General features: G+C 39.0%; 2 protein-coding genes and 3 pseudogenes across 2 annotated transcripts; 4 read left to right on the plus strand and 1 right to left on the minus strand.

Annotated features, from left to right (window-relative positions):
• The first annotated feature begins 35,759 nt into the window (after positions 1-35,759).
• On the plus strand, positions 35,760-37,825 carry LOC113313238 (annotated as a pseudogene).
• Positions 37,826-38,872: 1,047 nt separating this feature from the next.
• LOC113314168 lies at positions 38,873-40,741 on the plus strand (annotated as a pseudogene).
• Positions 40,742-41,201: 460 nt separating this feature from the next.
• Positions 41,202-43,077, plus strand: LOC113313874 (polyphenol oxidase, chloroplastic-like). The gene is made up of 2 exons (XM_026562654.1): positions 41,202-42,416; positions 42,529-43,077. Exons 1-2 carry the CDS (start codon positions 41,202-41,204, stop codon positions 43,075-43,077), a joined length of 1,764 nt encoding a protein of 587 aa, XP_026418439.1.
• A 443-nt stretch (positions 43,078-43,520) lies between these two features.
• On the plus strand, positions 43,521-45,512 carry LOC113313010 (annotated as a pseudogene).
• A 13-nt stretch (positions 45,513-45,525) lies between these two features.
• LOC113313011 (protein FATTY ACID EXPORT 3, chloroplastic-like) lies at positions 45,526-48,524 on the minus strand. Its single transcript, XM_026561740.1, has 6 exons — positions 47,992-48,524; positions 47,214-47,607; positions 46,922-47,089; positions 46,444-46,490; positions 46,313-46,350; positions 45,526-46,012 (listed from the first exon to the last, which is right to left on the minus strand). Exons 1-6 carry the CDS (start codon positions 48,187-48,189, stop codon positions 45,919-45,921), a joined length of 939 nt encoding a protein of 312 aa, XP_026417525.1. The 5' UTR covers positions 48,190-48,524; the 3' UTR covers positions 45,526-45,918.
• Between the last annotated feature and the right edge of the window lie 22,780 nt (positions 48,525-71,304).

A 71,304-nucleotide genomic window follows, 5' to 3' on the forward strand; every position in this document is an offset into this window, starting at 1 on the left:
AGGCCTCGGGTATGCCGAAGGGGCCCGATTGACTGACAAATCTACAAAAGGTCTCGGGTACGCCAAAGGCGCCCGATTGACTGACAAATTTACAAAAGGTCTCAGGTACGCCAAAGGCGCCTCATTGACTGACGAATTTACGAAAAGCCTCGGGTACGCCAAGGGCGCCTGATTGGTTGAAAAACTTACAAAAGGTGTCGAGTACGCCAAGGGCGCCCGCTCGACCGACATTCAAAAAAGGTCTCAGGAATGCTAAAGGTGCCTGATTGACTGACAAATTCACCAAAGGTCTCAGGAAAGCCAAAGGCGCCTGATTGACTGACAAATTCACAAAAGGTCTCAGGAAAGCCAAAGGCGCCTGATCGAATTCCAAATTCACAAAAGGTCTCAGGAATGCTAAAGGCGCCTGGTTGACTGACAAATGCACAAAAGGTCCCGGGAATGCCAAGGGAGCCTGTTCGACTGGCAAATTCACAAAAGATCTTAAGAAGGCCAAAGGCGTTTGAACATTTTCCTAACACCCACTCCACCCAACACCCTTTCGAAATAAAAATATGGAGTAGGCGCGTTCTAACCACGCCCACCCCACCAAAGAAAACTGATTTACTAACAAATCTACAAAGGCCCCGGCTATGCTAAGGGAGGCTGATTGACTGACAAACTTGCAAGAAGTCTCCAGGAATGCCGAAGGCGCTTAATTGGCTGACAAAGTACGCTTGGGTCCCAGAAACACCAAACGCGTTTGATCGACGAAGCAGGCGCGTATCACCCATGCCTGCCTCACCCAACACCCTTTCAAAATAAATAACGGGGAGTAGGCGCATTTTACTAGTTCTCACTTTTCTCATCGCTTCCCACTGAAAAGAAGTGTAGGCGCGAGTATCAACACATGACTTACCTAATACCTTCCCGAAAAAATGGAAGGAGCAGGCGTGTTTACTAATAACCCCTTTTCCCACTGCTTTCTTTTGATAAAAAAAGGGGGAAGAGGGTAATCACCCAGCAATCGGCATACTCAAAGAGGACGGGAACACTCCCCAGCCTCATGCACCTCTCAATAATAAGACAAGAAAATTATAAACAACCAAAGCAGTTAACCGAAGATAATAAAATACCAGTAACAAAAAAAGTTAATCAAACACCAAAGAATATCCCACAATATAAAATAAACAAACAACAAACGCGGAGCCTAAAAGGCAAGTTCAACAAAGGAAAATGAAAGGAAAGACGACACAGGAACAAAGCGATTTAAACAAATTAGAGCCTCTCCAGCTCTTGCCGTTTCTTCTCAAGCTCAGCTTGAACTGTCGCCTCGGCGACCTCAGCCCGTAACACCTCGTTATTAGCCACTCCAACATCAGCGAGCAATAGATTCAGCACCACCTTCTTGCTGGAAGTTGTCTCCGAGCGCTTCTTCAGCTCCCCTTCCAATTGAGAAATTTGACTTGTGAGCCGACTACGAGGGTCATTACGTCCCTTCACCTTCACCAACATCTCCTCCAACCACACTATCGGGAACTTAACATTAAGCGCAGATTGCACAACAGCTTCCCAACCACGCAATGTCGTCGCGTCAACGGGATCATCCTATACGCGCGTAAGGTGGTCTGCTATCTCTAGAAGGTTTCTGGCCATATAGCACAAAATTGGAACGGCCAAAAGGCCTTCCTTTTCCATATGGCCGCCACCATGCTCAACGATGTCTCTGTAAGCGGCAGCAAAAACCGTCGGTACCAGAAGTCGTGGACAAGTGTGTGGGTAGCAGGGTCTACTCAAGCCTCGGAGGCACTCACCACCAGAGGGAAACGAAACCGCGCGTCTTCAGAGACCTCTGGTACGATAGGGGTGGTTGGTGTATTGGAAGTAAGGACATAAGTCTGCTTCTCTAAAGGGACAGACAAAGCCCTGCCATCCACTTTAGCGCGCTTAAGAGATCTGTCGACACTAGAGACCACGCGCCTTGTGCCATCCATGGCAGGCTTCGTGGTCTCCTTGCGCTTCTTACCCATATCATGGAACCAACAACAATACGTCAACAAGAAGAAATTATAGATAATCACGAGCAACATAAGAAAGAGAAGGGGATAACCTCAGGAATCGACGAGCCTAGCAGAATATCAGCGGTTTTAGGGCGAGACGTAGAGGAACTGGAAGACGACTCAGAGTCACTAGTGGAGCCTGACAAATGAGAAATAAGCACCATTGCAAAAACAACTTAGATTTATAAGGAAAAAAAGAGAGAACGAGAGAAGAATAACAAGAACGAAGACACGTATTAAATAGGAAGTCACCTGCAGGATAATCAACAGTTAATGCCACGTGGGATGAGGACCCACCGAAAATTGACAGGTTGGACCCAGAATGGCTCATTGATTTCAGGACGACACTAGGAGACACTGGCAATTCGCCCCTGCCATGAACGGTTTCAGCCAGAAGAGGATGAACTGACGATACATGAAGACGCGGAGATACCCAACCAGCCCCTGAAGGAAGGCTAACCCCCAGATTCCTTAACTGGTCTACAAATGAGGAAGTCGGACTGCTACTTACACCCCCGGGGGGCTGTGACGCGCTCCTCCGATTGCTTTGTCGACGATGCAAAGACGTGGTATTAGCAGAGAAACAAAGGCGTGGAGCAAAAGACTTGTTCGCCTCCCGCCTAGCTTTCTTCTTTAGACTCCTCTCAGTCCAATCACATTCGGGCATATTCAAGTATTCTTCCATCACGTAAGAAGGGGGTTTCCACCCTAGGCGATTGGAAGGAGGAGCTTCCTGGGAAAGTGATTTCCTCCACCCATCTCATCAAATAAAGGGGGAAGCATAGTGATAAATAACAAAAATACAAATCAAAGGAGATAACAAATACCTGGGGCGCTAAAGAACTAGCAGACGACCTCACATCTAGCCGCGGATGTTTACGATCAGAAAATGACCCCTTCTTCGGCCTTGCAGGCTCATGACCCTCGGGAGGGGCCCAAGAGGTCACCGCGGGTCCCGATCGACCCTTATTAGCCAAAACAAGGCGATGCTCGGTAGCTACAACATCATCAAGTTTGATTCGGCCAGACGCATGAAGTTCTCGAAGATCTTGAACAGTCAAGTCACGAGGAGGAGAAGATTCGCGCAAAAGAAAATTCAAAGCTCGGCGCCGTAAGAAATCATGATACTCGTGGGCCCTTTCAGTAACTGCTAAGGGCCGCGCGGAGATGGGTTGCTTAAACGAAAAATCGATTCCTCGATCAGACAAGCGAGTCGCCCCCTTAAAGACATAACAATCAAAGCTAACAACGACGTCCTCAATGTTGGAGTTTTCCGGAGGGGGAAACCTATGAGGAACCCCTTGGTCGAACCCAACTTGCCGAGTTGCACGATCAGGGTTGTAAGATATGGCGATGAACTTACCTGCATAAAAACCAAGAAGATAACCGGGCAATACAGCCATCGCTGAATCAAAATCTTCCTCTGACAAGAGCTTTGTTGAATCCAATTCCGTGTCAAAAGGTGCAACAAAATTATAATGCGCTGGACCCGATCGACAGTCTTGATAGGGAAATGGTTTATGAAAAGGTGAGGGTACCCAAATGTACCTCAAGCTAAAACTTTTCCTACCTATAAGTCCTTTCTCCGAAAGTGATTGTCTATGGACTGAGTCGAGACAATACAACTAATCAGTTCACACTTCGTGTGATCGTCTATGGATACGAGATCGAGAAAATACAACAACGAAGTATGTTACTTGATAAAAAGGTTCAGACTTAACCAAACATAATAGGATTCACTTATCAAGTAAATAGGAATTAATATTTGTGTAATTTACTTTAATTATAATAAAACAATTATAATGCGGAAATATAAAGTAAATGACACAGCAAGATTTTGTTAACGAGGAAACCGCAAATGCAGAAAACCCCCGGGACCTTGTCCAGAATTGAATACTCTCAGGATTAAGCCGCTACACAAAATTACACCTAACTTCGTATAGTTGAGACCAAGCAACTAAACCTATAGTTCATCTAGTTCCGTCTGTATTCCCACGCCTCCGACCTTAGTCACGTACTTGGAACAATTCCTTTGGTTCGTATTCCAAACAATAAAGGAACAACAAATCTGTTTGGTATCAACTCTATTCAACCAAGTGATATGAGTCGGACAAAGACTCTTCCGTTTATCTTAACATAAACTCTTTCGTCAGGTTCTTAGATCTATCTTATGTTCAATTACCGAAGTAATCGTTTAAGATTAAGCCAACAACACTATTAATCCAAAGAATTGTGTTGATGTTGATCTACTCAATTAATCAATCCAATCTATCACAAAAATAAACCGATTATTAATTGGATCCTATTTTACCGAAAAAAGTATTGAGCACACCAAAGATTATGAACCCACAAATCAGAAATCTTCAATATCTTCTTCGTCTTCAAATCTTCTTAGATCTTCAATAAACACCTGCACACAATCACTTGAATCTCTTGTGATCAATCACGCACAGAACGAAGTCTGTTAACAATGGAATATCATAAGATCGTCTTTAGGACTAACAACAATCTAAAGATCCATGTCGAAACTCTGAACTAGTTTGAGTGAATCTTATATCAAAAGAGAAGATTCTCAAGAATAAACAAACTAGGTGCAATCAAAGTTCAGCCACCGTTAGTCAATCAAATCAAAGAAAACAAAAGATAAACCGCAATTATCTAGTTTCCCACCAACGGTACATGCTAGAACTTCTCAATCCCAAAGAAGACTTTAAACTGAGCGGTCGTAAGATATTTCGTCTAATTAGGTTACTCTCCTTTCCGAATAGGCGGCTACACCAGTAACAACACAACAAAGAGGAAGTCTGTTGTTACGAAGGATTAGTTTGCAAGAAAGGCAAACTTCAAGTATTTATAGACAAGGAAGTTTGTACACCAAGGAATTTCCAAAACCGAAAATATTCTCAAGATATTCATTAAGGCACAAATTCGGTTTCCATAATTCCTGGAAATGCTCTGTCCAAAAATAATGATCGAAATCTCTTGGAAAATCTCTAATTAGTAAATGCACATTACTAATTCTTATTTCCCTACAAAATGAAGTTAATTACCTTAATTAAAATATTCTTAACTTATTTATGTTTCGATCCTGGATTCTCTTCCCTTAGCTATTAAGGAATAACTTTGAACAATTAAAGAAATAAACATTCATAGCACGTGTTCAAAGTATGTCAACATCTTAACTTTGTAAGTTCTCTTTTACACGTACAACCTTGAAACCGATTTGCCACACTTCCAAATAAGTTTAGAATTGGTTCGTATGACTTTCAAGAACTATGCGATTGATCAAATAACATCCAATCACAATCATGGGTTTAACGGGAACCAAAACAAGTTTCAGTTCTACCTTCCATGTGAGTACTATGCATAGTCACACTAGCTTTACAAAATTTGGTTGACTAGGTACTAGGATAGGTTCCCCACATATATATGGTATCTAACTTATATGTGTTGCACATGTCCATAGGATCAGTTCCCCTTTTCCTAAAAACGTGTTGCACATGTTCATAAGATCCGCTCCCCTTTGTGATGTACTGCACCTCTTACTAGGATCGATTCCCCTTTCCCATATTTGGTCAGACAAAAAATCAAAAACCCGATCATACCATCTCAGGTGATTACTTAAGATCGGTTTCACTAATAAAAGTCATATCAGTACATAAGTCAGGCCTTTGTGAATAGTTCTACCAAGAACACAACAAGTCATGAGCGGTTATACTCAATCACACATATTGGTTGTTCATAAGATATGGAATGAATAACAAAACCAATAACGCTTGGTGATTTCCTTTTCGATTCACAAACAAGTTTATGAACTTACTTCCTTAGAACACATGTAAAACATTGTTCCCTAGGATGAAATCCTCACCTCATACCCATACATAATCACAATAGCATTCAAATGATTATGGCGATGTCTTATCTACAAAGTTTAATGGTTAAGCAATAAACCTCGTATTGTATTCCTTAATACTATGTCTATCTAGAGTTCAAATATGCTTCGCAATTTTTTTTTCAATATGCACGACTTGAAAGATACGTTAGGGAATGAAACAGTTCAAGTCAAATATCACTAACCTCAAGTGTAAAGATGATTGTTGTCGTTGTAGCTCCTTGCTTCTTCACATCATCAAGTCTTCGCAATACTTGTAAAGTCTAAAATCCTAATACTTTCAAGCTAACCTATACGAAGTTGACTCTAGTGCATAATCAAGCGACTCTTAACATGAGTTTTGGTTCACTAAAATATGACAACCAAACTTGACATACCAACGCTTGGTGGGTTCAACCGAGCTATGCTCTAACAATCTCCCCCTTTTTCAAGTTTAGTGACAAAATTCTTACATCATATGGATAAACAAATTACAATAATTCATTACGCATACGCTTGATTCCAGAATTCAACAACACAGTAAACTGCTTACATTCAATCCTTGAAAATGCAACAACGACATTATAATAACAAAGCTAATACTCCCCCTAAGGAAGATAGGTATATATTCGATCCGCACATCTTTGTTATACCAATTCATATGATATGTTACTCCCCCTTAGTCTGTGCTTTCACTCTTTCGTTTAGATAAAACGTTTAAGCACCAATGTTCTTTTCCTTAGCGATACCAATCAATATAAAATCAATGCCAGTATCACTTGTTTACTCCATATATTTCTCCCCCTTTTTGTCATAAAATGACAAAGAAACGAAAAAAAATAAAGGACAACACGAAAAGAATCTTACAAATCTCAAAAGACTTGCAACCTGTAGAGTTAGGCACGAGGGTTCCACACATCATGTTCTGATAACCAATATCAAAACCGAAACTACAAGTAGTTTTATTTTGATATGTTACCAAGGAAACAATTGTCCAAAATAATTTTTCCATTTTAGTTTAGCAAACCAAAAACAACTAAGCACCTTAGTCTTTTTGCTAAACCGTTTTTACAAAAACAATCGCTTAATTCGATAAGACCAAAATAAAGATAACTCTATTTTTCTCATCAGGTTCTAATTATCCATAAACTTAGACCTTTCAATTTTAAACAAGACAAATACTAGGTTAGTTAACTAGCATTTGTAGTCAAGGCATTCGATTAGACTTGAATAACCGAAACCTCACTTCGATAAGTCTAACTAAGATCAGAATAATTAGTTTCTCTTATCCGGAATCGAATTGGACTAAACAACTCATCCCGTACACCTTTTATTTCGTTAAGCCATAAATAATTCATACAAACCAACATAAATCAACTTGCATAATTATTCACCTCAACCGGAAGAAATTGAAACAACATAGACATTAAAAGCACCGCAATTGCACCGAAATTTTGTAAGCCTAAACAATTGATACCACACAATAAAGCAAGATAACAATAGTTTTTATTAACTAGAACCAATTGAATCACACACATCCACACACACATCATGGAATAAAACATCAATTGAACCGAAATTTTGTTAAGCAAAAGCAATAAATATATATGAAATAAACTCAGGCTTTTCTTAAACAGGAAAACAATTAACTAACAAGATTGTTACCTCAAATTTCGCATCCACTTCTCCAATATGATTGCATCTTCGTCCAGGGAGAATTGATATCGAAATATCATCATGTTGTCATCCTTATGCCAAAACAAAAGAATAACAACAACCAACCTTTACCAGAGAAAGGTTGAAATCGGTTTTAACAATTGCAAGCAAAAGTTGAAAACCGTCGAAACACATATGATTTTATGCTAAACCAAAACCGGTTCAACATATTGTGACTTTTTCACATATTGTTTCTACCAGAACCCCTCATGATTCTTTGATAAAGCCTACCAACATGGGATAGAACTTAATCCTGCTAAATCAAAAAGTCACCCAAACCACAAGGGTTCATAATATATGAGATCGAATATTAAGGTAGTAAAACTGAAATCAAACATCCCATAAACATACATAGAAATAAGATAAAAACATTCAAGCATAGGTATGTAAACCGAAAACTATCACAAGAAAAATTATAAATCAAATAATTTTATTCATAATATTTTTATTCATAATAGACCAATAAAATCAATGAAAGAAATCAAAAAGTGATGTCTATTATTCTAGATTAAGTAATACAACAAATAACTTAATCTCTAGTGGTGCTCTTGTTGTTCACTGAGGTCTCTTCAGTGTTCAAACTCTTAAAGCATGTCTCAAGAGACTTGTCCGCAACCACTTATTGTTTTTCAAGTTCCTCAAAAAGAACTTTGAGCTCAGCAAGAATTCCTCTTGTTTCTTCATACTTTTCTTTTACCCAATCTTGATGTCGAATAGTCATAGCAAGATTGGTTTCCAATTCATTAAAACCTTGGATATATTGAGACATACTATGTAGGATCAGAATCTTGCAACAATTATGTCTCAGCGAAATTATCAATGGTATTGCACAATAGCGTCGCAGAACAATTTCAGAAACGACGTCAGCAAGGATCATGAGAAAGGTATGATAGTCTTGCGAAAATAAGAGAGCTTGCGAAGTGAACATTTGTATGGTTGCGAGAATGTCGCAAACCATATCCGAAAATAAAGGACAGATTAGCTGTCATCCACTATGTATTTTCTTATAAATAGTCATTCGAGTTGCAAAGGGAGAGAGATCTTTTTTGAGTAAGAAACAAGTAAATAGGAGAGAGAAAGTTCAGAGCAGAGATCATTCTTGATTTCTTTATCTTTCTTGTAAGAACATTCAAAATTAATCAATAAAATTAAGAGTGTAAACCTAAAAATGAGTTGATCAACAATGAAATCATATGAGGGGTGTAGTGTAGGATTTCCTGCAACTACATAATGGCGCTAGAAACAGGGACGAGTTGAAGATTATTCTAGAAAACTAAAGATTGATATTGAGATTTGTGAAAATTTAAAGTGTTGATTAAGAATTTTTCATAATTTCTTGCAATACTGTTAGCATTGAAGAAATGGCTAGAAGAAGAAATACATCCGAACAACCGACTACTATTAGAAGAAGCAAAGAATTGCTGGAAGAGAAAGAAGTGAAATGGGAGAATCTACTAGAATGAGAAATAATAGAGAAAATCTAATTCAATCGCCAATTCAACAAACTAGTTCAAGAGAGGAATACAGATTATGACAGAGTGAGCGTACACACTTGGCGATCAAATTCAGCAGAAGAAATAGAAGAAGAGCAACAAAATAGAAATTATAGACAGGAAGAGAGAAATCAAGAAGCAGATGAAGGAATAATTCATGGAATGAGGAAATTGGAGCGTTAGAAACATTGAAGAAGAATACATGAAGAAAGAAGAGCTGAGGCAGAAGAACGTGCGAATTTAACAAGGCAAAATCACGAATTAAGGATGGAGAATATCAGATTGCAGAATAGAAGATCGAGAAGTATTACAAAATCATATTCCAGATCGACTAGAAGAGAAATGAGGCAAAATTCACCCACGATCAATGCTGGAAACAATATTCAAGAAGAAATATCAAATCCTAATGAAGAATATCGCGAAAATAGAGAAAGAACTGATGATCGTTACATTCCACAAAATGAAACTTTTGATGATGGGCAAATTGGAGGAAATCAAGAGAACGGGAAAATCAGAGACAAAATAACCAAGATGGCGAAGGAAATCAAGAGGAGGAAGAAGAATTTTACATGGAGAAAATCAAAGAAATCAACAGACAATTGAAGAAGAAATTGAAAGACATAATGCTGAACAAGCACGTTTAATCTGCGAACGTGAAAGTTGAGAGCGGAAATGGAAGAAGACAAGAGCTTCAGGAGACAATTCGCCAGAACAATCATGACAATCGAGAAAGAAGGCGTATACAAAACCGGAATAATGATAATCTCAATGAGGAGTATGATAGAGTGAAGAGAATGGCTGAAAGACAGCGAATTGAGTTGATAAGAAATGAACAAAATTATGGAGGGGAAAATGAACGACATCATCATTTGCGAATTCAAGATAGGGATGAGGAAGAGAATCGCAGAAGAAGACGAGATGAGGATAATGAAGAGATAAAAATTTCGCAAGAGAAGATAGACGTGAACGCAGAAGAAGAGAAGCAAAATTAAAGAGACCAATGGGTCAAGATTCAGGTGTAAATAAACAAATCTTGAAAGAATTAGAAGAAATGAGAGGAATGCTAATAACAGAGGAGAAGTAGGTAGAAGACAATTGGATGAAGCAATAGAAGAAGCTGCGAAAACTCCATTTACAAGGGAAGTACAATTAGGAGGAATACCACCGAAATGCAATTTGCCCGCATTAACCAGCATTTTCGATGGAACAACTTGTGCAATTCACACATTAAAGCTTATGTGAGGTGCATGTTACAATGGGAAAATCATGATGCGGTATTGTGCAAATATTTCGCATCCAGCTTAACAGGAGAAGCGTTAAAATGGTTTGAAGGTTTACCAAAGAATACAATAACCTCCTTCAATCATTTGCAGACCACATTCTTGGGAGCATATATAAGTAATAATTCCTCACGACCTGGTATAGATGTGTTTGGATTAAAACAAAGGATTGGCGAAAGTTTGAAACACTTGACTAAAAGATGGAGAACTATGTGTAGCGAAATGGCTGGCCGTGTAGATGAGAGATATCTCATATTATCATTTATCAATGCTATGTTTGCAACAAACCTGTTGTATGTCCAAATTTTCAGAGTCAAGAATACGATTACAATGACTGAATTGCGAGAACTTCAAGAAGAATACATTGCTTTAGAGGAAAACAAAATGAAATGGAATCATATCCAGTTGCGAACACCAGCTCACAAACAGCGAATGCAAGCTTATTACCCAAGCTAATAAATACAGTGGCGAATACTTCGCAAGTACAACAAGAAAAGGTGACAGTAACAATCAGCAGAAATTGGTAGCTATGGGGAGCCGAGATCAAGAAGAGTATGAAAGAGAAAGAAATTTCTACAGTCGTGGAGGAAATAACAAGATTCAAAGACTCGATCAACCGCAAGAAACTTATGGAGGTCAAAGACCAAACTTTAATAGGGCAAGGAGGTCAAAAGTAATATGGGAAGAAATCAAGATGCCACCTCTAAATGCAAGTGTGGAGAAGATATGGGAAGCTATAATTTGATGGAAATATACCAACACCATGGAACATGGGAACGGAACCACCCCAAATCACAGAAGTCATGAATTTTGTTCTTATCATCATTTTCATGGACATACCACAAACGATTGCAGAAATGTAAAGAGAATTATTTTGAGAATGATAGATCAAGGAAAACTAAACGACTTTCTGGTAGGGCATCCGCAATCTCAACCATTACCACCACGCCAGAACATCACAAAGTGAATACGATGAAAAAGAAAGAAACATTCTTCATAGAAGTTGGTGCAAAAGCAAAAAATCTATTCTGTCACTCTATCGTACATTCATATAAGACAATTGAAGATTTTCATGATAATGTTTTAAGTAGAGTGTTCGCAAGAGATAATAATGGAAGAGAATTATGAATATTGCGAAAATTCGACTAGAGGAATGGCAGAAACAGATCATTTCTTTTACCGCAGAAGAAATTCCCGAAGGAGAAGAGGTGCATGACAATCCATTGGTAATAAAATTAGAAATTAATCCAAAACCAAAAGAAGATGAGGATGATGAAGCTGAAGATTCATGGGCAATCAATAGAATCTAGTCGATACTGGAAGCTCTGTGAACATCTTATTTTATCATACTTATAAAACCATGGGTGGAAGAGATGATGATCTTATACCATCAACATATAAGATATATGGTTTTAATGGTACTGCTAACAAGCCTAAAGGGGAGGTTACTATGCAAATTCCATTGAAGGGAATATCTTCTGAAATCTCATTCTGTGTCGTTGATGTAGAATCACCCTACAATGCATTAATTGGTCGACCTTGGCTACATGGGATTCTAGGTGTAGCTTCAACTTTCCATCAATGCATCAAATTCCCTCACCCCAATGGTGTAGGAATCATAAAGGGAGATTGGGTTGAAGGAAAGAATGTTACGAAACTGAGATAGAATCTTGCGAAGGAAGAGCAACAAGAAGAAGGAAAACTGGCGACACAAAATCAAGGATGTACAAAGAAGTGAGAAGTTGATGGTGGATACAATCGAAAAGAAAGGAGAAGAGATGTTGCAAAATTAATGCTAGCTCAGATAAAAAGGATGAACATACCATTACCAAGGAAGCAGTAGCAGAAAATTAAAGAAGCAGAGGAGGGCAAAAGTAATAAAAACAAGAAATGTATGAATGATTAAGTTGTTGCGATAATCTCGCAATAAGTAAAATTCTCAAAAATACATTTGATTGAACAACAAAATTGAGATTGCGAAATTCAGATACAATATATGAATTGCGAGACTCTCGCAGAGATAATGAATTTTACAGAAAATAATCAGAGAAATGACAAAAGAGAAAGAGGCGAACCTTTATGGCGTACACCCTAGTTCGCGAATAAATTTCGCAAGAGGCAAATGTAAGACCTAAAGTACGTCATATAGGGGGTACCTGTTACATGGCTCAGGGAAAGGCTACACCGCCACCGGAACCTGAGTCATGGAGATTTGGGGTCAATGAAGCCCATCCGGGAGAGGCACCTTGGATTCTCAACTTAAGCATATGACTTAGGTTGGGCGACTAAGGTAATAAGGACTCTCCCAAGGAGTGCAGAATCTGATCAAGGCGCCGAGGTACACGGTTGAGTCAAGAGTGCCGGGGCGTTTGAAGCGTCCTTGCCATTCTTGACAAGTCTTGGCTTATACTGCACTCGGCCTGAAGAAAACCCCACTTAGGGTGCAGTCTCGTAACCATAAGCCCTATAGGTAAAAGGGATAAGAGGCTGCGAAAACAACTGGTTGTTGTTAAGACTGGATGGGAGGAGCTAACCTTGTATGGTAGAAGTACGCCTCCTTGAAGGGGCAACCAGGGGGAGATAAGGGCGGCACCCTCCATTAGGGAGCTGATAAGTGTCTTAAGACGCAAATGTCATGAGGCTTTTATTCGCAAGGATATTAAGGCTTGTCATATTTGTGCAAAATCCTGAAGAGGCAATAATACAAAAGAAAAGATAAGACGAGATCAATGGGTTTTCGCATGAAAGTGCGAAGACGTCCTGCGATTTCGTCGCAAGACGGCAATGTCATGGGGCTTTATTTTCGCAAGAATATTTAGGCCTGTCATATTGTCGCAACATTCCTGAAGAGGCCATAATAAAAGAAAAAGTTAAGGCAAGATCAATGGGTTTTGCATGAAATGCAAGGACGTCCTGCGATTTTGTCGCAATGACAAGAGGTGGCATAATAAGACCTTTAATTAGGAAGGCAAAATAAGACCACACAGGAATGAGATTTTGAAAAGAAACAAAATTCACTTCGCAAAAGGTTGCGAAATTATACAATAAGAAAAGTTTTATGAAATCTCTCATTTGGATTCAAATAACAGAGGCAAGTATGGGAATGTATGAAATTAGAAAATGTTATTTGTCTCCATATGAGAGATTTACTCAAAAAAAGAATTAATGATTATATTGATTAATTGTATTGCAAAGAAGAATTGTTTTCATTTACGCAGGTCAAAATGAAAGAAACACAAATATACAGAAGAAATAATGTACAAGTATTACAAAGAATCAAAGAAAAAGTAAAGACTATTTCTTGGTTAATCCTCATTATCTTCATCAACTTGTTTCCTTCTTCATCTGCGTCAGAATCTTATCACCATCAGAACTTCCATCACTATCAGATTCTTCATCGTCAGCTTCGCTATCAGAGATAATCAAACTGGGAGTATTCTGTGGGATTTCTTCTAAAAGACAAGGATAATCAGAATGGGGATATTATGATCATCACAAACCATTGGATGGTTTGATTGCGAAAATGCATAGCGTCATTCTTAAAATTCAACAGTGATTTGATTTGATTCTTCAATCTAGAATACTTGTCGTTGCGAGAAGAAAGATTCTTTGCGAGTTCCTCCTTTTCAGCTTCAAGTTCTTCAATCTTTTCACGATATTTATTTTCAGAATCTGCGAACAAAAGACAACCAATTATTAACTTGATGAAAATTCATAAGAAGCAAAAGATTAGTAAAGAAGAGCAATTAGCAACCTTCTCTGTCAGAAATCATGTCTCTAATCAAGGCTGTATGTTCAACTTGGAGACTAACATTTACGCCTAAATCTTTTCTAGCATCATCTAAAATTTTCGCAGCCCAGACAAATTCATCCTCACTACTTATGAGAAGACGAGAACGAATTTGATTTTCCCTTTCGCAGAGTTCAATATTCTTGCGGTTAGCTTCATCTCGCTCAAGTTGAACTTCAAAGAGCCTCTTGGAATTTCGCAAAGCCTTGGCACCTTGATCAGAGATACGATCCTTATCATCTATGAGACCGCTAATTTTGGTTCTTAATTCATTGGTTTTCTCTTTGGAATCAATAAGGAGACGCTTAAATCTGTTGGCTAAGCCTAAACTGGATCTATGATCAATTTCTAAGAGGCGAAATTTCGATCTAAGTTCATTTAGAGAAAGAGATGAAATTCTATCATTTGAAAGCTATTTAAGGAATTGTTAAGACGTTCAAGAAGGGTATCATTATCCAAGGCATTAGGAAATGAGCGAAGAAGGGTAGCTTCATCAGAAAGACCATATGTCTGCAAAAAGGATCATTTAAATAAGATAAAACAACAGATGAATGAATAAAGAGAAAAGAGAAAAGTAACATACCGTAAAGCTGATTATTAGCTTGTTGAAGACTAGAAATTTTTTCTTATACGAGGAAGAATCAATTTCTAATTGTCTATTTTTCTCGCGAAGACTTTAACTTCAGCTTCCAATTCTTCATTCTTTTTGCGAAATTGAAGATTTTCTTTTCAAGATTTTCGCGTCTTCTCTCAGATCTGAGGCAAAGCAAAAGAAGCTTTTCCAGCCTGCGAAAAGAAATAAAAAATATTAATATAGAAAGAGATTTTGAGTTATAACAATAAAAAGTAAAAAGATAAAAGTATACCAGACTATTGAGAGAATGCAAGAAGTCGGGAGTCACTGATCTAGAAACTCCACGAAGAGATTATCATCCATCAGTAAAGGGACATCACAAAGGGTAGCGAGAGCTTTGCAGGTATTTGCGAATTGGCTATCTCCCATCCTTGTAGAGAATCAGAAAAGAGGCCAGAAAGCTTAGCCATAGAAGATTCAGGTGGAGAATCTTCAGTTGCAGCAAGATCATCGTTATCCTCATCATCTTATCATTTTCAGAATTTCGTTAGGAAGAACATTTGAAGGAGAACGAACTTTTCTTTTCTTTGGAGGAGGACCAGTTGATTTTTCCTGCGAAGAGTACCTTTACCTTTATCACCAATCTTCGCAGCATCAACAGATTCTTCTACTTCAGCAATAATCTTCACACACAGATAGAAATAAGAAATGGAAGCATGGAAGTAACAGTACTATTTAAAGTCATAAGAGAAATTTCTTACCTCATCTGTGTATGAGCGAAGAGCTAACAGAGTACTAGATTTCCCAGTCCTGTTATAACTATCCTTTAGTTTTTGGATCTGCGGAAATGTCGCAAGAGTTAGCGAACAGAATAGTAAAAATCAATAAAGAAATATAAAATGAGTTAAAGGGGAAACATACCTCTTTCTCCTTCTCGGGCCAGGAGAAACCCAAGGTTGATATGCAGCGAGATTCGCAGGAAGAACGTTTGATCCAGCAATGTAGGGACCCTTTAGCATTAAAGGAAAACACACCATTTGTCATCTTTGGATTGGCGAGGAGTTGTTTTTTACCAGAATGCCAGTCAATATCTTGCATAAGAATTTTGGCTTCATCAATGTTATCTTTCTTCTTAATCGAATACCCCAGCGAGTATTCTCTTTCTTCATGGAGATAAGTTCGTAGTTTTCAAAGAAATTCGCCACTGTATTTCTCAGCAACTATCTCTAGGTTGCGAATTTTGGATCCCTAAGTTTGGAGTAAAGAGATCCTCTACCAGCACCACGATTAGCGAACTCTAGCATCAGACGGATGCAGTCCCCACTTAGTTGGAAAATGGCTCGCGAAAATCGGATGAGCGAGAATTTCATAAAATAAAGGAATGTCTGGGTTATAAAGAGGAATAGGGAGACCTGCGAGAATTGACCTAGCGAAATTATGATTGATTGATCATCACAATTTTGATTGGAGAAAAGCTTGACAGAAAGAATTGATTTGGCATTCACACCAGGAATGGGGAGAGTGAAACCTTTATTAGCAAGATCTTTTTGGACATCTTGTAGATTCTTCTCATATCTATGACCACTTGGAGCCATGTTTGAATAAGAGTATGGGAATGTATAGAAAGTAAAAGAATTGAAGGAAGAAAAATTACAGCAGCAGAATTTGCAGAAGAATGACAGAGTTGCAGAGATGAGAGAAAAAAATAGAAGAGAAAGTAAAAAGAAAAGTGGAAAGAGGGGGGAGAAGAGTATATAAGAAAATTTACTTCTCGAAGAAATAAACACCATTAAGACGAAGAGACGTGAGCGGTTGAAAGTAGCGGTTACAGAAGACGTGTCAAGAAATAAATGGAAGAGAGAGTACGTGTGATAAATGTGGAATATGAAAAGATAAGCAGTTGCGGCATTTCTCACATCATTCTCTACTTTGCAGAGAAGATATGAGAAGAGGCAAGATGTAGGATCAGAATCTCGCAACAATTATGTCTCAGCGAAATTATCAATGGTATTGCACAATAGCGTCGCAGAACAATTTCAGAAACGACGTCAGCAAGGATCATGAGAAAGGTATGATAGTCTTGCGAAAATAAGAGAGCTTTCGAAGTGAACATTTGTAAGGTTGCGAGAATGTCGCAAACCATATCCCAAAATAAAGGACAGATTAGCTGTCATCCACTATGTATTTCCTTATAAATAGTCATTCGAGTTGGAAAGGTGAGGAGAGATCTTTTTTGGGGTAGGAAACAAGTAAATAGGAGAGAGAAAGTTTAGAGAAGAGTTCATTCTTGATTTATTTATCTTTCTTGTAAGAACATTCAAAAATTAATCAATAAAATTAAGAGTGTTAACCTAAAAATGAGTTGATCAATAATGAAATCATATGAGGGGTGTAGTGTAGGATTTCCTGCAACTACATACTATCAGAACGAATCCATTGGGTTTTGGTTGGATCTTGTTTGTTGTAGGCCAACAGACATGACTCATCTTGTGATCCAACTGAACTATCAGAATCATAGTCAGACATGATATTTGATATGCTCTTCTTCTTCCTCTATGTATTGATTCCTTGACAATCCTTAAGCTTTTGAGTCTCCTCCTTATTATCCTTTGAGACACTGCGAGTTATTGGAGGAATGCTCGGTTATGAATAAATAAATATAAAAGGATTGATCAGGGTTTCCGAATACAGGTAAGAGAAAGTTTCTCCTTTTAAAAGAGACAACTTTCGGACCAGAAGACCTCTGGAGAATCCGAAAATATAAAAGAATATATTTCGTTTCCTTAGTCCGAATTTCTCAAGCAGGAAGGTTTATTAAAATTCGAAAATTCTAAATAAAACCTATTTTTTAAAGATCATGTTAAACATGAACATTTTTCTGACAACCATGGATTCGCAGGTACCCATATACTGTCACAGATTTTTTTTTTTTGATAAACAACTACACAAAACAAATGTGCTCCTGTTTTATTGTGCCTTTCCCATCCAAGTTTATGAGCACGAAAGAGATGAGAATGCACAATTATGATACAACCAAGTTGTATCGGAGTAAGCTTTTTCCAGCTTACAGTGAATATCAGAAACATAATTCATGTTTCTCTTTGGGAATTTTTGCCCAAAATATTTTCTCCCAAGACGATGATCTTTTCTAACTAGAGAGATATGATCATGTGGAGAAAATGTACTAATGTGAGAATTTTCAGAGATAGATAAATCTCTCTTAATTCTTTCAATGAGATTTTCATAAGATTTTCTCATTCTAAGGACTTCCTTATGATCCACATTAGCATGATTATCTGAAACAACTATATGAAATTCATGATTGTTTCTTTTGGCAGAGATTCTCTCTTTCCCTTCCTTCTGAAGTCGTTCCTTATCAAAACCAGAACTGTTTCGATATGGGTGCGGAGGAACCTTTTTCCAAAAGCGATTATCAACTCTTTCCTCTGACTCTTTTGAGTTGATCTTATCGGGATGTGGTATAATCTGTATTTCTACTGAGGAATAATATTTCAGTTTTTATGGCAAGAAACTTCCTTAAAAAATTTTACCACCGTATGTTGAAGAATTATAAGTTTACTGAAAAGTGACTGAAAATTGTATTCCTTACAATTACCACGGAATCGGTTCAAAGTTTCCTTTGGACAAGATTTCGTTTGATCATCAGTAGATCTAGAAGCTGGTTTCTCATCCTCTTCCAACTTGATTTAGTTAGGCAAACTACCATCATCTTGATCTGTTTCAGATGTGATTAAACCGGTTTTGTCACAATCTGTAAAAGTCGAGCAAGGACTTTTAGTTTCCTCATCAGAAGAAATCACAACAGCATCATTAGTTAGAATCATAGGACGTGTCTCTTTATCTGTAAGATATTTACCAAGAGCCTCTAGTTTGACAGTGAGATCTATTTTCTCTTTTGCTAGACAATTCAGTTGAATGTCTTTTTCTCTGATCTCCCGTTTAAGAAGATTTGACTCTGTCTTTAAAATAAGTACTTTAGAAGACAGAGATTGTATAGGCTTTAGGAGTTTTACCAACTCTTTATCAACTTCTTCTCTTTCATCAGAGATAGACATAGATGTTTTCGTCACTCCTGGATCATGAGTCAACGAAGTAGTAACATCTTTAACTTTTGAGTATTCATACTCTTGCAAAACGTTAACTGAATCAGACATTAGATTCAATTCTTATAGTTTGGATCGCACCAAACACAGATTGTTAGATCTTTTCGTGTTTGCCTGCTCTGATACCAATTGAAAAGGCAAGGGTACCCAAATATACCTCAAGCTAAAAAATTTCCTACCTATAAGTCCTTTCTCCGAAAGTGATTGTCTATGGACTGAGTAGAAACAATACAACTAATCGGTTCACACTTCGTGTGATCGTCTATAAATACGAGATCGAGATAATACAACAACGAAGTATGTTACTTGATAAAAAGGTTCGGACTTAACCAAACACAATAGGATTCACTTATCAAGTAAATAGGAATTAACATTTGTGTAATTTACTTTAATTATAATAAAACAATTATAATATGGAAATATAAAGTAAATGACACAACAAGATTTTGTTAACGAGGAAACCGCAAATGCAGAAAAACCCCGGGACCTTGTCCAGAATTAAATACTCTCAGGATTAATCCGCTACACAAAATTAAAACCTAACTTCGTATAGTTGAGACCAAGCAACTAAACCTATAGTTCACCTAGTTCCGTCTGTATTCCCACGCCTCCGACCTTAGTCACGTACTTGGAACAATTCCTTTGGTTCGTAATCCAAACAGTAAAGGAACAACAAATCTGTTTGGTATCAACTCTATTCAACCAAGTGATATGAGTCGGACAAATGATCTTCCGTTTATCTTAACATAAACTCCTTCGTCAGGTTCTTAGATCTATCTTATGTTCAATTACCGAAGTAATCGTTTAAGATTAAGCCAACAACACTATTACTCCAAAGAATTGTGTTGATCCCGATCTACTCAATTAATCAATCCAATCTAACACAAAGATAAACCGATTATTAATTGGATCCTCTTTTACCTAAACAAGTATTGTGCACACCAAAGATTATGAACCCACAAATCAGAAATTTTCCCTATCTTCTTCGTCTTAAAATCTTCTTAGATCTTCAATAAACACTAGCACACAATCACTTGAATCTCTTGTGATCAATCACGCACAGAACGGAGTCCGTTAACAGTGGATTATCACAAGATCGTCTTTAGAACTAAAAACAGTCTAAAAATCCCCGTCGAAACTCTAAACTAGTTGAGTGAATATTATATCAGAAGAGAAGATTCTCAAGCATAAACAAACTAGGTGCAATCAAAGTTCAACCACCGTTAGTTAATCAAATCAAAGAAAACAAATGATAAACAACAATTATCTAGTTTCCCACCAACGGTACACGTTAGAGCTTCTCAATCCCAAAGAAGACTTTAAACTGAGCAGCCGTAAGAGATTTCGCCTAATTAGGTTACTCTCCTCTCCGAATAGGCGGCTACACCAGTAACAACACAACAAAGAGGAAGTCTGTTGTTATGAAGGATTAGTTTGCAAGAAAGGCAAACTTCAAGTATTTATAGACAAGGAAGTTTGGACACCAAGGAATTTCCAAAACCGAAAATATTCTCAAGATATTCATTAAGGCACAAATTCGATTTCCATAATTCCTGGAAATGCTCTGTCCAAAAATAATGATCGAAATCTCTCGGAAAAACTCTAATTAGTAAATGCGCATTACTAATTCTTATTTCCCTACAAAATGAAGTTAATTACCTTAACTAAAAAAATTCTTAACTTATTTATGTTTCGATCCTGGGATTCTCTTCCCTTAGATATTTAGGAATAACTTTGAACAATTAAAGAAATAAACATTCACAGCACGTGTTCAAAGTATGTCGACATCTTAACTTTGTAAGTTCTCTTTCACACTTACAACCTTGAAACCGATTTTCCAGACTTCCAAACAAGTTTAGAATTGGTTCATCTGACTTTCACGAACTATGCGATTGATCAAATAACATTCAATCACAATCATGGGTTTAACGGTTCTACCAAAACAAGTTTCGGTTCTACCTTCCATGTGAGTACTGTGCATAATCACACTAGCTTTCCAAAATTCGGTTGACTAGGTACTAGGATCGGTTCCCCACATATATATGGTATCTAACTTATATGTGTTGCACATGTCCATAGGATCGGTTCCCCTTTGCCTAAAAACGTGTTGCACATGTTCATAGGATCGGTTCCCCTTTCTGCTATAAACCTTGTTGCACCTCATACAAGGATCGGTTCCTCTTTGTGATGTATTGTACCTCTTACTAGGATCGGTTCCCCTTTCCCATATTTGGTCAGACAAAAAATCACAAACCCGATCATACCATCTCAGGTGATTACTTAAGACGGTTTCACTAATAAAAGTCATACCAATACATAGTGAATAGTTCTACCAAGAACACAACAAGTCGTGAACGGTTATAATCAATCACACATATTGGTTGTTCATAAGATACACAATGAATAACAAAACCAATAACGCCTGGCTATTTCCTTTTCGATTCACAAACAAGTTTAGGAACTTAATTCCTTAGAACACATGTAAAACATTCTTCCCTAGGATGAAATCCTCACCTCATACCCATACATAATCACAATAGCATTCAAATGAGTATGGCAATGTCTTATGAACAAAGTTTAATGGTTAAGCAATAAACCTCGCATTTCATTCCTCAATACAATGTTTATCTAGAGTTTAAATATGCTTCGTAGTTTTGTTTTCAACATGCACGACTTGAAAGATATGTTAGGGAATGAAACAGTTCAAGTCAAATATCACTAACCTCAAGTGGAAGCATGATTGTTGTCATTGTAGCTCCTTGCTTCTTCACATCTTCAAGTGTTCGCAATACTTGTAAAGTCTCAAATCCTAATACTTTTAAGCTAACCTATACGAAGTTGACTCTAGTACATAATCAAGCGACTCTTAATATGAGTTTTGATCAATAAAATATGACAACCAAACTTGACATACCAACGCTTGGTGGGTTCCACCGAGGTATGCTCTAACAGTTCAAAATTCTTAGACACGTCCAAGTGCTTTCCAAGATCGCCCTTGGGTATTTTCCCCTTTGAGTTCCAAAGAGCCATTCGCGGGTAATCGTAAACAACGGGAAGCCTCTTAACTGAACCATCGTCCTGCTTAACGTCTTCCTCACGATGAATTGCAAGTTCATTAGGCTCAGCCGCTCATGGGGGAACATGTTCCCAGTACCACGCCTGCATGAAAGAAGTCGGGATATAGGTCTCGATATTGTGAGATGAACCTACTGTTTGAATATCCCGATAGAATGGATCAAGATGACGGTACAAACCACCTAAGAACATCGGCGCAAGCGGGAAAGAGACACCGCGAGACAACAACAATGCCATTAGCACAAGCTCACCCTTAATGGTATCCTGGGGACTGTATTCGAACACATCATGAAAAAGCCAAAACAAGATAAAGGCAGCGAACTCCGCACGGGGATTCTTCTCTTTGCGCTTGAGGGGGAGCACTTTCACGTTAACTATCTGAGGAGCCCAGTATTTTAACCATAGAGGAAAAGAAGCACGACGATTGATTTTAACAACTCATTCAGAATCAACCTCTGTTGGAGCTGACGAGCTATGAACCGCCTCATAGGCACGGATGGAGCTAGTTAGTAGTCGAATACCCGTTGAGCGCGTAGGAGGAGATTTCTTCTCTTCCACCCACTTGGATTTCCCCTTCACAGCAGACGAAGATGCCCCATTTTTACCCAAGCCAACGGTCTCCTTTCCTTCGTTTCGCTTCGATGGCACCTGGTTTTTCCGTACTATTTCACGACGGGAATCATCTTTACACTTCAGCAAATAAGTACACAGTTCTTTGTCCTCATCATTCAGCATTCCGTAGACCGCCGCCTCATCATATGAATGACTGTCGTGAATCGGTAGCCCTGTAAGAGCGACTACATCTTCTAAGACAATGGTTGCTTCTCCCCACGCTGTAAAAAGGGTATGAATGGGAGGAGCCCAGCGGCAGAAAATCCACGTTATATCACGGATGCACCTATTCACCTCCCTCTTAAGGGACGAGTTTATAGCTTCATCAATACCCGCCCTCCGAAGGGCAGCAGCGTGGCTGGGGTTGGAGCGTATGTGAGACGCCCAATGTGGCCACACCAGATGAGTCATTGATTTGGACCGAATATCGATAAGAGGAAGATTGTAGTCGCCACGATGAGTGGCCATCCGCGGTACTGTTTGGAGCTCTCTTAACCTCAACGCGCTTCAAAACGGGCCCACTCGTAAACTCCGCGATTGTATATAATCTACCGTCTACTGGGGCGGGTAAGATAATTTCATCCTGCTCAGAGTACTCGGTCTCTTCGGAACCCTCGTTCCTGGGTTCTTCAGATTCACTAGACTCTTCAGATGAAGAACTACTGGCGGAACTGCTAGACACAGCGAGTGTATGGGTACGTTTGAAATAAAGGAAGAAGAAGAAAGATAAAAGGGAAAACAAATTGACAACTCTATATATAGAGATCTCCAGGAATTGAACGTGGCAGTTATGCCATGGGGATAATAACCGTCAGAAACTGAAAGAAAGAAGGAAATGTTGCACGATGGGAGGTTAAACGTCGCCCACGATCATAGACTCCACAAATGGGGGAGAACCCCCACGTTGACGGATCATAAAGGGAGGCGCCCAAAAAAGATTTTTTGACTATTGGATCATCTGGTAATTGACCCAATATTCAGGGGACTAATGTTGATACATGAAAAAACATCTTTTAACGGGCTTGAGGTGCCCCTAAGAATAGAGATGAGCTTGGCATAAGGTATGAGGACTTGGGGACTAAACCCAAGCCCAAACGGAAAATATCCACGAAGAAGGAAGGACAAAGAAGGGATTGATAAGGAAGAAGGAGGTCATATTAAGGAATGACATTAGGAGTAATTAAGAAAGGTTAGGACATGTGTCATGAGGTAATAAAAAGAAGGGCTTTTGGGAAAGACTATATAATAAAGGACAAGGTACAATAGAAAGACAATTCTCTCTCTTACTATTATGAGTATGGTGAGGTTACTTGGTGTGGCTAAGGCGGGTAGAACCTAAAATTAAATCCACCTTTCAACAACCATATTTTATTCGTAAATTATCTAGAAGTGGCGGACTCTAAATGTAATTTGTTCGCTAGCCGTCCAAGGTCGCTAGCCGACGCGTGGTAACCTTTGGCCCAACGCCAAAATCCTAGCCTGGTCACGCCAAAATCCTAGCCTCGCCATGCCTCCTGAACTCTTCCTGGTTTTTACTGTCGGGCTGTTTTCACCACCCAAACGAGCTCAAAACCTAAATATTCCCTTGAGGGAGATAGATAATTCTTTCCGGTCAGATGGAGGGGCGGACGATCAAAATCCGAGTCCGTATGCGAATTCTACGGCGATTCTAGTAAAGGGCGCTAGTTAGGGTTTCAGTATGTCAAACCCTTAACTAGTTTGGTCGCGCCTAAACCGCGCCAAAGCATGCCGACCATGCCACATGTGCCAATGGCATACCAAACCCTTGGCCCTAATATGCCAAGCCGGCCGCACCATTCATCCTTGGCCCCACTATGCCAAGCCGTCCGCACCATTTAGCCTTGGCCCCACTATGCCAAGCCGCCGCACCATTCAGCCTTGGCCCTACTATGCCAAGCCATCTACACCATTTGCCTTGGCCATACCATGCCGGCCTTCCCCATGCGGCTACCAAAACGAAGGCGTGCGACGATCAACGGTCACCCTTCAATACCAGATGCAAATCCTAGCCGTCCAAGATCGCCAGACAACGCATGGTAACCTTTGGCCCAAAACCCTAGTTTTGGCCACGCCAAACCGCGCCAAGGCATGCCATGCCACATGTGCCAGTGGCATGCCAACCACCTTGTCGCGCCATTCCATGACGGCCTTCCCTATGCGGTTACCAAAACGAAGGCGCGCAACGATCAACGGCTACCTTTCCTCTCAAGATGTAAAATCTCGACCGTCGAAGGTCACCAAGCCGGTAAGTCTCCCAAGCTCGACTTGCCAGACGAAAACAATATGCTACATGTTTTCCACAAAAACACTCGAGACATCAACGCATATCACAAACTGGGGGATCCTCTTTGGGTATTGGTTTGGAGGTTTACAGCGTGCGGCGTACACTACGCCCATTATAAGAAAGTTTAATAAGAATGGGGTGGTTAGTAAACATGGGAAGTAATGGTGAAACGCTTTCTTTTATGGAACATCAATTCCAAGCGTGACCGGTCATCACCTCCTCCCATTTACTCACCCATTTACCATTTCTTAATGAGACCAGAGTACGTTTCACTTCGACTTGTATAAATAGGTCTTACCTATTTCCACCGAACAACGAGTTCAGTCAGGAGCAATACAACACTCAGAAAACATTTGCTAGATTTCCATCTGTTAGCTTCCTACTTTCTGATACAAGTCGTGAAACAACTGCTCTTCCAGAATCAACTATTCTGGCCTCAACACTTTCCTTGCTTCCCTCCCCAAAACCAACCCATTCTTCTTCACTTTGTGACCGAAGCAAGTCTGGAACGGCCATTTCTTGGTTTAGGCCGGACTTGTACAGATTGATCTCTCGAATCTAAAGTACTCCCTTGCAGTATATTGTGTAGGGTTTAAATTCGTTTCTCACCCACACACCCGAAAATATCAAAATCAGCAGAAACCATTTTCACCCTCAAACAATTGGCGACCACAGTGGGAGATTGATCTTTCGGTTACAATGTCAATTTTCGGCCATCGATTTCATGCTTCGACCCAGACATCAAGACGGTAGAAGCAGGCGATCCGCTCAGGGATCGACGACTCAGTTACCATACGACCCGATTATCAATTTTGACACGGCAAGGGATGACTGGGGACTGCCTGGAGTTTAAAATCGAACGATCCAACCAGTCTTGACGCGGCAAGGGGCGACTGGAGACTTCCAAAAAGTTGAAAGCAAAACGATCCGCTCAGGGATCGACGACTCGATCATCAAGTGACTCAGGGACGACGGGGGACTTTCCACAATCGCGGTGTTTCCGACGAAAGTCGGACTTGCACCTGACTCGTTTTCGTTAGCAGATCCAAAAACCCGAATAAGTCTTTCCTAGACAAAATACATGGTTTACTATTTCAAGTTTTCACGGGAATGATAAAACCGATAGCCATGTTATGTTTCATCCCATTTCATCTACCGACACGCAACGTTCATGTTTCCATATCTTCCCTGAGATGTTTGTGTTACTTACAATCATAACCAAAACGGCATCATCCTAAAACAGTTCATCCAGAATAATAATCCGAAACCCTTATAGGTAACACTGGTCTATCAACCCAAAAATCCAGAAAATCAAAACCATAAGCCAGGTGTTCCATTTGCCTTTCAAAAAAAAAAAAAGAAAAAAAAAAATTTCAGAAGACAGAAGTGCATTCAAAGGAAGCCATTCAACGGTGTTTTTCTCTTCTCGAAGAAGGCATCCTTCGTCATTTGGAGGACCGCCTGTTTCAGCTCCAACTCTTTGGACAGCCTTTCGACCTCCGCTTCTTGTTGTTTGACCACGTCCGCCGAAGGACCTTTGGTCACCTCGGCCTTCAACTTTTGGATCTCAGAGAAACCATAACGCCAAGTTCTTCGTGGAATCAGTCACCTACCCGTACGTACCTACTTTGCATAATAACGATTACCAGTCACTATTCATGAGGTAACCGACACTACTACGGTGATGTTCGAAGAGAAGAACAAGTACTTCTACAAGTTTATGAATGACATACCAACGGCTAAGGTTTACACCAGTTCGGAAGAACAATATTTCTACATGTTTATGGAAGGCATACCTATGGCTAGGGTATACACCAACACAAGAAAACAAATTGGAAGAGAAACGCTGGAGTACAGACCGGGAATATGCTTGACCACTTTATTGCTACCGCGCGCCAAGCCAGCGTCGTGCCAAGCCAACAGTCCGCGCCACGCCAAGCCAATGTCGTGCCAAGACAGCGGCCATTCCAAGTCGATCCAGCGCTAACAACTTGCATCTTCCCAGCACCAGCAGCTTGCATCCTTCCAGCGCTTACAACTTGCATCATTACAGCAGCTTGCATCTTCCCAGCGTTGTTTCTGAACGCCCAGTAGAAGGGAATCAGCAACCCAATTTCATAACACGTAAAGATCAGGAATGGTTTTTCCAAAATCGAGGCAAAGAAAATCAACAACCCCATGAGTTCACAAAGACTCTCTTCCTGTCAGGAGATGCATGATTTCTGGGGACTTCGCCCACAAAATCGTGCAGTCTATGATGAAACACTTATGTGAGATTCTGTATTTCCCAAGGCGCAGCGTCAAGACATATTCACATCCCTCAACCGCACTGCATCAGGGAAGCAGTTGTTTCCAACCAGAGAAGTCGTTCCCAAACCTTAACCTCTCCTGGAAAGCACGATTGATAAATGGAACTGGGGACTTCTAACCATTGTTCGCTTGAAGGGTGTCTAGTTTGACAACACACTGATTAACGCAGCCGCTCCGCTTCAACGTTCGCTCCAACAGCCACTTCACTTCAACGTCCGTTTGGCTTTTTTAAGTTTCAACATCCTCTCCAAGGGCCGGAGCTGCTTCAATGCCGCTTCTTCCTGCAAAGGGTCATACCACCACGTTCCCTGTGTCAAGGATCATGATCACAGCCAGCCATTATTCATAGTTATGGCCGCCTTTAAATCCATCCCGCCAAACTCGTGATCATGGACAGTTCCCTCGCTAACGCATCCAGCCAATCCTTATACTACCATGGATGCCCATACAATTCCAGCCAACCTACTCTGTTACCACGACAATGCAGTCTCTTCTGATTACATCTGCTACCAAGAACTGTTGTCGCTCATTTGTTGATACCAGCCAGAGCTTCACCACAACAGCAATCACTACAAAGATGGAAACATGTAAACCATACTTGGGGACTGAGGATATACACAGAATCCCTTCACTATCAAAGCTCAGGTGACACAGTCAACCAAAAGGACATGGCCACAACAAAGTCATCTACTCTTCAAGGGTTCAGCGCAAGAATAGCATCACCTCTCTGTATAGAAGACGCCTTCGACACTCTACGAGACCGTGGCAGATCCCAAGCCTGCCCAGAGGAAACAACTTCATAAACTAAAGAAAAGCGCGATTGGGCACTGATCATCGCAGTCCATCCCGACGACCATCAAAGATTCGTGAGATAAACTCCAGAGATGCGGCTGAAACAGTTCCCTGAAGAAACATAGGGAGTCACGACAAACAACATAACTCTATCATTTTCTACCTCTTCGCTACCCAAAATATTTCATCCATGTGGTATTCTGAGCATCCCGGCATCACATCCACATCCAGAAGAATATATTAAGCTTGCATCAAATCCCGTGGACGTGGATCCAAGGCGATGCAATGGAAGTACGCTATATATGGGGACTGCCAACATGGGACGCTTTCACTCCCCTCAACCAGGTTATTTCTAATTTCAACGTCATCACTGTCGGATTTTTACGCAAAAATTTCTCAACATGAAGCCGTACATATACACCGAAGACTCCAAAAGAACGCCACAGAGATACATTCACATATTCGTCCATGACCATCGGATCAAACGGAAGTATAACTGGGGACTGTTCACCGCGTCCCATTCCATACGATAATCCAAGATTCAGAAGATGGTTCGAAGGATGTCTCTTGGAACGAAGTCCTTGAAGACTTTATAGAAGCACAATGGCGACAGAATGTCTCCCAACTCATTTGTTTCAAATTGTGTCTTCGGAAGATTTCTACCATACGATCATCCACAACATATCATCATGGCGATCAGAGGATCTAGACACTGAACAACCTATAGTCAAGGATGGTCGACAATGCAACAACAATACCCAAGATTAGCCCTGACATGATCGTTTCCGAACATATATTCCATCCATTCATCCCAAGAATGCAGTGGAGTTTTGGTAAATTTTGGAATCCATTGGAGAGACACTGAAGACGAAAGCACGGATCCAGACGAGCAATAAAAAAGGGTCGAAACCTCTTTCCATGCAAACGGAGTTTCTAGAGTTTGAACAGAATGAAGATTCATTCTTGCTTCATGAACGGGAATAGATGACTGGAAGCGACTATACCACCTCGGGCCCGCAACATCCCTCCTGAATTCTTCCTGAGTTTCACTGTCAGGCCGTTTTCACCTCCGGAACGAGCTCAAAATCTAAATATTCCCTCCCTAAGGAGATAGGAAATTCTTTTCCAGTCAGATGGATGGGCGGACCGTCAAAATCTGAGTTCGTACGATAATTTTACAACGACTCTACTAAGGAGCGCTAATTAGGGTTTCGGCATGCCAAACTCTAAATTAGACAAAGTTGTCAGGCGCCATCACCACCATTTGATAGCCGAAGTTACAGCGTCATCACCATTCCACCATTCCAAGTCTACCAATGCTAGCGGCTCCATTCCAAGCCGACCGATGCTGACGGCTCTATTTCAAGCCTACCGATGCTGACGACTCCATCCGAAGTCGACCGATGCTGACGGCTCCATTCCAAGTCGACCGATGCTGACGGCTCCATTCCAAGTCGACCGATGCTGACAGCTCCATTCATATTTGAGTCAAGTAAGGAAAAGAGGCAACTGGGCCCGCGAATACAAATCACCATGCCAAGCCGTCCGCACCATGCCTTGGCCCCACCACGCCAAGCCGTCCGCGCATGCTTTGCCTCACCAAATCGCGCCTTGCCATGGCCGTACCATGCCAAGCCGTCCGCGCCATGACTTGCCGCGCCAACACCAACAACTCGCCAAGCCAGCGTCATGATGTTCCCTAACCCAGCCAAGATGACGCATAACCAGAGTAAGCCGGCGATTTTCATCTCACCGCTCCACGGTCTGCACCACCAGTACAATTCATGTAAGGCCGCCAACACGGGAAGCACAGTCTCTCCTTACCTCTCGAAAAAGGTTAGTCGGACCTTCCTGACCATCTTTTCACGACTTGTCGTTTCGATTTTTGTCCTTGCCTGTCACCATCTTATGCTTACCTCGCAACAACACTCATGTTCCGAGCTAAGCATGGGACTTAATGTTGATGGTGGTTTTTAGCTTAGGGTTAAAATCGTAAAACTGTACATCCGACATGACGTCATTATGACCATTAGTATATTTATTGAATCAATCAGCATGCTTACGTAAGAATTACCGGGGTGCCTTTTTTCTACACGGGTCATGTTCCACGGCAGAACCCTTAACATTGACTAACATCATCAAAACCCTAATTCTCATTCTACCGCGCCAAGGCATGCCAACCATGCCAGTCGCACCACTATGCCAATGACAAACCATGCCAGCCACATCTACCGCGCCAAGGCATGCTAACCATGCCAGCCGCACCACTGTGCCAATGGCAAACCATGCCAGCCACATCTACCGCGCCAAGGCATGCCAACCATGCCAGCCGCACCACTGAGCCAATAGCAAATCATGCCAGCCACATCTACCGCGCCAAGGCATGCCAACCATGCCAACCGCACCACTGTGCCAATGGAAAACCATTCCAGCCACATCTACCGTGCCAAGGCATGCCAACCATACAAGCCGCACTACCATGCCAGCCACATCTACCGCGCCAAGGCATGCCAAACATGCCAGCCGCACCACATGTGCCAATGGCAAACCATGCCAGCCACATCCCCGCGCCAAGGCATGCCAACCATGCCATCCACGCCACCATGCCAATGGCTAACCATGCCATCCACGTTTCCATGCCAAAGCACGCCGGCCCCGCTACATGCCGCTGGCTTCCAAAACGAAAGATTGCAACAATCAACGACCACCCTTCCATCTGAGATGCAGATCTTAGACGTCCAAGGTCGCCAGCCAACGCGTGGTAACCTTTGGCTCAATGCCAAGCCCCAATTTTGGCCGCGCCCAAACTAATGCCAAACCCTAGGTTTTTGGCTGCGCCTAAACTATGCCAAAATCCTGGTTTGGAAACGCCTAAACCATGCCATGCCGGCCTTTCCTTCACGGCTGCCAAAATGAAGGCGTGCAGCAATCAACGGCCACTGTCCAATCTAAGATGCAAATCTTAGCCGTCCAAGGTCGCTAGCCGACGCATGGTAACCTTTGGCCCAACGCCGAAATCCTAGCCTGGTCACGCCAAAATCATAGCATGGCCATGCCTCCTGAATTCTTCCTGGTTTTTACTGTCAGGCTATTTTCACCACCCAAACGAGCTCAAAACCTAAATATTCCCTCGTAGGGAGATAAAGAATTCTTTTCCGGTCAGATGGAGGGCCGGACCATCAAAATCCGAGTCCGTATGATAATTCTACGACGATTCTAGTAAAGGGCGCTAATTAGGGTTTCGGTATGTCAAACCCTTAACTAGTTTGGTCGCGCCTAAACCGCGCCAAGGCATGCCGACTATGCCACATGTGCCAATAACATGCCAAGCCAACCGCTCCTTGCCTTGGCCCTAACCATGCTAGCCGCACCATGCGCCAATGGCATGCCAAACCCTTGGCCCTACTATGCCAAGCCGGCCACACCATTCAGCCTTGACCCCACTATGCCAAGCCAGACGCACCATTCAGCCTTGGCCCCACTATGCCTAGCCCGCCGCACCATTCAGTCTTGGCCCCATTATGCCAAGCCGGTTGCACCATTCAGCCTTGGCCCTACTATGCCAAGCCATCCGCACCATTTGCCTTGGCCATACCATGCCGACCTTCCCCATGCGGCTACCAAAACGAAGGCGTGCGACGATCAATGGTCACCCTTCAATCCCAGATGCAAATCCTAGCCGTCCAAGGTCGCCAGACAACGCATGGTAACCTTTGGCCCAAAACTCTAGTTTTGGCCACGCCAAACCGCGCCAAGGCATTCCATGCCACATGTGCTAGTGGCATGCCAACCACCTTGCCGTGCCATTCCATGACGGCCTTCAATATGCGGTTACTAAAACGAAGGCGCGCAACGATCAACGGCTACCTTTCCTCTTAAGATGCAAAATCTCGACCGTCGAAGGTCACCAAGCCGGCAAGTCTCCCAAGCTCGACTTGCCAGACGACAACAATATGCTACATGTTTTCCACGAAAACACTCGAGACATCAACGCATATCACAAACTGGGGGATCCTCTTTGGGTATTGGTTTGGCGATTTACAGCGTGCGGCGTACACTACACCCGTTATAAGAAAGTATAATAAGAATGAGGCGGTTAGTAAATATGGGTATACTAGCTTTCCATCTATTTCCACCGAACAACAAGTTCAGTCAGGAGCAATACAACACTCAGAAAACATTTGCTAGCTTTCCATCTGTTAGCTTCCTACTTTCTGATACAAGTCGTGAAACAACTACTCTTCCAAAATCAACTATTCTGGCCTCAACACTTTCTTTGCTTCCCTCCCCAAAACCAACTCATTCTTCTTCACTTTGTGACAGAAGCAAGTCTGGAACGGCAATTTCTTGGTTTAGGCCGGACTTGTACAGATTGATCTCTCGAATCTAAAGTACTCCCTTACAGTACATTGTTTAGGGTTTAAATTCGTTTCTCACCCACACACCCGAAATTACCAAAATCAGCAGAAACCATTTTCACCCTCAAACAGAAACATATTTAGTTGTCCACTTAAAATAATCAATCAGTTAATCATAAACATTCACATCAGTAGAAACAAACGATAAATCATGTGAGAACCTCGAAATAGATTTGTATATTGAATCAAATCATGTTTAGAACGATAATCATGTAAATATACCAATGCGACGCTAAACTCATCATGCATGTGACCCAAAATATAAACCGTGAACTATATGCTCCATGATTTAAAATTAACTCGTGACTCAAGATCTACACTTAATTTGTGGACTAAATTATATTGTTATTACTAAAATTTTATCTCATGGCGTAAGTTTATTTAGTAACAGAAACTCTACATTGTGGTCTACCACTTGCAATTATGAACCAATACAATACGGGAAGAATCAATTATATCGGTGGCTTAAACTTTACTTCGTTGCCAAGTTTCTTTTCTTATTTTGCTTGTGTCCTAATTCTAACTGAGACTACAATAAAATCTTTGTTTCAGAATATTTTTGGGACCATATAAAATTATTCTTATATGGAGTTTATTCTTATATAGAGGTAAATTTTATTAAGATTAAGCCAAATTGCGACCAGACTTTTTTATTCATTTATGGAGTTTATTCCCTTAGGCTAACCCCTATGGGCAAGATTGAACTGCTAGATTGGCCAAAAAGTGTTGCAAATCATGAAAAAATGTGGGAAAAAAGTTAGCACTAGCAGTTGATAGTTCTTTCTCCTAACAAGTGCTCGCAGTTCAACTATCAGCGAGATTGAAACGCTGAATGGTTCAGCGCTCAAAAAGTGTTTTTAACGCTGAATGATTCAGCGCTCAAAAAGTGCTTTTATAGAGTATTCTTTTATAGAGATTTTACTGTATAATTGTTTCACAAAATATTACATCATATTCCAAGAACTTGGTATTTAAAACAAAATCTATACCGCGACCAAATTTTCACTTCAGTTTAGAAGTTTCTTGATGACCAAAACTTATCTTCTGACCAAAAATATGACATTGTAACCAACAACTTGTTACATGAACACAAATGATAATTAAGCACCACCTTGGGTGCACCAAAATTATTTCATGACCTGCTAGAATCTGTCATTGTCGCACGAAATTTGTTTTGTGACCCGAAATAAACCTCCACTATGTATATCCCAAAATGTGTCAATGATATCCAAAATGGGCCACATGAATAACATGGTTCAAAAATTATCTCGTGGAACGGATTCTCAAATCCGTGCTTAAATAATTTTCAGTTACAAGACAACTACAAGTGAAAGTAAAAAGCCAAAGCAAAAGTAACAGTGACGGGTTATCCTGTTCTACGGCTGCTATACGCCTCTACATGATCCACTAATTAATGACTAAATTAGCTAACTACACTACTCTTAACAAACCTCAACAATTGGTCAGTATCAAATCAAATTAAGCAGGAGAATGTACATACGCGCTCACTTTTTTTAGTTGATTCTATTCGTTGGAAAGTAAATTCATTGAAATTCATCCAAAAGTTGTTGTCTAACTAATAAGTAATTACTTAAAAGTGGTTGCAATTTATGTTATAGTCCACCAAAAGAAGGAACTGGCAACAACCATTGGGGCTCGCATTCATGTTGTCAATCTAGTAAATAAATAATTTCAAAAGGTCATTTTAATCGGTCATTGTAGTTTAACTAAAAGCATGCAACAATAATCTGCAGACTCCACCGTTGGCTTGAACCTATAACTAGAACAAGATATATGTAAAGTGAAATTGCCTTAATTTGCTTGGTAGGTACCATGTACCATGCACAGCTAACAGTGGCAGGACTATTAGGTGGTTAAGGCTTAGGAAGAGACGGAAAAATATAGATTAATAAGGTGTTTGGATGTACACTAACAAGTTGGTTTTCAATTTTTGGAAGTCGAAAAGTCAAAAATCAGTTTGGTAATGATTTTTCAGAACAAATTTTGGAAGCAGAAAAGTTAAATTTTTAGGAAGCAAAATAATTTCTGCTTCTGACTTCTACTTCTGGAGAAGATGAAGTCGGTAAAAAGTAAATCAAAAGGCCTGAAAAAAGTAGTCCACCACTCCAATATCAGTGGTTAATTCTAAGGAAAAGTAAAGAAAATCGGATATATTGCCTATTTGGCTACAAGTGTTGAAAATGTTGGTAAAGGAGGTTTGTGTGCAACCTTAGGAGTTTGCATGGAAATATGCATAAGTTACTCTAGGCTAGTTGGTAAAGGAGGTTATTCTTCTTTCCGTCAACATGTATTTACTTACACTTTGGCCCGCTCCCAATGTTATACCAACTAATTGATTTTTTAATGAGGATATACTATAACTATGCTTAGTATCAAGCATGCCTAAACATAACTTTACATACAAATAACAACTAAATATAGGTGATTGATAATTACCAATGTCATTATATACTTTTGATCAAATCCGTGGACGTTAGTCAAGCCATGCATGACAACTTTTCCCCATGGAACAAATCCCGTCCTATGTCCCTAATTGACACGTTAAATAGCCGGTAGTCGCCTACTCGAAAATGTTAAAATGATAATATCTAACAAATTCGACATAAATTTTTTTTCCTGTTTTTACGAATCCTGAATGAAAGCCAATTGTGTGCTAATTTTCATTTTATATAGTAGCACTTTTGCCAAAAGAAAGTCTAGCTCATTGTGTGCGTGATATGATTTGCATTTCAATAAAAAAGAAATTTGACGATTGAAATTCAAATTAATGTAGGATAAGACCACACTGTACATAACAAATTTTTATTTTTGTAGAGGACTATGAAAATAAAGTATTACCTACGAATTAAAGTTCGTTGTACCGGCACGCAACGTGAATAAATGGTAGCTTGATCCATTCATAGAAACTTTTTGGAATTGAAAGGAAAAGAAAATACTCCCTCCATTACTTTTTAATAGGCCAGTTTCTTTTTATGAGAAATTAAGGAAATTAAGAGAACTAATTATTGAAAGTGGTCCTCTAGACACTTGTCAATAAAAGAAGTGAAGTGAAATGGTCCCATGACACTTGTCAGCCAAAGAAATAAGTGAAATGGTCAACATAACACTTGTCATCAAAAGAAATTAAAAGAAAAATGGTCCCAGAAAATTAAAATAACATTTGACTTTCCCAATTAGAAAACTGGCCTATGTTTTTTGAAATATTTATTTATAGAAACTGGCCTATTAAAAAGTAACGAAGAGAGTAGAAAAATTCCTACCAAGTCCCACGTATAATTTTATCTATGAAAAGCTTCAAAGATCATAAACTTTGTTCAATATCCAAACCACAGCTAAGCTATGGCTTCTTTTTCTTCCCTTCACTCCATTTCCACTGCTTCTTCAAAGTCTCTCTCTACATTCCCTAGCTCATCTCAAAAGCCGTCACAGATTTCTGCAATTAGGAAACAAATATATAACCATCATAAGATTATCCAGTGCAGAGGTAACAAAAACCATGATGAAGATTACACTGTAAATGAAACTAGCAGCAGTTTCATTGACAGAAGAAATGTGCTTCTTGGTCTAGGAGGTTTATATGGTGCAACATCAGCTCGGTTTGGTGCAGACGGCCGTATGGCTATTGCAGCTCCCATACCTCCACCTGATTTATCAGATTGTGGTCCAGCAAATCTTCCGCCTGGTGCGCCATCAATAAATTGCTGTCCACCAAACACAAACATCGTCGATTTTGAACCACCATCCCGTCATTCTCCTCTACGGGTTCGTCCAGCTGCTCATTTAGTTGATAAGGCTTATGTCGCTAAAATTAACAAAGCCTATGAACTTATGAGAGCTCTGCCAGATGATGATCCGCGCAGTTTTTACCAGCAAGCTAATGTCCACTGTGCTTATTGTGATGCTGCTTACAGTCAAATTTTAGCCGGTTATCCTAATTTGGAAATTCAAGTTCACAGATGCTGGCTTTTCTTTCCGTTCCATAGATTCTATCTTTACTTCCATGAGAAAATATTGGGTAGTCTAATTGGTGATCCAACTTTTGCTTTACTATACTGGAACTGGGATTCTCCTGCTGGTATGCAAATGCCTTCTTTCTATACAAATCGCGTTCTGCTCTTTACGATCCACTTCGTGACCCTCGACATCAGCCACCAGCTTTACTTGATCTTAATTATAACGGCGTCGACGAAACTAATCTCCCTCCAGAACAACTGATTTATAACAACCTTACTACTATGTACCGACAAGTGGTGTCTGGTGGAAAAATACCCACACTTTTCTTAGGATCTCCGTATCGAGCCGGTGATCCACCGGCTCCTGGTGCAGGAACGATTGACAATGTTCCCCATGGACCAGTTCACCGTTGGACTGGAGATCCAAGACAACCAAACAGGGAAGACATGGGTAACTTCTATTCTGCAGCAAGGGATCCAATATTTTTCGCTCATCATTCGAATGTTGACCGATTGTGGACTATATGGAAGAGTTTAGGAGGAAGACGACGGGATTTCACCGATCCTGATTTCTTGAATTCAAGTTTTATTTTCTTTGATGGGAACAAGCAAGCCGTGAGAGTGACGGTACGTTTAACTCTCTAGTTCCATCTCTGCTCGACTTTTTAATTCCAGCATTGCACTTAAATATATACAACAAACAGCTATACTACTAATAATGAATCTATCGACCATTTGCAGGTTAGAGATTCCTTGGAGCAAGATAATTTAAGGTACAAGTATCAGGATGTGAAAATTCCATGGCTGCAAACAAATCCCAGAGCTCCTACAACAAACAAGGTGGACAAAAATGCTGTGCGCCCGACAACATTCCCTGTAACAGTCGATGGGACGGTACAAGTTTTGGTTAAGAGGCCAATTACAAAGAAACGAAGCAAGAAAGAAAAACAAGAGAAAGAAGAGATGTTGGTTCTAAACGGTGTTGAGTTTTATAGAGGTGCTCCTGTAAAATTTGATGTATTTATCAATTACGATGGTGATGCTGGTATAGATTCAACTGCATGCGCAGGTAGTTTGGCTAATGTGCCACATGCACATGGAGAAGAGGTCAATTATGAGGTAATCAAGACTCCTTTGAAGTTAGCATTGAACGATGTGCTTGAAGATTTAGAGGCTGAAGATGATGAGGATATTGTTGTTACTATGGTACCAAGAGAGTCAGAAAATGGGATGGAGGTTTGTACAATTGATGGTATGGAAATCCAGTTTGATTAATCCATATATCGAGAATAAATCATCTCTAAATGATTGAATTATCTATTTTTATTAGTTACTTGATCTTTCCTTGATGTATGTGTGGGTTTGTAATAAGATTCATGGTCAAGGTACATGTTCCTTGACCATGCTTATGCTTAATGTATGGTTTATCGTGTGTTATGACTATATGAAATGTGAGATTGCGTTAAAAGTAGAAGGTGTTCAGGTACAACAAAAGAAGAGCCAAGACCTTAAAATCAACAGCCACTTATGAATTTCTGTCGTAGTATATTTTTTTTTTCCAAAATGCGCCACATCAATTCAGGAGGTATGAATTTCGACCACGAGCAGCCATCACCTTTGGAATAATATCCAGCCAAACTAGCGTGGGAGAAAGAGCATGATATAAAGATACGATCTACTGATTCTACTTCAGTCAGACATAAAGTGCAAAGGTGTAATCAATATGCCTCTGGAGATCAGAGTGTCGAAAGCACGAAGCTTGTTTAGGAGAGATTGTCATAAGAGAATCAATTTTGGTAGGGACTTGATGCTTCCAAACAACTTGCCTCTGGAGATAAGTACATAACGAGCGCATTTAGCACTTTATTGATCAACAGGGATCTACTACGATAATGGAGTTTCTCAGATTCAGAAACCTGGTTGACTTTTCAAAGCTATGTCAGATGACTCGCCTCTTTTACATGATCTTAGACTTCATATACAGTACCATGAACGAAAGTAAACCACATACAGTGACGACTGCACCTACGGAGACAAGAAATGAAAGTAAAAAATTAGAAGTAATAGCCAAGGAGTATCCTGCTCTACGGCTGCTATACAACCAAGTATATTTACTCTTGACTAACCACAGCAATTGTCAATTTCAAAAATCTAACTAAGCGGGAGATATACATACGTAATTACTTTTCTTTTTTTGATTAGAAAGTAACTATATTGAAATTCATGCAAAAGCTGCTGCATGATACATACAGAATTCTTTGATCAGTTGGTGGAAGTGCTTTCAATTTAATTTGAAATGAGTTGCAACCGTTAATCAAAAGAAATAACGTCAACAGCTACTGAGTTTCACATTCATGTTGCCAAATCTAGTTAAGATCAATTACAGTAAAATATTGAATTTAAAAGGTAACGAAAATATAAAAATTCCTTCCCAATCCCGTTCCATTTCCTCTATAAAAAGCTTCACAGCTTGTTCAATACTCAGACAACAGTAGAGCCATGGCTTCTCTTTCAAGCCTTCACTCCATTTCTACTGCTTCCTCAAACTCTCCGTCTCCATGTCCTAGTTTATCTCGAAAGATGACGCAGATTTCTGTGATTAGGAAACTTAAATATAACCATCTTAGAGTTATCCAGTGTAGAGCTAATAAAGCCCATGATCAATTTAACCATGAAAATGAAACTACCAGTTGCAGTTCCATTGATAGAAGAAATATGCTTGTTGGTCTAGGAGGTTTGTATGGCGCAACATCAACTGGATTTGGTGCAGACCATATGGCTGTTGCGGCGCCCATACCTCCACCTGATATATCAACTTGTGGTCCAGCAAATATTCCGCCTGGTGCTGCACCGGTGGATTGTTGTCCACCGCCAAGTAGAAAAATTATCGATTTCAAAAAACCATCTTCTTCAACTCCTCTTAGGATTCGTCCGGCAGCTCATTTAGTTGATGAGGCTTATATTGCTAAATATAACAAAGCCTATGAACTAATGAGAGCTTTACCCGACGACGATCCACGTAGTTTTTACCAGCAAGCTAATGTCCACTGTGCTTACTGTTCTGATGCTTTCGATCAGTCTTTAGCTGGTTTCCCTGGTTTGGAAATTCAAGTTCATAGTTGCTGGCTTTTTTTCCATTCCATAGATTCTATCTTTACTTCCACGAGAAAATATTGGGTAGTTTAATTGGTGATCCGACATTTGCTTTACCGTACTGGAACTGGGATTCTCCTGCTGGTATGAAGATGCCTTCTATGTATGTAAGACCAGGTTCTGCTCTTTACGATCCACTTCGTGACCCTCGACATCTGCCACCAACTATAGTTGATCTTAATTACGATTTCGTTGAACCTAATATCCCTGCACGACAACTAATTACTAGAAACCTTACTACGATGTATCGTCAGATGGTGTCTGGTGGAAAGACACCCACACTTTTCCTAGGATCTCCATATCGAGCTGGTGATCCACCTAATCCAGGTGCAGGAACAATTGAGCTTGTTCCCCATAACACAGTTCATATTTGGACTGGAGATCCAAGACAACCTAACAGGGAAGACATGGGTGACTTCTATTCCGCCGCGAGGGATCCAATCTTTTTCGCTCATCATTCAAACATTGACCGAATGTGGACTATATGGAAGAGATTAGGAGGAAACCGAAAGGATTTCACCGATCCTGATTTCTTAAATGCTGCTTTTCTTTTCTATGATGAGAAAAAACAGCTTGTCAGAGTGAAGGTATACACTACATTCTATGTTACAACCCCTGCTCACAGCTTATTTAATACGTTGCTAATAATCTATAGATAATTTGCAGGTTAATGATTGTTTGGAGCCAGAGAATCTAAGGTTTAAGTATCAAGATGTGCAAATTCCATGGCTGCAAATGAAACCCAGAACTTCTATAGCAAGAACGATCCGGAATAAAATTCCAAAGAAGAAAGCAGTGTGTGAAACGGAATACCCTATAACACTCGATAAGACAATACAAGTACTGGTTAAAAGACCAATTACAAAGAAACGAAGCAAGAAAGAAAAAGAAGAGAAAGAAGAGATGTTGATTATAAGCGGTATTGGGCTGGATAGAGGTGATCCTATAAAATTTGATGTCTATATCAATGATGATGGCACGGTTGGTCCCGAATCAAGCGAATATGCAGGTAGTTTTACGAATGTACCACATGTACATGAAGACCATGAAAGCAAGAAAATCAAGACTTGTTTGAAGTTAGGAATAACTGGTATTCTTGAAGATATAGATGCTGAAGATGATGATGACATTCTTGTTACTATGGTACCAAGAGATTCAGGAAGAGCAAATAAGGACGTTCTTACCATTGACGGAATAGAAATCCAGTTTGATTAAACAATATATATATCCAGACTAGCTAATTAGTCTTGAAATGTTTGGATTCTCTATCTTAAGATGTATGTGTGGTATTGTATAATAAAATTCACATGGTCAAGGTGTATATCTTCCTTGACCCATGCTATATGCCTCTATCTGATCCACTATCGACTGATTTTGCGAACCACGTACACTACTAATTACTCTCAACTAACCAAAACAAATTGTCAGTTTCAAAGTTACTTGAGCACTAAGCAGGCTGCAGTAGACATACATACGTAATTCCTTTTCTTGTTTTGGTTAAAAAGTATCACATTCATGTTACCAAATCTAGTTAATATTAATTTAAATAAAAGAAGTTGAATTTAAAAGGTGAAGAAAATATAAAAATTCCTACCAAATCCCATTTCATTTCATTTCATCTGTAAAAAGATCCATCGCCCATAGATTTGTTCAATATTCAGACAACTGCAAAGTCATGGCTTCTCTTTCTTCCCTTCCCTCCATTTCTACTGCTTCCTCAATGACTCTATCTACATGTCCTAGTAGTTTACCTCAAAAGATGACACAGATTTCTGTGATTAGGAAACAAAAACACAACCATCTCAGAGTTATCCAATGTAGAGCTAACAATAAAGACCATGATCAAGATGAATCCAGCAGCATTTTCATTGGTAGAAGAAATATACTTATTGGTTTAGGAGGTTTATATGGTGCAACAACATCTAGATTCGGTGCAGACCGTATGGCTATTGCGGATCCTATACCTCCACCAGCATCATACTGTGGTCCAGCAGAGACACCAGTGGATTGTTGTCCACCACTAAATACACAAATTGTTGATTTTAAAAAACCATCTTCTTCTACTCCTCTTAGGATTCGGCCGGCAGCTCATTTAGTTGATGATGCTTATATTGCTAAATATAACAAAGCATATGAACTAATGAGAGCTTTACCCGACGATGATCCGCGTAGTTTTTACCAACAAGGTAATGTCCACTGTGCTTATTGTGGTGATACTTTCAATCAATCTTTAGCTGGTTACCCTGGATTAGAAATTCAAGTTCATAGATGCTGGCTTTTCTTTCCATTCCACAGATACTATCTTTACTTCCATGAGAAAATCTTGGGTAGTCTAATTGGTGATCCAACTTTTGCTTTACCGTTTTGGAACTGGGATTCTCCTGCTGGTATGAGAATGCCATCTATGTATGTGAACCCGGCTTCTGCTCTTTACAATCCACTTCGTGACGCTCAACATCAACCACCAACTATAGTTGATCTTAATTACAGTTTTGTTGATTCTAATCTACCTGCACAACAACAAATTAATGAAAATCTTGCTACTATGTACCGACAAGTGGTGTCTGGAGGAACGACACCCACACTTTTCTTAGGATCTCCATATCGAGCTGGTGATCCACCAAATCCTGGTGCAGGAACAATTGAGCTTGCTCCTCATAATGCAATTCATCTTTGGACTGGAGATAGAACACAACCTAACAGGGAAGACATGGGTAACTTCTATTCTGCAGCAAGAGATCCACTCTTTTTCGCTCATCATTCGAATGTTGACAGAATGTGGACTGTATGGAAGAGTTTAGGAGGAAAACGGAAGGACTACACTGATCCTGATTTCTTGAATGCTGCTTTTCTTTTCTACGATGAGAAAAAACAGCTCGTGAGAGTGAGGGTATGTATTCAAATTCTCTATTCCAACACCTGCTTGAATTTTTACTTATGGATTATTTGCAGACTACAGCCTACTTAAAATGTACTGCTAATAATCTATAGATAATTTGCAGGTTAAAGATTGTCTGGAGCCAGAAAATCTAAGGTTCAAGTATCAGGATGTGGAAATCCCATGGCTGCAAACAAAGCCCAAAACTTCTAAAGCAAGGATGCTCCAGAATAAAATAGCAAACAAGAAAGTAGTGGGCACGACAGCATTCCCTGTGACACTCGATAAGACAGTGCAAGTATTGGTTAAAAGGCCAATTACAAAGAAACGAAGCAAGAAAGAAAAAGAAGACAAAGAAGAGATTTTGATTATAAGCGGAATTGAGATCGACAGAGGTGCTCCTGTAAAATTTGATGTCTATATCAACGAAGACGACAAGCTTGGTCCCGAATCAAGTGAATATGCAGGATGTTTCACTAACGTACCACATGCACATGGAGATCATCATAAAGGCAAGAAAATCAAGACTAGTATGAAGTTGGGATTAAATGATATTCTTGAAGATTTAAATGCTAAAGATGATAAAGAAATTCTTGTTACTCTAGTACCAAAATTTTCAGGAACAGTAACAAAGTTTGTCACAATTGGTGGTATAGAAATCCAGTATGATTAATCTATATACCAGCTAATCAATCTCAAAATGTTTGGATTCTCTATGTTAATATGTGGTATTGTAATAAAATTCATTGTCAAGGTATATATATGTAATATGTGCTTGACCCATGCTTTTGTTCTACATCTTCAATGTATTTTTCCATTTAGCAGCCTGGACTAGTTGAATAATTCCATTGATAGTTTTAACAAAATATTTTTCCAATGGGTCTCTCTCAAAAGCTAAAACTCGGTCATGGACGGCATTAAAACTATTAAAATATATCTAAGATCATTGTATGACTTGTCTTATTAAGGATGAATGATTCAAAGAGACAGGAATTGAAATTGAAACAAGGGCTATTTCACTTAATACTCAATTTTCCAGCTCCTATTTATTTCACCCCTGACTGAAATCAGATTTACCTTGTTTAATCTAGTTTTTGTTCATTGAGGTTCCAAACAATGAAAGGAAAACTAGGGGCTTTCATTTTGGTTTTCTTTCTTGTGACCAATTCTTGTATGGGTGAGATTGAGAAGAAATGTTTAACAATTACTTCACCAAAACAACTCAAACATAACTATGATTGTGTCATCTTAAATTTTGGGAGTCCTCAATATGAACAAACTACAGTTATTGGTAATGTCATTTATCCAAAAGTGAACACAAAGGCATGCAAAGATTTCAGTAAATTCAACATATCTTTCAAATCCAAACCAGGAGAGCTCCCTACTTTTTTGTTAGTTGATAGAGGAGGTAAAGGTTTTTTAACCTTGAGTATTAATTAAAGTTCGTTTCAAATTATTATTGGAATTTAATTACTTGATGTTTCGTTTGCTTCCAGATTGTTTATTTATATCGAAAGAATGGAATGCACAGATTGCAGGAGCACCTGCAGTTGTCATTGCAGATGATAAAGATGAACCTCTCATCACAATGAGTTTCGAAGACAGCCGTCATGAGAGTGCATCAATACCGTCTATGATAATAACTAAAACTCTTGGAGACGGCATCAAGAAAGCTCTACTAAACGGCAAAATGGTTAATGTTAAACTAAACTGAAGGGAACCACTCGTTTACGCTACTGAGAGAGTTGAGTATGAATTGTGGACTGACATAAACAGCGATTGCGGGACTAAATGCGATAAACAGATTGAATTTGTTAACAAATTCAAAAGAGCAGCAAAGTTACTTGAACAGAAAGGTTATACCAGGTTCACTCCACATTATCCCATTTGGTACTGTCCTGCAGCTTTTACCTTAACAAAGCAGTGCAAATCCCAGTGTATTAATAAAGGGCGATATTGCGCTCCAGATCCTAACCAAGATTTTAGTAAAGGATATGATGGGAAAGATGTTGTCATTGAAAACTTAGGACAGCTTTGTTTGTTTAAAGTTGCTAATGAAAGTGGTATGCCATGGGTTTGGTGGGATTATGTTACTGAATTTGGAAACAGATGTTCAATGAAGGAACTGAAGTTCAACAAGGAATGTGCAGATCAAGTCATTCAATCTTTAGGTGCGTTATGTAATACTAGCTTATTCTTGAGACTACCATAAATGGTGACATTAACTGACAACTCTGCGATTCTTTCCATTTTATATGTTTTCTTGACAGATCTTCATATTGTGAAGATAGACGAATGTATGGGAGATGATTTAAATGCAGATGTGGAGAATCCAATACTCAGTGCTGAACAGGATGCACAGGTTAAAGCCCTTGATACGTATTTGCGTTAATATCTATGTTTGTTCAGCTTGAGACAGTTTGGGTTATTACTAACCAGAATCATATTGATTTTATAGTTGAACAAAGGTTCGCGTGGGAATGTAACTATCATACCCACACTTATCATCAACAACAAAATATACAAAGGTAAGCAGGTTACCTTGACTGTGTAAAGGGACTGAATTGTCATTCTACTGTGGTTATGGCTGGATTTGATTAACGACTTAATGTATAGATTTTGTACCTTAACTTTCAGGTAAGTTAGAGAAAGGAGGTGCTCTGAAGGGCATATGCGAGGGTTTACCTGTGAACAAGAAGCCAGATATATGTTCAAATCACGAGAAAGGTCAAGAAAGCGATTAATGTGAACATATCTGCACTACATGTAACTGAATAAACAAGATGCCTTCTCTATTTGAAGTGTCGTAGTACTGCAAATCCTTCAGTGGTTGTCAAAATGAAATTGAGCTACACTACATAGTAAGATGGCTTTTCAAACTGACGGATCAAACTCAATCCAAGCTCACTGACAGAAAAGCTGGTTAGATAATTTGACTGTTTTCCTCAGTTTTTTGCAGATTGTGTTGGTTGGGGAAGGTTTTTATTTCGTCATTTCTTAAAATGACAACTACAGGTGACATTTTTATCAATGAATAGTTCCTTTGAAATTTCATTTGCTTCTAAGAAGTGAAAATTGTTGGTAACTAGCCATGTATTAGTGTTCAGATGGCATGAATTAGCTTAACATAAGAACTTTCTTATTAAAGAACAATATCACTTCCCTATTGTTTACAAGTTCTGGTGATGCAAGTATGTTTAACCAAAACGGAAAACCACAATGTCGAATTGAAACACAAAACTTGATAACAATCAATGCAGCTGAAGGGTCCTGAATCACCAAAGCAACCTTGCTAAGAATAGTATAACTTGAAACAGAAATATTCTTACAACTTTTGAGCCAAACATGAACTACAAAAGACTGACGTAACAAAAATAAGATGAAGAAAAAGTCACGAGTGAGCAAACAAAAGTAATATGACCGGACACCCTCCATTAACTATTATCAGCCTTGCATTGTATGGCTTCTCGTTTAATATACGAACTGTCATCGAGTACCTAACAATGATCTCTATCTACTGATTAGCGACGTCGGGCTCTGAGTCTGGAGCCTTCTTCTGATCTCTATCTACTATGATCCTATATAGATAGAAAACTACCATGGAACCACTGCAAAAGTAATTTTGTGTCAGGAAAGAAAGAACTTAATAATTATTAGGAGACTAATAACTATGCCATATACACATTTTTCATGAACTTCTGACTAAGTTCATAAGAAATGTTTGAAACATGAAGGGCCCATTAAATATTTAAGGATGTCTAATACATCCTGCTATTGTTACACTTGGAATCATGTTTGGGGCAAGAAAGCCTCGAGCAGAATCAGCTGAATCGCTATACTTTTATCTAATTAAGCTAAAATGCAATGAAAAAGAGAGTATCCATATATGGATGAAGATAGAAAAAGACCTGACGAAAGTCGTAAGAGAACATGGAAATGAAGGCCTCTGCAAGAAAAAGAAAAAAAATGTATCTGAAACTGATAATGGTGTTCAGGTATGCCAACACTATAATTACTCCTTGATGAAGAGAACACTTACCTGAGAAAGCAATCGCATGTCCCTCAGGAAGATTATAGCAGCAATAGCTGAAACAATATAAGTTAAGACAATTATCACAGAAAGTTAGAAAGAAACATGGTCAATATAGTTTTAAGACAATTTCCATTGCTGTTAATAGTCGAGAATATCCGTAAGAAAGATTCACAACCACCAAAAGCATCATTCGGGCAGTCAAATACGTTTAGCAACAGCACCTTATTCATCTTTTAAAATATCAAAAACCTCGGTAAACAATGGTTAATTCTTCCGGAGATAAAATAAATCACGTAAAAAATCCAATTCATAGACTTCACCATCATCTTCCTACTAATTCTTGTCTAGCTATTTTCAAAAAACATATAACCTAAACTGCATAACTAGCGCCAGCATTTAACACTTGATTGAACACCACGAATTTACTGATGGAAGTTATAAAGCAAAAACAAATACAACAACTGAGTTTCTCAGATTCACTAACCTGCTTGGCCTTTCAAAGCCATGCCAGATGACTCGCCTCTTTTCCATGATCTTAGACTTGATATACTTAAAGCCAAAAGAGAACCACCTAGGATAACACCAAACCTAATGCCGGAAAGGTTTCCTGTAACCATGAATGAAAGGAAACCGCATACAGAAAGGAGAGCACCTACAAAAACAAGAGTAAGAAGAACATTATAAATGGAAGAAAAAAATGAAACCTCAAACAAAAGCATTAGTAGAAAAACAGATGACATTAGTGATTGAAAAAGCAAAAAGAAAGGTAAACCGACCATAAGGAATTCCAACGTAGAAGTCACGAACTTTGGAGACCTCTTTCAGGTCATCTTTTGAAGAAGCAAAAGTTTCCACAATGTCTTTCACCTCCTCGGGAGAATTTTCTGCAGCCGTCGAAAGATATTCTTTACCTTCCGCACTAATCTCCTTGGCTATTACACTCAAATCCTGACTCGCTTTCTCCGCTTGAATCTTTAACTGTTCTGAAGTCTCCTTCAAGATCACCACGGCTTTCTTATAGTACACCTCATAGGCTTCTTGAGACATCTCTTGCATTTTCATTGTCTGTTCTTTGAATGACTCCAACGCCTTTTTCCATGCTTCTTGTGATTCTTCAGCTCCTGCTTCAAGCTCACTTTCTGTCTTTTCTACTTCAATTTCTGACGGCTTCTAAATAACGAAAAGAGATACACTTAATATTTAAAGAGTAAAAAACGTTCTCTGAACCTAGAAATGGATACTGTGAACAATTATCCCTCAGTAAGATTAACTGCTACATTTACCTAATTCACAAATCCCCGTTACAATTGGGCACCCAATGCCACTATGAGTCCCCAGTCCACATAAACACTAAATTCTCAATTTGCCTATAGAAGCCAAAAATAAAATAAAATAGCAGTTTCTACTTCAATGTAGCCAACCAACCAAACAAAGAAACCTAATTTTTCTTTATGAAATGACACAATTCTGTCAAACCCAATGTTATAAACCAAAAAAACTAAAACCTGTGACCATTATGATTTCTAAGTACTTGAATTGAGGAATCAATCTTACCGAATCTTCATGAGAAGCGGCAAATGACACAACCAACGGAGTTCTTCTGGTACTTCTTTGATGTTTTAGTGATAGAAAATGAGCTCCAAATCCTCTTGTAGAAACACATCGAGTGAAAGCAGAGACTCGTGGACTGTGAGGACGAAGAGGAAGTTCTAGTCGAATGGATGAAAAGGAAGGAGATTGTGATAAAGCCATGAAATCTTTCTGTAAAAACAAAGGGTTTATTACAGAAGAAACACGGAGGAGATTTAAGGGTTTTACTGAAAGACGTAAGGGTTTAAGGATGACAATTAGGGTTCAAAAGTTTTAAGAAACAGTCTATGGAAGAAGTCTTAGAAGAATTCAACAGAAAAATGAGAGAAATGAGAATAGAGAATCCAGAGAGATGCGAGAAAAGGGCGAACTTTTCTAGGTGGGTAGATATCATTTTCAGTAGTACTTTTAGCAAAGATTTTAGTGTTGATAAAAAGACATCATACTATCGATGCACCAAACTCATACAACAGTAAAGCCCATGTCGACCAAACTCAGTGACATGGTGCACTACTACTACATTCTCACCAAATCATATGGAGAGTATCAAATCGGAGTGACTGAATCGAGTAGGAAAATCGGGAAACACTGAGTTAACTCAGTGATCAGACTTTTTCACATCAAAAATCTTCTCCGACTCTCATGAATCTTTACTACCAGTCTTGATTTCTTGGTTTCTTTTGATTCTTTGCATTAAAAATGTTCTTAATCTTTTAAAAGTTAGCTTTTCTCCTTGTATTTTCTATTCCTTTTAAATAATTTTTCCATGTCTATTACTTTAAAAACTTATTTGGATTAGTATAACTCGTATCTTCTTTGCAGGGCCTTCTTTCATCTCTCATGAAAGGCATTTAGAATTGGACTGTTATCAACTATCTTCTTCTATCAAAAGTATTGTTGCAATATCTCAGGCAGTTTTGACGTCACCTCCTTCAGCAGTTTTGCAAACCATCAAACTCAAGATGGATTTCAACATTATGTTTCAGTATTATACTCTTAATCATGTGTATGACCTCACTGATACTTGCGGGTTCTTTAACCAAAACTCGGTTCATCCGATTCATTTCAAAATTTTGAATATTCAAATTTCAAACTTTCCCTCTTTCTTTGTGCATAATCGATGGATTTACAGTTTTCTTCCGATAACGCCTCAGTCGACTCTTAACCATATTTTGTGGATATTTTCTTACCTAATCTCACTGATAATAGTTTTCATAGGATAACCAATTCTGGTTATTTCTTTACACGATTCTATCTTTATAAAAAAAAAAACAAATATTGAGTCTCTCTTGTTACCCTTTTCATTAGTCGAACTTCTTTCTCCAAATCCTAAAGACATGGCATCTTCTTCAAACAATCAAGTTTCAGCTATCATAAACCAGATTCAAAATGCAAAAAATCGTGACATATGTGCTAGGCAGATGAGACGAGTTGTTCATACTACAAAAGTTATCTCTGTAGCAACAGACTTGATAATACCTTGATCGGCAAGTTATTTTCCAAAGATCCCATGGACATTGATACGGTGAGGAAAGAAATCAATATTCTTTAGAAACAATATAGAACAAAAGGGGTACAATCTCTTGATAAGAATATTTTTTTCTTCAAGTTTAGCTCTAACGAAATTGTCGTAGTTTTTCTTAAGAAAGACCCTTGAAAATGCGTGGGTCTAACAACCACACCCAACAATTCGTTTGGTAATCTGAGAGGACTTACTCTAATACACTTTCTAGAGAATCAACTAGACAGTTAGACTTAATCTAGAACAAAGTATATCAAAGAGTTTAATATCTCTAACTCGTAATTCAATCTGCAATCAGCAAATAGAAATCTGCGAGCCCGGTTGAATATAAGAGGAATTACTTGAACGGCACCAAAGACCAATGTTCTATTGTCAATCAATGTAAATCAACAACCAAAGGTTGGATATTCTAATTGATTGATCTTAACGCACAACCTGTGATATTTCAATTATATAACAAAAGAAATAACACAGACACTAGAATTTTGTTAACGAGGAAACCGCAAATGCAGAAAAACCCCGGGACCTAGTCCAGATTGAACACCACACTGTATTAAGCCGCTACAGACACTAGCCTACTACCAATTAACTTCGGTCTGGACTGTAGTTGAACCCTAATCAATCTCACACTGATTCAAAGTACAGTTGTGCTCCTTACGTCTCTGATCCCAGCAGGATACTACGCACTTGATTCGCTTAGCTGATCTCACCCACAACCAAGAGTTGCTACGACCCAAAGTCGAAGACTTGATAAACAAATCTGTCTCACACAGAAAAGTCTATAGGATTGAATAAATCTTTCTCCCACAGAAATACCCAAAAGTTTTTGTTCCATCTTTTGATAAATCAAGGTGAACATGAACCAATTGATAAACCAGACTTATATTCCCGAAGAACAGCCTAGTATTATCAATCACCTCACAATAAACTTAATCGACTGGCGAAACAAGTTATTGTGGAATCACAAACGATGAGACGAAGGTGTTTGAGATTACTTTTCTATCTTGCCTATCGGAGATATAAATCTCAAGCCAATTTTACAATTGCACTCAATCACGATAGAAACATCAAGATCATATCACGCAACTACAAAGAGAATAGTTGGGTCTGTCTTCACAATCTCAATGAAGTCTTCAAGCCGATAACCTACAAGGTCTCGAGAAGAAACCTAAGGTTAAAGGAGAATCGACTCTAGTTATGCAACTAGTAGCACACTGGAGGTGTGGGAATTAGGTTTCCCAGTTGCTAGAGTTATCCTTTATATAGTTTTCAAATCAGGGTTTGCAATCCAAGTTACCTTGGTAACAAAGCATTCAATAATCACCGTTAGATGAAAAACCTGATTCAACCAAGCTAATATCTTTCAACTGTTATATCGAACTTAGCTTGTTACACACAAATGAAATGTACCCTCATTTAGGTTTATGTAACCGTATCCAAACGTGTACACCATGTTGGTTCACAAATAGTTAACCGAGGTTAGCCATATGATTACTCTCATATCAACCTTATTCATCTTAACCATAACTAGTTCAAATGACTCAAATGAAACTAGTTAAAGAGTTGTTCAATTGTTATATTCTCATGGATTTATACAAGAACATAATTGAAGCAAAATCGGTTTGATTCACTTGGATCAATCATGAACATTATAACCACGATTTGCAAAGATTGCATTCCTTATAATTTAAATGTTTAAGTTCATGAACTGACCGATTTGATAAAGTAACCAGCTTAAGTATGTGTACGGGTATGCGTACTTAAGCAACCGGATTTGAGTTGGTTAAGTTTCCAAACTCAGCAGAAATTTTTGGTTCGAAAACTTCCGCCAGTATGCGTACCCGGGTACGCACACTTAATGTGACTAGTTAAGAGATTATAACTCCCAAACTCAGCAGAATTTTTCGGTTGGAAAACTTCTGCCAGTATGCGTACGGGTACGCATACTTAGCCTGTCTCCTTCACCAATTTCGTATACAAACATATGCATACTCTTGGTTCCCGGTTTATGGATTTATACACTAATGTGTGAATACACTATATATGCTTATATCCAGAGATGGTTATATAATCTCAACTTTTCATTCCAATCATTGAAACATTCTTCTATAATGATAATAGTCGTTTTCACACACTATTAGCATCAAAGCAATTTTCAAGATATTGAAATAATCATTATCGAAACATTCCAAGTCTTACACCAAATGATTGTATCACACAAACCATGTAAGATGTTACTCGGAAATTTTCTCATGATATAAGATGAACTTGGTCGAAGCGAAAGCTTACCAACACATATTTCGAGAAATATGTAAGCGAGATATACTCAGCTCGAAATCTCAAATGTGTATAGAGAAAACTATATCGTAACACGACTTATGTCTCAATATAGGAGAAAGAGTAGAAATAGACTTTCCAAGTGATAGAGGAGTTTAAGTCTCCACATAGCTTTTGTCGATGAAGTTCCACAATCTCTCCTTAGTAGTTCTTCGTCTTCAAGTGATAAGCGCCGTGAAGTCTAAGCTCAACTACACAAACTATGTCCTAGTCCGAGACATCTATAAATAGGCTAGAAATCAATACTTATAGTTTTGATCACTAACATTGACAAACATGCCTGAGATAGCAACGCATGCAAGTTCGACCGAGCAGTGCTCTAACAATCTCCCCCTTTGTCAACTTTAGTGACAAAACTATCAATACATATGGATTACAAAATAAATAAAAATTGTAGCTTCTCATCCAAATGCTTGATCACCTTGGCATCTTCAACGCGACTCGAAATCTTCGTCACTTCCAAGTACTCCATGATCCTAAAGGTTGTAAGTTCAGCATCATAGTCGTTGAAGATCCGTAACGATAACAATGAGAAAACAAATGCTCTCAATCATTTTTATACAGTGTCATAGTATTATTACACAACATCAAAGTTCAATTGTATCACAACTTTGACAACAATACTATGGTGATATGTATCACTCCCCCTTAGTTAATACTTCATCTCGACATGAAAACCATTCCCCTTTACATAATGATCCGTAAACCATATGTATTTGTAGTATTACACTACACATTAATTCTCCCCTTTTTTGTCAATATAAATTGGCAAAGGTACGAAAACTAGTGAGATCCTCATGAAATTTTCATAGAGATACTTCATGACCAAAAGAGAATACCATATCAACTTATTTAGATGTCATCATATAGCCGAAGATAAATGCATTCATCAAGGAGTTTATAAAGATACAAGATAACCCCTATAATATTCCACAGCCGCACTCCCCACAAATATTTGTCAATTAAGCACAAGTTCAAAAAGAACTCTCCCCCATAAAATGTCATTCCCGAAACAACAACAAAGGTGACCTTACTTTCACGAGAAAATAAGGATTTCTTTGGACATAACCAAATCACATGAAAACATGAATTTGAATCTGAAGTATTCAATTGAATTATTCACAAAATAATTCATGATTAAACCAATCGAAATGCAAAATTAAATTAACCACAAGAAAACCCATAATTAATTGGAATTAGACAACTAAAATTAACCACAAAAGTGATCAATTCAATTGGTCATGCTCATCATAAGAGAACTTACGGAGCAACAACTAAACTGACACAAGAGAATTATCAATTCAATTGGTCATGCTCAAACATAAGAAAACTTATGGAGCAACACAGTATATGCACAAAAATGTGGATCGGAGATAGACCAATACTGCTGAATAGACAAGGATTCATTCTATTTTCCATCACTATTTGTACAATGACATGCAATATACTTAATCCTTGTAAACAAAAGTTTTATCCTTTCTTCCATCAAAAAAATGACATAAAAGGCTTTAACTTTTGTAATGTCAAAAGTTCATTCTATCTTCTATCAATACTTTCATACCGGCATAATAGAGATAACTTTTGAACAAGTATGGGACAGTCAAGGTTCACGGACGTAAACAACTTATCACATAACAATTTGTAATATATAAAACCATAAAGATTAAAATTGCAATCATCATTTTCCAAATAACTTAGAATTTAAATAAATAAATCTAAAAACATTGAAGATGAAAATCGTTGGACATAGCTTATGTGTACTCACAATAATAGCTATTCCAAACCCTAGTTATTCTTCTAAAAACATAAAAAGAAGATTTACTAGACATTGAGACCTCTGAAGAATTTTTTTATCATCCTCGAACTCCTTGTCGTCAACAACCATGGGAACATAAAGTTCATGGAGAAAGGAAACAAACCTTCTAGGTTGATGATGTCGAATCAGGGACTTTTGAATTTCAAGAGTTCTCATAACAAAAGCCTTTATTTGTTGTATCTCCTTCCTTTCTTCCTTCAACTCTTCAAAAACATCAGAAAACTTCTGAGAATTTGAAGGAACAGCTATTGGCTTCCTCACATTCCTTCTTTTTCTCTTCAAAGTTGGAAGTAACGGAGATTTTTCTTTTTCCTTCATGATTAATGATGGCTTAACAATCACATTAACATCTTTTCCATCAGAGCACATGATGCTTGGAGTCTCCATACTTGTATGGGTTTGTGAGAGGAAATCACAATTTAAACTCAACATGCAGTCTTAGGATGAAAAGAGTTTCAGAGAAGGAAAAGGGATGTAGGGTCACGGAACCTTAAACATCACAGGTTCACGCACGCACAATTCACAACCCTAGAGAGAGTAGAATTATCGAGAATAACCCTCTTTTATTGAATACACAGGGAAGTCTCTTCCAAAACCAATTGACAAGGACGAATTCTAAATTTGCAAACCAAAGCAAAAACAAACTAAAAAGAAAAACTACTTTTCTTTTCTTAAAGCCTGAGGTGTGCACAATCTTGTCTCTTTTTGATCAGGCACATGAGACGAGATGCACGAAACCAACACAATCAAGTTGTGTTGCGGTGAACAACAATTTGTCCACCATCCCCTTTTTGAAAGGAATTCATAGAACCATGTCTATCAATTTTTTTAGACCATACTCTTTTCTCTAGTGGTCTTGGCCTATCTTTGGAAACCAACTTATTTGAAGAGGATAAAATCTTACATACCTCAACGGTTTTTTGAACAAGTTTGAGCTTGTTTGCTAGGCGATTTGCTTTTGTTTGAAGTCTTTTGACATGTCTCATCTTGTGTTTATACTTGAAAAACTTTGAAAGTTCATGACCCTTGAGTGAACAATAAGAACATGTCACTGGATAAGATGATTTAGACGCCTGAGATGTGCAAGTTGCTAGACACAAGGTGGAACCTGAAAAATCAACCATAGGGTTTCCAACAGAAAGGTTAATTTCTTCTTCTAGGGTTGAGTCTTCTTCTGGAAAGATATCAAGATTGATGTATGTATTGCTACAATTATCAAAATCAATATCTTCACAGAGGAGTGCAACACTTGATTTTTCATCTTCGTTGGAATCATAGTGATCAGACATTTCATCAAGTGTTGCAGCAAGACCTTTTTTTCCAGTGTATTTTCTACGGTTCAGACACTCATTCGCAAAATGACCAAAACCTTTACACTTAAAGCAATGTGGCATATCCTCGTCATCAGCCTCGTCAGCATCCCTGTTTTTAGGAGGAATGCAATTGTGAGGTTTAACTGACGACCTAGGTTTGTTTCTGGAAAACCGTTTACTTCTCTTCAATAGAAGATCCCTAAACTGTCTTGTGATCATAGAGACTGATTTATCAAGATCTTCATCTGATGAATCAGTCTCAGAAAGATCATCCTCAGAGACATAAATACTTTTACTTTTGTCAAGTATTTTAGTGTTTCTTTGTGCTTTGAAGGCAACGTCTTTTCCAGTTTTGGATGTATGCTCATGATCAAAGATCTTTAGCCTCCCAACCAACGTATTTATGGAGAGAGTATCAAGGTTATTTCCTTCAACGATGGCATGCTTCTTAGAATCTTATCTAGATGGCAGTGATCTGAGAATTTTCATCACAATTTCCTTTTCAGGAATAGTCTTACCCAATGCAAAAGATGCATTAAAAATTTCAGACAATTTGTGATTAAACTCATCAAATGAATCTTCATCTGCCATACGAAGGTTTTCCCAATCGGAATTAAGGTTTTGAAGCCTAGCTTCCTGATCACTGGTATTTCCTTCGAATACGTTTCTAAGATATCCCAAGCATCTTTAGACCGAGTACACGTAGTCACATGGTGCTAAAGATCTGGGGTAATGGCATGTATGATGGCATTCAAACCGTTGGAGTTTTTCTTTGCAGCAAGTATCTCAGCAACGTCATATGCACCAATGTTCTTAGGAACGGTCGCATTCCCTACTGCCACAACGGGAGCATCATAACCATTAACTACATAAACCCATGAGTGAAAATCTCGTGCTTGAAGAAAGGCATGCATAGCAATTTTCCACCACAAGTAATTTGAGTCATCGAAGACCGGTGGTACGTTTATAGAGATAACACCTCTGCCCATATCATATTGCTACAAACACAGACTTGTAAGGTCTTTAATGTGTTTGCCTGCTCTGATACCAATTGAAAATGCGGGGGTATAACAACCACACCCAACAATTCGTTTGGCAATATGAGAGGACTTACTCTAATACACTTTCTAAAGAATCAACTAGACAGTTAGACTCAATATAGAATAAAGTATATCAAAGAGTTTAATATCTCTAACTCTTAATTCAATCCGCAATCAGCAAATAGAAATTTGCGATCCCGATTGAATATAGAGGAATTACTTGAACGGTACCAAAGACCAATGTTCAAGTGTCAATCAATGTAAATCAACAACCAAAGGTTGGATATTCTAATTGATTGATCTTAACGCACAACCTTTGATATTTCAATTATACAACAAAATATAATGCGGAAAAGAAATAACACAGACACCAGAATTTTGTTAACGAGGAAACCGCAAATGCAGAAAAACCCCGGGGCCTAGTCCAGATTGAACACCACATTATATTAATCCACTACAGACACTAGCCTACTACCAATTAACTTCGTACTGGACTGTAGTTGAACCCTAATCAATCTCACACTGATTCAAGGTACAGTTGCGCTCCTTACGTCTCTGATCCCATCAGGATACTACGCACTTGATTCCCTAAGCTGATCTCACCCACAACCAAGAGTTGCTACGACCAAAAGTCGAATACTTGATAAACAAATCTGTCTCACACAGAAAAGTCTATAGGATTGAATAAATTTGTCTCCCACAGAAATACCCAAGAGTTTTTGTTCCGCCTTTTGATAAATCAAGGTGAACAAGAACCAATTGATAAACCAGACTTATATTCCCGAAGAACAGCCTAGTATTATCAATCACCTCACAATAAACTTAATCGACTGGCGAAACAAGTTATTGTGGAATCACAAACGATGAGACGGAGGTGTTTGTGATTACTTTTCTATCTTTCCTAACGGAGATATAAATTTCAACCAATTTTACAATTGCACTCAATCACGATAGAAACAAGAAGATCAGATCACACAACTACAAAGAGTATAGTTGGGGCCTGGCTTCACAATCCCAATGAAGTATTCAAGTCGTTAACCTACAGGGTCTCGAGAAGAAACCTAAGGTTAAAGGAGAATCGACTCTAGTTATGAAACTAGTATCACACAGGAGGTGTGGGGATTAGGTTTCCCAGTTGCTAGAGTTCTCCTTTATATAGTTTTCAAATCAGGGTTTGCAATCCAAGTTACCTTAGTAACAAAGCATTCAATAATCATCGTTAGATGAAAAACCTGATTCAACCAAGCTAATATCTTTCAACTGTTAGATCGAACTTAGCTTATCACATGCAAATGAAGTGTACCCTCATTTAGGTTTATGTAACCGTACCTAAACGTGTACACCATGTTGGTTCCAAAGTAGTTAATATCGTGTATCGATATCGTATCGGCTCGGTCCAATACACCTATACAAAAGATTATATCGGTTTTTACAGGTGATACATCATTAAGACCAAGACTTTTAAATATTTATAAATTTTCCAATCTAAAATTTTTAACGTTATATGATGCATTAATTCTCAAGATTAAAAGCTTCACTGTACAAATTCAATCATATTTCAACATCATTACTGAATCAGATTGAGTTTTCAAGAGTATAGAGGAAGAATATAATTAGGAGGAAAGTTTATGTTTATAAATTTTAATATATAAATAATTTATTCTACCAAATTACTCTTGCCGATATTATCAATGTACAGGTGAACCCGATATATCGGTTTATATCAGCCGATACGAGCGTTTTTATCGTTCCATCCTTGTATCACCGATATTTTAGATATAGTACAGCTTTTTCCGATACACGATAAAAACCTATAATATCGTCTGGTACAACCGATATTAACAACCTTGGTTGGTTCACAAATAGTTACCGAGGTTAGCCATATGATTACTCTCATATCAACCTTATTCATCATAATCATAACTAGTTCAAATGACTCAAATGAAACTAGTTATAGAGTTGTTCAATTGTTATATTCTCATGGATTTATACAAGAACACAATTTAAGCAAAATCGGTTTGATTCACTTGAATCAATCATGAACATTATAGCCACGGTTTGCAAAGATTGCATTTCTTATAATTTAAATGTTTAAGTTCATGAAATGACCGATTTGATAAAGTAACCAGCTTAAGTATGCGTACTTAAGCAACCGGATTTGAGTTGGTTTAGTATCCAAACTCAGCAGAAATTTTCGGTTCGAAAACTTCCGCCAGTATGTGTACGGGTACGCATACTTAAGGTGACTAGCTAAGAGCTTGTTAACTCCCAAACTCAGCATAATTTTTCGGTTGGAAAACTTCCGTAGTATGCGTACGGGTACGCATACTTAGCCTGTCTCCTTCACCAATTTCGTATACACACATATGCATACTCTTGGTTCCCGGTTTATGGATTTATACACTAATGTGTGAATACACTATATATGCTTATATCCAAAGATGGTTACATTATCTCAACTCTTCATTTCAATCATTGAAACATTCTTGTATAATGATAATAACCGTTTTCACACACTATTAGCATCAAAGCAATTTTCAAGATATTGAAATAATCATTATCGAAATATTCCAAGTCTTACACCAAATGATTGTATCACACAAACCATGTAAGATGTTACTCGGCAATTTTCTCATGATATAAGATGAACTTGGTCGAAGCGTAAGCTTACCAACACATATTTTGAGAAATATGTAAGCAAGATATACTCAGCTCGAAATCTCAAATGTATATAGAGAAAACTATATCGTAACATGACTTATGTCTCAATATAGGAGATAGAGTAGAAATAGACTTTCCGAGTGATATATGATTTTAAGTCTCCACATACCTTTTGTCGATGAAGTTCCACAAGCTCTCCTTAGTAGTTCTTCGTCTTCAAGTGATAAGCGCGGTGAAGTCTAAGCTCAACTACACAAACTATGTCCTAGTCCGAGACATCTATAAATAGGCTAGAAAATCAAGACTTATAGTTTTAATCACTAACATTGACAAACATGCTTGAGATAGAAACGCATGCGAGTTCGACCGAGCAGTGCTCTAACAACCCTAGGAATATTAAAAAGTGTCATCTAAATCTCAAAAAGTATGATGCTTTTGTAGCCTTGAAAGACCAGACTTTTGCTCATTAAGAGTTGAATATTCAATTCAAAAATCTTCTTCTTAAACATCACTCTGAACAAATAATTTGTGAAGCTTTTGAGGAGTTGGGTCCAAAAGTTTGGACTAATCTGAAGATTTGCAGAACAGATTTTGGAGGTATGACTACTGCAAGAGTGAAAATTGATTTGAAAAAACCCCTTTTCATAGGAGTATGGTGGAATACAGATGTAGGGGGTGTTACTTGGTTCGATACCATTGGGAGAGAAAACCTCATAGTCTCTGTCATGATTTTTTTCATAATTGATTATGATGATGAAGAGTATCTCAATGTTGCTGATGATTTACGTATATGAAGATTCACAAAAATGAGTACATTAATTATTGTAATGAACTTGCAAAATCTTATGGAGTGGAGACTACTAAGGATTTTGACCTAATGCTGCTAAAAACATGTAAAACGCGTCAGAGGAAAATTAATGAGGAGATTGAAGATCAAGAAGAGATCAGGAAAACTAAAAGGTCTAGAAACATTGAGCATGAGACCGTGGAAAACAATAAAAATTTTCCCAAACATGTGCTTCAAATTAATGACTTGCATAAAACTAGTATTGACCATAATACTGGAAAAAGTCATTTTTCTATTGAGTTTGATAGCTTGGAGCATGACTTGATTGAAGAAGGAGATTCTAGTGCAAAGGAGTACTTTCATAAGATGAATGAGGATACTGTTGTTTTGGTAATCATTTTCTCACTCTCTGAAACTCATTACTTTCTTGGTCAAATTTTTTTCTTCAATCTTTTGTTTAAGTTATAACTTTGTCTATTATGTTTTTCAGTGTCATTTTTCTTCTCATCCAACTTATACTACGAAGGTCTTAAGTTGGAACTATCAAGGTTTCCTATGAAAAGATATTAGAGATCATATTCATCATCTTAATTCTTTACATGCTCCAGACATCATTTTTATATCAGAATCAAAAATTAATGATGATAGAATTCTAAGACTCACAAATTTTTTGTGTACGCCTAATAGAGATTATCTGCGCTCAGTGGGTGATGTCGGTGGTCTCATTCTCTAATGGGAATATGACGTCTCTATATATATTATAGGAAGCTCTGATAAAATGATACATGCAATAGTTTATAATGATCTTAGTAAAGGGGAGTGGTTTCTCTCATCTTTTTATGGCACTCCTTATAGAACTGAACAAGCTAGTCAGCGAACATACATTAAAGATTTTAGCAAGTCAGTTAAAGTACCATGGGTGGTAATAGGAGATCTTAACATTACCATTGGTCCTAATGAATAAATACTCAATCTTATAATTCTACCTCTTTTGAAGTTTTATCCCTTATTAGAGAATCTGACTTATCATATCTAGGATTTAGTGGAAATCCTTTTAACTTGGACTAGTAATAAGTATGGTACTGGAAAATACACGCCCATATTAGATAGAGCTTTCATACATAGTAAATAGTCTTTAGCTTTCCCAGATGTTATTCACACTCACCTTTCTCAAAGTGGCCCTGATCATACCCTAATTCTCTTAGATCTTCATAAACCGAATAAAGTTGCTAGTAGAAATTAGAAAATTTATGAACATTGGTCGCAAAATGAAAGCTTCCATGAGGAATATAAAATGTTTGGTTTGATAATTATACTGGTTCTAATGTATTTTTATTTTTAATAAGTTTTCTAACACTAGGCATGTTCTGTGTAAATGGAGCAAAACTACTTTTGGTCATATTCAAAGTAGATTCCATGAGCTGCAAGCAAATATATCTCAACTTCAAGCTTCAGAAATAGATGGTAATAATACAAATGTAGTGGTCAGACTAAAAAGTAACAATAATTCTCTAAATGATATACTTGCTAGCCCCAACAGACAAAAAGCAAGAGATCTTTACTATAATGATATGGATAAGAATTCTAAGTACTTTCATATTAGATCAAATAGAAGAAGAGATTGCAATACAATAGACTCTCTTGTTGATCTCATTGTGAAGCTACAGGATAGCTAACATGTATGAAAATTTCAAGATTAGTGCCAAAAATAAACCACTTCCTCTTTGCAGATGACTACCTTTTGTTCTGTAAATCTAATCTCTCCCAAACACACAAGCTCCTTTAGGTTATTTATCAGTTCACCTTTTGTTCAGGTTGGATAATAAATTTTAGTAAGTCAACGGTCTTTTTTAGTTCTAATATGGAACCGACTGATTTTCAAGATATAAGTGGTATGCTTCAAGTAAGGCAACTCAATATTAAGGATGAGAAATATTTGGGTCTTCCATTCTTTGTTGGCAGAAACAAGAAAATTCATTTTATTATGCTCATTGACAAGATGGATTATTAGTATACTAGATGAGATGCTAGCAACATGTCAGAAGTTGCTAGATCTGTTATGATCAAAAATGTTATTAATGCCATCCCAATTCATCACATGTCTAGCTTCAAAACTGCCAGATGTTACTATCGACAAAATGAAATCCTCTCAACAAGAGCTTTTTGGAGAAACAAGAAATCAAACAAGGGCATTCAAACACATTGTTACATGGAAAAGAGCATGTCATAATAAAGTGGAAGGTGGCCTGGGATTTCGAGATATGCACATCTTCAATTGATCTTTACTTTCGAAGTCTGCATGGAATCTTTGCACTGATACGACTTCCGTAATAGCTATGTATTTATATGCAAAATATTTCCCAGATGGAGCTATTTTTGATTTTAAAAAGAAAACTAATTCTACTTGGTCATGGAGAAGTATCAGTTCAGAACTAAATTTTTTTCAGAGATCAATTATTGGAATTTGGGTAATGGTGAAAATATTCTCAGTCACCTCCCCTACCAAAACAGGGATGTGTTAAGAATCATAACTACACCCATGTTAGCCAATTATTCATCCTCGATTTTATTCTTTGAATATAACTCTTGTTCATAAATTATTTGATTCAAATACAGTCAATCATATTCTTCATATCACTCACTACATCAAATTAAGGATATAGTTACTCAAATTAGCAACAGGTCTAAAGCAGTTGCCAATTAGCAACTAAAAAAAGTTTTTTCTAAATTTTCGCAACAATACATATTTGTTTCTAAATTCATAATTGCTCTGATCATGTTGCAATTTGCAACAACTTTCATCTCAAGCGTGCCACTCGTATGTGTAGTCGGTGGCACTTTGACCTATCTTTCTGCCCATTTTTTCAAGTGTTTTACAAGCATCAAACTTTACTTCAACCCCTTGACCCTATATATCGGCAATTATCCCATCAAAAATCAAGTACCATTGTACAAGATTCTTCTCGGTCACAAGTTCTCCCCTTTCTACTTTACTCTCTTTTATTTTTTTTTCTTTGTCTCATTTCGATTTTTAAAATTCTTTAAGAAAAACTTTGCTTCCATTAAAGGATAGAGAAAGAGAAGAGAAGAATAAAGTAGTGTAAGCAAATTAATTTCAATATACCTTATATGTATTATGTTAGATTGATAGTTATGTTTGGTTTTATCTCTGATAATTAATGTCTTTCACTTGTGTTACTACAGCTGGAAGTACAGTACCGGATCTGAGAGTTATTATTAAGACTAATATACAATACCTCGGTATGGCTTTATCTATTTGTTATAATTATACTTTACTTTTGGGTTTAATTTTAGGTCAACTGAGTATGTGAGATTTGGGTGTTAATTTATTTCGATTTCGTATGATTTGGGTATTTTATATTCTCGATTTTGAATGATTTTCACTAGTGTATGAGTATAAAATCTTCGGTTCCCAGTTTGTTTTGTGTATTTATAATTTGCTTAGATTAGGTCTGTCAAAATTAGAAATGGTAGTAGTTTATTGTGATTTTTGCTTGATTCAGTTCATAGCTGGAAGGTTGCGTTTGTAAGTAAGTTGATTAATATTAAGTTAGGTTTAATTTGTAAGTAAATCCAAAAATTACATTAAGTATTTTATAAACTTAATGCCTACAAAGGTATAATATTTTTCATGAGAAGCCAGGATTTTCAATAACAAACATACAACAAGTACAAGTCTAATCTTTTCAAACAAGTTCATTCATTTGACAAACCCTTAAATTATTCAGTATCTTTCTTTTGATGTCCTGCTACATATATTGAGAGATAATGCTGCTTATTTTTATATGGATGTAGTGCACAGATATTGTGTAAACATTAACATAGATATTTCTTTAAGATATGCCATCCACGGTTGATAAAGAGAGGATGTAATTTCCCGTAAATCTCCTCAACATATTGAAGGTGTTAGTTCATTCATAGAATTTTCTGAAAGAAATGATAATGGGAATACCTTATTCTCATGCCCTTCTTATAGATGTAATAATGGTAAGTGATTGGATAAACTTACGGAAATTTCATATCATAAGCTAAAATTTGGTATTCACCCGACGTATGCAACGTAGCGTTTTCATGGGGAAAACTTAGAATTAGAAGCACGGGTACATGAGGTTAACACTAGTAATGATAATGTAGGAAATGTAGCTGGCCATGTAGCTGAGAATGTATAGCAAATGTAGGTGATAATGTAGGAGATGTTTCTGAGGATGTTGATCTTGTTATATGTGTAGGTAAAAATGTTGGGATAGATAGTGGGATTCATGATAATGATGGAATCAGTAAAAGAATGAAAGGTAAACCTTTTTACGAGCATGCAAATGAAACGATGATAAGGGCATAATTTACTATTACTTTGTTATCAATTCTGTTAGAGCATTTCTCGGTCGAACTCGCAAGCGTTGCTATCTCAAGCTTGTTTGTCAAGTTTAGTTGATCAAAACTATAAGTCTTGATTTCTAGTCTACTTATAGCTATGTCTCGGATTAGGATAGAATGTGTAGTTGAGCTTTAGACTTCACGGCGTTCATCGATTGAAGACGAAGACCTACTGAGGAGAGCTTGGAGGAACTTTATCAACAAAAGGTATGCGGAGACTAAAACTTATCTATCACTCAGAAGTTTATTCTATTATATCTCCTAATGAGACTAAGTCGTATAGCTATATAGACTTTTATATTATACACATTTGATATTTCGAGCTGAGTTTAACTCGGTTATATATTTCTCGAACTGGAAGATTTTTGCTTTAGATATGTTCATCATATTGTTGACGAGTTTAGTTGGAAACAATTTATTTGTTGGAAACTAAATAATAAGTCAAAAGATGATCATGTGAAAATTGCCTTGAAACATCTTACATGATTTGTATGAGACAACCATTTGATGTCGGCTCGGAAAGTTTCGTATTGATTATTCGATCACTTGAAAATTACTTATAACCTAATAGTTTGTGTGAGACAACTATTGTCGTCTTCTAAGGATGTTTCAATGATTTAAATGGGAGTTTAGAACAAAAACCTTTGTCTGTATGCAACACAGTATGCATACCTAGTATGCAAACTGTTTGGCATGATTCAGGTCCGGGAACCTTGTTTGCACGCCAATTATGCGAATGGTTTTAACTGTTAAAGTTCGGGAACCAAGTTCGCATACCAGTATGCGAACGGTTCTACCTGAGTTAAGGTCCGGGATGTTTGCAAACTGCTGGACAAGACCGAAGTCTGGAACCTATAGTTTGCGTACCTGTTTGCAAACTTAGTGGTTAAAGTTCTAAAATCGGTTAATTTTGTTTTCATACTCATGAACAAATACATTTATGAATTAAGGAATGCAATCTTTGCAAACTGTGGCTTAATGTTCATGAATTGATTCTTATGGATCAATCTGATTTTGATTCAATTGATTCATATATATTTCTGTGAAATAGTGAACAATTGAAAAACTCTATTTGAAACACAATTATATTCATTTGATTATCTTTCATGATTGATTGATCATCATAGTTTATCTAGAAGTGTTAGATGAATGTGGTTAAGACAAAAGTGTTCATATGCCTAACTTCGGTTAACTATTATTGAGCTAACTCAGTATACACCTTTAGGGACGGTTACCCGTATCTAAATGAAGGTATATTTCATTTGGGTGTAACAAGCTAAGACCATTATGGGTTAATGACTTGAAGACTTCACTTGGGATTCGTGAAGCCAGACCAAACTATTTTCTCCGTAGTTGCGTGTCCTGATGTTACTTGTTCTATCGTATTGAGTTTTATCTTCTCTAAGATTTGCACGAGATTTATCTCCGATAGGTAAGATATAAAAAGTAATCACAAAGATTTTTGTCTCATTCTTTGTGATTCCACAATAACTTCTTATACTACTGTTTGACGGTGAAAACAGTTTCTGCTGGTTTCGGTAATTTCGTGTGTTGTGGGTGGAAAACGAGCTTAAACCCTAAACAATGTACTGCAAGGGAGTACTTTAGATTCGAGAGATCAATCTGTACAAATCCGGTCTAAACCAAGAAATGGTCGTTCCAGACTTGCTTCGTTCACAAAGTGAAGGAGAAGGGTTGGTTTTGGGGAGGGAAGCGAAGAGAGTGTTGAGACCAGAATAGTTGATTCTGGAAGAGTAGTAGTTTGACTTGTATTAGAAAGTGAAAGCTAACAGATGGGAAAGCTAACAAGTGATTTCTGAGTGTTGTATGCTCCTGACCAAAACTTGTTGTTTTGCGGAAATAGGTAAGACCTATTTATACAAGTCGTAACCCAAACGTACTCTGGTCTCGTAAGGAATAGAAACGGCTGAGTAAAGTGGAAGGAGGTGGTAAAGGGTAACGTCTGGAATTGATATTCCATAATGAAAGAAATGTTTCTCCATTATTCCTTGCATTTACTAACCCACTCATTCTTATGACACTTTCTTGTAACGGGTGTAGTGTACTGCGCACGCTGTAAACCGCCAAACCAAAACCCTAATGAGCATCCCCCAGTTTGTGACATGTGTTGATGTCTCGAGTGTTTTTGTGGAAAACGTGTAGCATGTTGTTGTTGTTTGGCAAGTTGAGCTTGGGAGATTTGCCGGCTCGGTGGTGACCCTCGACGGTCGAGATTTTGCATCGTTAGAGGAAGGGTAGCCGTTTATTATTGCAACCCTTCGCTTTGTAGCCAGAAGCATGAAAGCATAGCCGGCATGACTTTGACAGAGTTAGGCGTGGTCAAGTTAGGATTTTGGCATGGTTTAGGCGCGGCCAAAAGTCGGGTTTTGGCATAGTTTGGGCGCGACCAAAATAGGGGCTTGGCGTTGAGCCAAAGGTTGTTGCGTGTTAGCTGGTGACTTTGGACGGCTAAGATCTGTGTCCCAGATGGTAGGATGGTCGTTGATTGTTGTGGCCCTTCGTTTTGGTAGCTAGTGGTACGAAGGAAAGGCTGACATGGTTTTGGCATAGAGTAGGCGCGTCCAAAATTAGGATTTTGGGAAAACCGTGGTGTTTGACCTTGGGCCGCAAGTTGCCATGCGTTTGGTGGCGAGCTTGGAGGGCCAAGATCTGCATCTCAGATGGAAGGGTGGTCGTTGATCGTTGCAACCCTTCGTTTGGCAGCCAGCGACATAGTTTAAGGCCGGCATGGCTTTGGCATAGAGTAGGCGCGGCCAAAATTAGAGTTTTGGGAAAACCGTGGTGTTTGGCCTCGGGCCGAAAGTTGCCATGCGTTTGGTGGGGAACTTGGAGGGCCGAGATTTGCATCTCAGATGGAAGGGTGGCCGCTGATCGTTGCAACCCTTCGTTCGGCAGCCAGCGGCATAGTTTAAGGTCGGCATGGCTTTAGCATAGAGTAGGCGCGGCCAAAATTAGGGTTTTGGGAAAACCGTGGTGTTTGGCCTCGGGCCGCAAGTTGCCATGCGTTTGGTAGCGAACTTGGAGGGACGAGATCTGCATCTTAGATGGAAGGGTGGTCGTTGATCGTCGCAACCCTTCGTTTGGCGTGGAGATGTGTTTGGCACGGCATGCCATTGGCACGATGGTGCGGCTGGCATGGTTGGAATGTCTTGGCGCAGAGACGTGGCTGGCATGGTTTTCCATTGGCACAGTGGTGCGGCTGGCATGGTTGACATGCCTTGGCACATAGAGGTGGCTGGCATGGTTTTCCATTGGCACAGTGGTGCGGCTGGCATGGTTGGCATGCCTTGGCGCAGAGACTTGGCTGGCATGGTTCGCCATTGGCACGATGGTGCGGCTGGCATGGTTGGCATGCCTTGGTGCAGAGACGTGGCTGGCATGGTTTGCCATCGGCACGGTGGTGCGGCAGGCATGGTTGGCATGCCTTGGCGGAAAGACGTGGCTGGCATGGTTCGCCATTGGCACGGTGGTGCGGCTGGCATGGTTGGCATGCCTTGGCGCAGAGACGTGGTTGGCATGCCTTGGCGCAGAGACGTGGCTGGCATGTTTCGCCATTGGCATGGTGGTGCGGCTGGCATGGTTGGCATGACTTGGCGCAGAGACGTGGCTGACATGGTTTGTCATTGGCAGTGTGAGAGAATTAGGGTTAGGCATATACAGAGGTGATGTCAGTTAATACTAAGGGTTCTGTCGTGGATCATGACACATGTATATATAAAAAAAAGGTACCCTGGTAATTCCTACGCAAGCACGCTGATTGATTCAATAAATGTGCTATTGGTCATAGTGACGTCTCAGATGTACGGTTTTACGATTTTATCCCTAAGATAAAAACCACCATCAACATTAAGTCCCCTGCTTAGCTCGGAACAGGAGCATTGTTGCGAGGTAAGCATAAGATAAGATGGTGACAGACAAGGACAAAATCAAAGCAGCGGGTCATGAAAGATGGCTAGGAAGATTCGTCTAACCTTTTTCGAGAGTGTTTTTTAGAATCCGTGATCCTTGCGTTGGCGGCCTTGCATGAATTCTACTTGCGTCGTTATTGGCTAGACGTGAAATGGTAGAGGCAGTCGCTTGGTTGAGACACATGATGTCAGCTTGATTTGGTCACGCGTCATCTTGGCTGGGCTAGGGAAAGTGGAGTTGCTGGCTTAGCAAGTTGTTGGCGTGACTAAGAATGGGATTTGGCTTGGTGCGGCTTGGGCGCGGCTTGGCACGGCTTGGGCGTGGCTTGGCTTGGTGCGGCTTGGATCGGTGCGGCTCGGGCGCGGCTTGGCGCGACTTGGCTTGGACCGGCTTGGCACGACCTGACTTAGCTTGGCCGTGGACTGTCAACACCGTGAGGCTTGCTATTGCGGGCCCGGTTGCCTCTTTCCATGCGTACCTCGAATAGGAAATCCTTTCCTTATCCAAATCCCAAAAGTGCTACGTTGCCGATTTTGCTTTCAAACCTTGTTGCTGGTATCAGAGAAGCAACAACGCGGGCAAGTGTGTCTCAAACACGTGCCTCCATGTTTTCTCACCAGACCCTAATTATCTCGCATGGCCAGGCATGAGACTTTTCCTTATTTTTGCTGGTAGAATAGGTTTTAATTAAAACCTGATGCCACGCCTTAATTCACGGCTAATAGAGAGCTTTCCTTTTCTGGACTTCATCGCTCTGCTGGATATAAGAGATGGCCTTGAACCCTTCGTTTGCACAGATTATTTTGAAATCATGCCCATCCTCTTTACAGGTATCATCTTCGTGTTTTCTTCTTGTTTTGTCTCCTTTCTGCCGTAGGTTGCTGGTGTAGACAGGGTGAAAACTTACCCCCTTCTCTGGTTTTGCAGTGCATAATGGGATCTTCCAGTGACAGCCGCACCTCTAACTCTTCAGAGAGAAACTTTGGAATCGGAGAAAACCAGTTTTCTTCTCATGAGGAGGCGTTAGATAGAGTTGAATCTATGTTCCGTGAAGCTGGTTGAATTATTCGGGACATACCTTCTACCTATCTAGGCGAAGTGCTGGTGCATGTTCAGACCTTCTTAGCTTCGGTGAACATGGAGGAGGAATGGGAAGATGACGAAGCGCCCCAGTGCATTGAAAGGCTTCAGTGCAACAAAACTTCTTCACATCCCAGTGCTAGGGAGGAACGGTTTGCTTCTCGGTTGAAACGACGGAAGACTGAGTTTGTGAAATTTTCGGGGGAAAGCCCACGTAACTTCCCTGTCCCAGAAGGCATCATAATCCTTGATTCTGATGTAGGTGAATCAGGAAATCCTCCTCGAAAGGTTGCTGAGGAGACTTCCGAGGAAGGTGACGTTGCATTTAATGAAACTGAAACAGCTTTCAGAGTAGACTCCGAAACTGTTGTTGGTGACATTGGGGGAGTCGTGGTAGCATACATTGGGACGGTTGTTGAAGAGGACGTAGGAAAGGAGACGGGTGATGTTGCTGCTGAGGCGACTTCCGGGTGGGATGTTGAGGTTGCTACTGCTGATGCGGCTTCCGGGTGGAACCTTTGCTGCCCGAAAGATTGCTGGGAAAAGTGTTTGAAAGGGCTCTGATCGAGGTGTTGGCGAATCGCGCATCTTCTTTCGATAACTAGCTTCTCCTTTTTTATTGTTTCTACTTGTTGTGTAGTCGATGCTTTACAGACCCATTTTTACCCTCTTTGTATTCCGAAGTTAGGGCTTCGTCGATCAGCATCCCACTTGTGGTTTCACATCTTTGAATAAAACTTCTTATTTGAAAGACCCAAATCTTCCATTAGAATAAGTTGTTGACCTTACTTATTCGTACATTATTCCCTTCAGAGCTTTGAATAATTGAATAAGGTATTTTTGGTCGTGGTTTGACGGTTTAATGGTTTCTTGATGAATAAGGTATGTGCCCCTTTTTTTTTCTGAGATTCGGAAGACTCATTTGGAAGGAAAGGTATGCTTTTAAATGAAAACGAAACCCTAATGAAGAATGCAAACGGTGCATTCATCTCGGAGAATACAAATATTGAGTGAAAAGAGAAACGGCTGAAGAAAATACTAAAAAAAGAGTGCTGGAAGAGAAAGTGATACAACGTCTTAGGCATTGAAAAGCTCGAGCCATCGCAAGTGAACTATCACGCCCTCCATCTTGTCGGTGTTGATGAGCTTGCAATAAGCGCCTAGAAGGACGTCTGCCACCAGATACGGCTCATCTTCTTTTTCTTTGGGTAAATCAGTTCGAACAGCTATCTTCACCGTTATCTTTCCGACTTGAAACGAGGTCGCTTTGACCACCATATCTCCGATTTGAAACGGGTTAGGGTGTTGTACAACCGTTTGAATCTTGGTTTCATCAGTTTCGACTGTAGCTTCCAAATTCTTGGCGAAGCGCTTGAATGGCCCAGCGCCCCACTCACATCTCTTGACAGCATCTGTGCCGGTAATCGTACTGAGTTCCCATGATGGGATAAGAGAAGAAATGACTGGTTGGGGAGAAGATCGTTCATCCAGACTTACTTGCGTCTGGAATCTATGAGTCAGCGTCAACGGGCTTTCTCCGGATGATCGAGTTCTGTTGTTAAGTTGTTGACACAGCAATAGGTTGGACGGCTTGTTGGAGATTTTTTCGGGTGTTGAAATCGGTAGGGGGGATGTTCCCAGTCTTTCTTTGTTGTCGTATACCCACAAACTCCCCAGGATCATGTCGTAACCTAGTTCTTTGACAATGTGGAACTTGCTATGCGTTATAGCGTCTCCAATCTTGATCTCGAGGTTAACGTAGCCGTGCGCGTTCCAGGATTCCCCCTCCGGGATCTTAATTACGGACGGGGAATTGGTAGCTTCTTGCTTCAAAATTCCCGCGGATTTCAGAGTTTTGAAGGTAGTGATGTTGAAGTCAGAGGTCGCGTCGATTAGTGTGTTACCGAATTCAATGCCTCTTAAGTAGGTCGTGATTAGTAGTCCCCATTTGTAATTTTCAGCATAGTTTGCTGAGGGAGCTTAGGCTCTTCGCGCGGTTTCCGTGGTAGGAAAAAGTCGTTTGCCTGACACGATGCGATTGAGAGCCATAAAGATATCTTGACGCTGCGGCTTGGAAAAGTAGAGAATTTCGCATACATGATGCATCATGGATTGTACAGTCTCGTGCACGGAGTCCCCGGAGACCCCGCAATTCCTCACCGGAAGTGGATATCTATGCACTCCCTCATTCCCCAGCTGAAGTTCTCCTGCTTCTACCTTTTCCTCAAAGATAAGTTTTAGTTTATTGCAATCACTGGTTAGGTGATGAACAAATCTGTGGTAGTGGCAATATCTGGAGTTTGGCATCTCGGCTTCTGTCGGTGGGCGTCTGGGAGATGGTAGCCTGATAACATCATCTTGAACCCATGCCTCTAAGAGTTTGATCACCTCCTCGA

The sequence above is a fragment of the Papaver somniferum genome, chromosome 9, assembly GCF_003573695.1.
Source record: "Papaver somniferum cultivar HN1 chromosome 9, ASM357369v1, whole genome shotgun sequence".
In the NCBI taxonomy this organism is placed as follows: Eukaryota; Viridiplantae; Streptophyta; class Magnoliopsida; order Ranunculales; family Papaveraceae; genus Papaver; species Papaver somniferum.

Bases quoted from the DNA above. Each gene is read 5' to 3' on its own strand.
- LOC113313011 (XM_026561740.1), bottom strand. From the start codon at position 48,189: ATGGCTTTATCACAATCTCCTTCCTTTTCATCCATTCGACTAGAACTT. The intron at 47,608-47,991 runs GTAAGATTGATT...TTCGTTATTTAG, and splicing joins CCGCTTCTCATGAAGATTCG to AAGCCGTCAGAAATTGAAGT. The intron at 46,491-46,921 runs GTTAGTGAATCT...ATATTGTTTCAG, and splicing joins GGCTTTGAAAGGCCAAGCAG to CTATTGCTGCTATAATCTTC.
- LOC113313874 (XM_026562654.1), top strand. From the start codon at position 41,202: ATGGCTTCTCTTTCTTCCCTTCCCTCCATTTCTACTGCTTCCTCAATG. The intron at 42,417-42,528 runs GTATGTATTCAA...GATAATTTGCAG, and splicing joins AACAGCTCGTGAGAGTGAGG to GTTAAAGATTGTCTGGAGCC.